Here is a 63,491-nt window from a genome sequence, read left to right on the forward strand (position 1 = left end):
TGCCTTCCAATGAGAGACTTTGTATTATACCATTTTCAGCATTTCTACATCATCTACTTCTGTGCATGCTTTGAGTCAGACCTTCATCAGCCTCAGGTCTCTTATCTATTCTGAAACAAAGACATCATATAAAACCAAGTGTCCCTGTGTTAAATCCCATGACATGACTTTTCTGCTCATTGGGTAAGTGGCCAGACTGGCGATTCTGACCTCAAAACGGCCCTATTATGTGCATGAGAAATGACAATCAGGATTTCTGCTGTTTCTTTTGTCTGCACCTTGCCTGCTTTCGTCTGCAGCTCAATTTTCTGGACCACAATAATGAGGATATCGTACTCTGATTACTTCTTGTCCATGTGTAGATTCTCTTGCCAGCCCTCAGGCTTGCGGAGATGGCTGCAGGTTTCACAGTGACAGATAGGTGAGTGTGGTTTGGCAGTTGGATTGAACTCACACTGCTCTGACTTCTCTCTGGTGTCACCCTATCAAAATGCCTCACAGAGGTGGATGGTCACAGGCTTTTGAACTACTTTGCCTTTCCTCAGTCATTTTGCTTGTTTCAATTTTGTGAATCAGAGCAGGTATGAAATACAGATAAGTCTGAAGATTTGCGGTGGAGAAAAGTGTGTCACATTCTGATGCTTTCAAAAATAAATTCTACTGGATCTGAAACTGCTTCACATAACAACTAGGATAATGGATGCAGAAATAAACTATCATCCTTTTGAAAAGAAGACCCATAAGAAACTGGGTGTACAAAGAATGAATCTGAGAGGAAAATCTTGCTGAAAGCAGTTCTTGTCACAGCTACTAGGAATCTGTCATTATATTTTCTGTGGAAGCTTGTGCTGCCATTAATTGGGCATACAGAGATATTTCTCAGAATGAGTTGTTTAAAGCACAGCTCCCTTCCCTCAGTGTAGTGCAGTCAAAATAAAACCTTCCAAACAGCCCTTTCAACTTTCACTGTCATCACCTGCCAATGTGACTCTTTGAAAGAGTTTTGTTTTAGTAGCTGCTTGAGATGAAAGAAGCGTAGTCATATCCACAGATAAAACTCACGTGATGAATCTCTGTTGCCATTTGGGCAAGAAGGAGTGCTTTTCTTCCCAAGATTTTATTGATTGTTTGTGAACTCATTGATAAAACAGGCTGTGTGCCTTGCTGCAAAATGCTGCCAGCTCTGCATGCCGTCTGGTTTAATAACGAATCCAATACTAAATGTCCTATTTATGACAGGAGCCTTATGAAAAGCCGTGCTTTTAAAATAACAAATGGTACTTTGTACATCGTTTTACTGAGAAGTTATTCAAAGGAAACAGGAATTAGAGTTGTAATTATATTTATTTTTTTTAAAAATTAGCAGTCATATTCTATAAGTATATCAGCGGGATGTTAAGAAAAAAGGAATTTAAGCCTAAAATCATGGGAAAGAGGCAATCCAAGTTACACAGTGCCGCCTGGAAAGAGAATTATGTATTCTTTTATCTGATATCAAAGCAGAGAAATTAAATTCTGAAACTTCATATGATCCTGTCTGGAATTAATCAATAGGATTCCAAACATTCAAAGTATCACCTTGTATTAGCAAGGATTAGCTATGTGCATTGAACTGTAGTTAATCTGGAAATGCCAGCTAGATTCAGAGTTACCCTTAGCTGCAAGCAGGAAATTGCAGCACTTTGTGATCAGTGTTTTTCCTCATGTTTGCTGTGAGTGATGGAGGGAAGTCAGCATAAGTGTACGTACTCAGATAATCAGTTACCTGACAGGGCTTTGGATGATGAAAAGTCTTTTCTCTGTCTCCGGAGAGCACAATTCTTATTTCAGACACTTCCTAGAAGACAATGGGTTGGAAGAAGAAACTCTAGATTACACTGGAATGACAGTGATCTGCTAATAAAAATGTAAAGGTCAAAAGGCTTGATCCTTCTCTGGTGTAAACCAGCAATATTTCTGCTATGACACATGCTTACCCCTGCTGAGGATCTTGATTACCAAGGTAGTTTCTCTGTTTTTTTTTGCTTCAGTTGTCACATAGCACAAAGGCCATGCAGAAGCTACATAACCACAGTTAGGTTCCAGACAGAAGCAATTGCTGTTAACATACTAAGTATAGTTCTCAAAGCATAATTAATAGACAGCTTTCAGGCAGATTCCAGAAGACAAAAGCATACAAATGAGAAACAAAAACACCAAAAACCCCACAGCCCTCAAGTTCAACAACACCAAGGACCATCGCAGGGCCTTCATTACATTGGGAGGGCCATAATAGGTAATCCGTGGCTCACATATTTAGATTTTAGTACTGGTCTTTAGAATGGTCTTAAGACCATTCCACTCCTAAGGACAGATGCAGGGATGACCTAAAAGTAGAGCTGACACTTGCATGAAATATCAAGAAGAAAAAAGCAACATCATCGTTTCATCTTTTTTTTACACTTGATTATATATTTACGAAGTAAATCACACTTCTTTCAAGTACATACCTTCTATATTGAAGTGATTCCAAAGCCCTGCTGAAGCTGTATATAGCTATATATCTTTTGGATTTCCACTAATTCGTTCCTATTCATTTTTTATTTCATATTTATTTTTCAAATTCTTGGAACAGAGAACACAGATTAACAGTTACAGTGTAAGAAAAACACACACACTATTACATGGATAATATTCAAATGTATTGTCAAATCCTGACGTGGTTCTTTCTTGCCGAAGGATTGGAATTCATTCTGGAATGGACAGAAAGTCAGTTAGTCTGGCTTAAATCTGTCTCCAGCTGAACTGTTGTTGATTGATACATGACATCTGTACAGAGGGGTGATTTCCCTATGCTTACATTTTGATGGACTAGAACCCAAAACTTGCCTTAAGGTTTCTGCTGTTGCTTCAAGGTTTTATTGTAACTATTATTATTATTATTATTATTATTATTATTATTACTTGAAGGGTGCAGTAAATGTAAATTAGCTGCAGTTGATTGGAGATCATTATTCCTACTTTCATTACAAGTAGATCTGATTTGTTCAGGGCTTTTTGTGTTGGCCTTCCTGTCACTATGTGCACTCTCCAACAGCTTGGAATTCTCTGGACAGAATAAAATTGCTGATTGTATCACTCCTGCTCTGCTGTCCTTACTGTTTGACAGTAACTAGTTGCCATGGAAATAATTGTGGTGTCACAAATCCAGTACTATGATTTCAATAGAAGATCATGTAAAGTGGAAGAAATGGTCTGCAAGAGCAGCTAGCACAAATGGCAAAGAAACAATAAAAATATATCCAAGAGGACAACACTGTCTGGTAACTGTCTCTAAGGCTTTTCTGACATGTCCTTCAGGTAGATTTTCAGGTCAGATTCCTTTTCTTCAATATTTCTGTTGATGGGAACTCCTCTCTCTCTGCCACATTTTCTATTAATCTTTAGGCAGTTAGATATTCACTGAAGTGACAGCAGCATTCCACAACAGCAGGTATCTAGGGCTAGACAAAGTATACCAGACAGTATCTCATTTGTATTCTGCCCCACTTATGGCTGAGACGTTGCTTACATGAAGCAGTGGTACATAGCCATGGCCCTTCTGGCATTCAGCACATGCAAAGAAGTCATGTGCATCGGACATGGAGGGAGGTGAGAAGGTCTTTTTCTGCCAGCCGCTGCACCTGGAGCTACTTGTTGATTAGAGATATTTTTTTTTTTTTTTTTTTTTGTCCCCTCCTTTTTTCTTCTTGTCATAGTTATTGGAATATTTCTCGTTTGGGCTATACTCATCAAAAAGCTGTCCAGACACTGATGGGTATGTATGGAAAAAGTTATTGTCTACTAAGAGACCCAAAATACCTGTTAATGCTGTGAATTAGTTAATGAAAATCTCCATGTATTGCAGCAAGGATTTGTGCATGTTTGAGCTTTCTTACCCAGCTTGAGCATATTTAGTTACTGATGGCACTACCAGAAGTTTAACTCTTTAATTATGTTAAGTTAACCAGAAGTCCCAGTTTGACTGGAAAAGATCAAGAATGCTGGAAATTATTGTGCTGGCCCAGTCGAAAGCTATGACAATTTATTTTTGGCAGGTTTTTTTTTGCTAGGAGAGAGAGGACTCGTCTAGTTGCCACCCTTCGAGATAGTGCATAAACAATTCCCAGAAAGTTGCAATAGACAGAAAGTTGGACTCTCCATTGGATCACACATAGCTCAACATATTCATTTCACTGGCCTGGCTATATCTAGGAGTTATTCCAATTTCCTTCTTTCCAAAAAGCCTCAGTGAGGTTCCAACATTAGGATGAATGCTTCCTGCATGAAGCTGTTCTAATAGAATATTTGGAGTCAAGTTAGAGCCATAACATGATGAAAGCATAAAGGCATAAAATATATTGCATATACAGTGGATGTATTATAGATAATTAACCAGAAATTCTATTAAAGGATACAAAATCGGTCTCTCTATGCTTTATTTAATTATCTGTAGAGCGAATGTATTAATATCTCCCTGTATAGGCATACTCTGTGGGTTAATACGCTCATGAGTGTAAGGAACTCACACTGGTGTCCTGAGACAAAGTAATAACCAGATAGGATTTTGGGGGGAGAGTTTCTTTCACTTTTACCAAACTAAGTAATTCCTGGCATAATGGCATTGACTTTAAAGAAGCAAAATTTTTTCATTGAATTTTAAGTTTCAAAATAAAGATACGAAGGTTTCCTCTGTGCGGCCCACAGCCTCTAAAAGTTATGGGTTAAGCTGCATTTGAAATGTGTCTAGGGTGTCCCCAGCACATACGAGCACATTTTATTCTTCATGTTTGGGCAAAAGCTATTCCCTCCTGGTTTCTGGATCTGTTTGAAATAATCAACTTTCCTCTTGCAAGCATTTGCATGCATGAATTAGTTCTCTCGTGCATGGAGAGTGTTTTTTATTTCTGAGAGAAATTTAAGGAAAGAATGAAGAATGTTTTGATTTACATAAAGCTGTGAATATTTTTGGAATTAATTTTTAAATCTAACTACAAAAAGCTTAAACTGATGTAATTTGTTCTAGGACTTCTGTACTCTGAAATGTTAAACAAGTTTAGAAAAATGGCTAAACAATATTAGGATTCTATTCCTATCACTAATCTTGGGAAAAATCACAAAAGAATTGATATGGGATACATAAATATTTACAGAGTAATAATTCAATCAGTATAAAGAAAGGTAGTTGGGTTTTTGTGTTGTTGTTTTGTTTTGTTTCTTTAGTTGTTTTTTTAATAGAAGATAGGTCTTGTCAGACCAACTAGATATTGGGCTTTATCTTATGGTATTACAAGCATGACCATCAAAGTTAGTTGCTGGTACAACAAAGTTTAGAAGTGCTGTTCAGGATGTAAATGGCAGAAAGTAAGGGCCTTCATTCTGTAAATCAAATAGTCAAGGCAAAGATAAGTCTATAGATTGTATAGAAAGAAAGAGCTAAATCCTTTCCAGTAGGAATCCCAAACTCCACAAATTGATTTCGTAAATGTTACAGAAAAATTCATTTGAAAAGGAAACAAACACCTGAAACTTGAAAGAAGAGATGGAAATGGTAAGACTTATTGTAGTCTTCTGAGGGCAAATGCTCTAATTCTGCCTCCCGAAGTGGTGGTAGGTTTCATAGAAATGAATCAGGACAGGAATTTGCCTTGCTTTGGAAGAGCCTCCTCAACCCCATGACAAGGGAAATGAAGATCATCTTTTGATTTTCATTCCTATATGAGTTTTCTCATGTTTTCAGGGCTCTAGTTAGGCATTTTGAACTTGAACCTCTCTCCTTGTTCTTTCACATGTTTTGCGAAAAATTAATTTTACAGCTGAAACTTGGCACAATCTACAGAAGTACTGGATTTTCTGGATGTAATCTACAGTTTAAAAACAAGAAGGAAGTGGAGATTTTCCTCCCCTTCCTCACACCCTTTCCATAGGGCCAGCTCCCTTCAGGGCTGATGAGCTCCCTCTGGGCCACAACAAGATCCTTCTGAGCTTAAGAGAAAATCAGAACTACTTGTGAGTTTTTTTTGTTTGAAATGTCTGTAATATCAGAAATTTTGCAATCTCACAGACTTCCATTTTTTATAGAACAACGCACATTGTGTGCTTCAGGCTGTGGCAAAGGACAGCTGAGGCTGTTTAATGCTCAAAGCCAGCTAGGACATTGCTGGAGGGCTGTGTGTGGTGAAATGAGCCCTAGGGAGGGAGACCACACAGCTCATCCACACAGCATGCTCCAGAGGGAATTATGACCAGCGCTGTGTATGGCAGAGAGCTAAGTGGAGAGGTCCAAAACCAGTGAGGAGAGAACTAATACGTATGCAGCTTAGATCGATGATTGAAGGCCCTTCATCTCCCTCCACTTCTTTCATTTGTACTACATATGTATTTATAAAAACTAACTGCAGTGATGCCTGAATAGATGCAGAAGCAATGTTATTTCTCTTTCTCTCCTGACCATTTTCATGACAAAAGCGGTTCTTTAGACTCCATCCAAGAGGCTCTCCATGAGATATATATTCTCATTCATTTTGATATGAAATCAATTCAGTCCAAGCATGTTAGTTACTGACTGAATAGCAAAAACTTTTTTTTTTTTTTTGCCAATTTAAGTAAAAAATTGTTAGTGTTTACGCACCAAATGGTAGAAATTGGGCAAGGTGTGCCTTTCAGGTGATCCTGGGGGCCCTGGCATAGTAGGCTGAATTCCAATGGATTCCCAGACTGCAGGTTATAAATGACATATTAGGTATCTGATCAGTTTAGTGAACTTCTCTCTCCCTGGTGTCTCTCAGACATTTGATGTAGTCCTGTATTACATTTGGATATCAAAATTATCATTCTACAAAATCAGTGAAGATCTCTTAAGTGGATTAAAACTCGCTCAGTTTGGCAAGTGACAGCTTGCCAAAACTGCAGCATTTGTGTGGGGGAGAGTTGCTTTTGATTAGTTATTCCTAGGCTTTGATGTTCTCTCTGTTTTATCACGTATCTCTCAATTTTTCAGTAGAAGATTCTGTCTTTCAGGTATTTTGGTTGATGTTGTTCAGAAATATAAGGGAAATATTTTTACCATACAAATTCATGTAAATAAGTATAAAACCTCTCCGTGTACTGAAAAAAAAAAAACCAAAAAAAAAAAACAAACAGCACCCAACCAACCATCCCACCTTTTATTCACAGTTTCCCAGCTTTCATCTTTTTTTATTCTTCCTTCCCCACCCCCTCCCCTCCAGAATTTGAGATTTCAGCATCTTTGTCTATTTTAAGAAAGGAAAATAAATGCTGAAATCCTGAAGATTTTGCAATATGGAAAAATCATTTGCCATCCAGCTCTAATTAAAAACTTTCTCTAATTAAATATTTGTTAATCTCAAAAGATTGTAATAATGAATCATCACACTGTGGATCTAGTCCCACTGCAATCTGTTCTTGACCAAATGCTATATGACATCCTTATTTGTAGTCTTGAGAGAGTATAGAAATTTTTAGCAAAAAATACAGAAGAAAGGAATGGATGGTGTAGTACATAGAGTGCCTCCTTTCTATGGATACATTTGGTAATTCCTATAGCAGTTGTTTTCATTTGAAAAAATCAAAAATCAAAAATTGCAGTCCTTTAGGAAACTGGTAGGTCATGAATGTGGGGGCAGCGCTTGAAATGCTGAAATACTCAAAATTGTTGTGGTAGCAAAGCAACTTAACATGAGCTAAGTGATGCTGTAGGTAACGGGAGAAACAGCTCTGGTGCATGCATATCAAATATGAAGGTGAAGTTGATATCCATCTTGTGTGAAGTACAGCAAGAAGATATTGCAACACAGTGGCCAGACCTTATGACTGTTCTGCAGAAAAGATGATGTAGGCCAAGGTGGTTCAGAAAACAGCCGCAAAGATGCTACAGGTTCTGGAAACCAGATTTGTAATGAAAGATTGAGGAATTTAAGGAGCTGCTAACCTGATTACTGATACACCAATAAATCAAAGGGTATCAGGCTGAAGTTGTCCTTTAGCCTTGCAGAAATAGGTGTAATGAGATTTCATGTTTGGAAGCTGAAGTCAGCAAAGTCTAGGCAAGAAAAAAGACAAGATTATTATTTTTTTAATGGAATGTAAATAACAACTGAATTGATGTTTTCTGGTTTCTAGTGGCAATAGCCTTTACATTCGTTACCTTTAAGGCCAGGTGCTTTTTGAAATGTACATCTGACTGCAGAGAGATTCATACAAATTTTATTTTGATGTGTAAAGCATTTTAAGATGTGATTTAAACATGTAATAAAATGACTGTGCCTCAGACAGGCATTCATCAGATGCCTTCCCCTGCCCCTATTTTCCCCTCTTTAATTTTTACTTTTATGTCAGCATTACTGACTGCTTGGCTGCAGAATGGGTAAGACTTTGATCTGGCTGGAAACTGACCTAAAAAACAACTAAAAAGCAACCCCAGTGATGGAAACTGCATGTCTGAAGCAGTGAGCAATTTGAGATCATGTGATCCCATGCAGGTCTCTCTAAATTTGCTACTTTCCTTCCTTAAACAGCTAAATGAGAGATGGTAGTTGTTCTTGTCACAGCCAACTCAGACAGCGTATCCCATGGAAAAAATTGCAGTCTGGCTGTCATTTAAAGGAACCGCAGGAACAGGACTACACAGCCCAGACAGCAGCTGTGAGGATTTACTACTTTCCATCAGGCAAAGTGGAGCCCGGAGTGTAACTGCCCAATGAAGAGATCTGTGTCCTAGAATACTTCCTTGCTAGAGTGAAATCCTTCTATGATTTCTATTGTTTCTAGGTTGGGACTAGTTTTATTTTAAATACATCAATTCATCTTTGTATATTGTGTTGCTGTGGACCAGGAGAGGAGGGAGAGCTTGCTGCTTTCCTGACCTAAGATGATAGCCTCTGATAAATCAGCACTTCTAAAGCAAAATGAGCCTAAGTACCTGTACTCTAGGACCAGAAGAAAAAATTGACTCACTAGGGATTATTTTTTAATATAAAACCTAAATGAATGTAGCATTTTTAAAGCTAAGTGTGTTATGCAGGGTTTTTTTATTATTATTGATGTTTTATTTTTAGTATATTTCTCATGAAATTAGGAAGATAAATTGATAGCTATTGTATTACTTTGATTTTTACCCTAAATTGTTGTCAACGGTTTACAGGCATTTGGCCCGGTTCCGTGACAAATGGGACAGGAGACCCATGGGCCCACGCCCCGGGAAAAGGGAAACGGGGAAAAGGGTAAGGAGATAGCCCTGAGAGCAAAGAACAGCAGCAACAATCTGAGGAGAAACAAACTAATTTACTAAATAAGATATCGGAATGCAAAACAACACACTATAATACAATATAATTGCAATTTAAGCTGATAAATCCAATACAGAGAGAAAGAGAATGTCCCAAAATCAAGGTAGGCCTTACTCTACTACCAACGATAAGACAGCTGGAGAGTGAGGTGCTGCCAAGATGAGAGACAGGTGGAAAAAAGGGATGAGGTCTCGTGATCTGCAAGTTTTTATCTTTTCCCTCTGGCCGGAAATGGTAACAGAGGAGCAAAGTACCTTGGGGAATGTAGTAATCCTTCTCTTCCGAGAACCAGGTACATTCACTACATGATGTTATGATGTGGAATACCAATAACCGAAAATCATAAAACCATGACAATTGTCTAGACCCAAACCAGTGTGCCTATTTTGGATGCTTACATGCTGCAACTAGTGAGGATTAGAATAGTGCTCTGGGATTTGTGTTTTCTAACATGAGAAGTGAGGGGTATCAGGTGAACCAGCAGGTGGTGGATTTAAAACAAAGACAGTGGTTCATCTACTAATGCTTACTGAAGAAGTGACACTCCCTGTTTTTTAGGAGTGCCAGAGCTGACATGAGTTCACCTAGACAAAGCTGTGGATTAAAAAGCCATTGAGAGCTATTTAATACTAAGATATCATTTCTGGTTCTGAAAGTCTCTAAGCAGTAAACCAGTTGGAGATGGACTAACATATTTCCAAGACACATTCTTGGAAAACCGTATGTTTATCTCATTCCTATACTCTTCTGTACTCATCCACTGCCCCTGCTGCCAGGAGCAAGACAGTGCATGGTGTTCTGACTTACTCTTAAGTTATGCTCATCTGGTAAAACTATGTCACTTTAAGAAGTATACATTCAGCATCTTACCCTGACAACAGAAATTTATTATTTGAATAGTTGGTTCTTGACATTGGTCTTTCATTTCTGACTATCATTTTAATTTGACATTCCATCACAGTTGGTTTGCTACCAGCTTCAGCTGTTCAAAATCTTCGCATTCAACTACAATTCCTTCTGACTACTTTCATCCAAACAGCTTCCAAAAAATATATGTGAAATTTATGACAACAATTTTCTTCCCAAAGGAATAGCTCTCACTTTTTGGCTAGAATTTCTTAGATCTTGTGATGCCCTGCAGTTTGCCTTACAAGTTCAGCACAGTTGTTAAATGGCAGTATTGCACAACTGAGCTGGAAAGAGAAAAATACTGGCTCATTCGTGTGGTTTGGAATTAAATCTATCAGTGTTATTCAAAGTGACAAGTAGAGCTTACATGTACAGTAAATCAGCCAGCACAGCATGATAAATTATGCTTTCCTCTCTGTCAAAGGATTTTTGAATCACAATTGAAATATTTCTCCATGTTCAAAGTCTGGATTTCCAAAGATATGGGAGCTAAAAATACCCCAGGCCTTGGCTTACACCTTGAGTTAAGTGACAGCGTGGTTTTAAATGCATTAAAGGTTTTGTCTACTTTGGAACCTTTTCTTCTAAAATAAGGTACTTCTAAGTATCTTCAGACATAGATCTCTTTATTCAATAGTATATGAAACTGAACATGATTGAAAAAATCCAAACCCCAAAATAAAAAATCAAGGAGGCATTTCTAGAATAAAAGTACCTACAAAGGGACACATTCTTATGAGAAAGCTAATCTTGTCAAGTCTCCCATCTAGACAGACCTTTAATTAATTCACTGTAAAACCATATGTGGAAATTCTAATTCTGATTTAAGATCAAATTATATTAGTTTAATTTTTTTCCTTAAATTGACAGGTGTAAATGATATAAATAATTTTAATCTGGATACAAGAACATTTCAACATTTCAGCTTACTTTGCTTTAACGTCAGTTTTGGGGCTTGTCAATGTTCACAGTAAAACAGGTTTAATTTAAGAAGATAATAGTATATTTAGGCAGACCAGTACAAGAGAAAATGTAGTCGGATCATGTTTTCATCTGCCCAAGTCTCACTTGATTGTAGCTTCATTTACAGTGAAGTAGAAAGAGGTTTTTCTGACAGAAAGAATGTCTAGAAAAGCTTCTATATTATTTAAATAGAGCTCTGCAAGTCCGTATGCTATTTCTTGTGTACACTTGTTCATCCTTTACCTGTGCATAAAATTCATGAAGCTCAGCTGCCTGCTTTTTCCTGGATTTAAGTGATGTGTATTGAAAAAAATATGATCCATCAGCTCTAGGACAGGAGGGGTTAGCAGGGCACGGGCATCAAACGCTCTGTTTCACTAGAGGATGATAATGTGTAATTAAGCATCTTCTACATGTCCCCTGAACAGAGGAAAATTCAGATCTATGGTTATGTGAACAACACAAATAAACCTTTCCACCTGTTTCTCACTCCAGACCACTCCACAGGGAAGTCCAGGCCACACAGTACACTGGTCTCTCTTTGTGCTACATGTAATAACTTTTTAAAATAAGAAGTCTTGCTTCATGTTACTTATAGATCCTCATGATGTTTAATGCTTTCGTGCTGAACTGCTTCAGATGTACTCTGTGAAACACACGTAGATAAAACACTACTGTGTGCCTTGGATTCCATTACAGACCTGCAGACTCACACTCCAGTATTCTGCTCTCTCCTTTCTGGTGTGAAGATGTTACAAATTAATTCAATAAGAAAAAAATGTACTGGCAATTACAGTGTTTTTTGAGTGAGGGAGGGAGGAATATAAATGAGTAGAAAGGTGCCAAGATATCAAGACTAAACCATCTGGCTTATTGATAGTTGTAAAGTGAATTTTTAATGTAGTGAATTGGTTTTGTTTGGGGGGGGGTCCTGATTTTAATAGGACCTATTTTTATGTTTTATGTAGCATAAACCTCTTTCAAAAAAGGTCAAGTCAGACTAAATGAAGCATCACTAAAATCTGTGTTTCTTTTCACTGCAGTTACTTTATCACAAATATTTGTACAATTCCAGTAGCTAGTTAGAAAATGGAGAGAAAAAGAGCCAAGATAGAGAGGACATTACTTTCATTTCATGCTTGGGTCTTTGCTTTTGTTTTGTAATGAATTCCTACATTTCTACAGTCATGCTCAAGAGAATGCTGGAAGGTTAGTTCCTATAACGAACACGGTCTGATATGTGAAGGGCACATATGCAAATGCTGCTGTGAATCTGAGAGGTGAAAGCAAAGTGAGACACATGAGGGATGGTGAATGAAGTAAAGGAGACAAGGCTTCCTAAATGAAAAGGCACAGCCCACTGAAAAGGTGGTAGGACAGTGGATTTGTCTGTGAAGGACCATTGTACTGTTATACAGTAGGTTTTTATTATTGTTGCTCAAACAGAAGCAAGAGCTTCTGGCCTCTTCTGCTTGCTTTCACTTAGAGCTGTGTATCTTCTGTCCCTTGAGAATTCCTTCCAGTTCTGTATTGTAGCCAGTTCAATTAAAATCCTGCTGAATGGTGTTATTTATTTCTGAGACTGCCACAATGATCAGCAGGAAATCACAGGAATAAGCAAATGTCATTAATTGCTGTGATCTTGAGGCAGGATGGTCTTGGACACAGTCTGCATAACAATGACAATACAATGTAAGATGCCTGAGCATAAAGGTTTAGTTGCTTTTTCCTATTATGATATTATCTATGACACTTTAGTTATTATAGTGTCTTTGATAAAGTCACAGAACAATTGGAGATTTTTGTTTTCAATGTTCAGATGAGGAAAATTCAGAGAGAATGGATGCTTGCATGTCTTGCTGTCTACTCATGCTCTAACATTGCCATGACTAGTGATAATAATCATTGTATTTCATCTATATGTGAGTATGTTTATAACGTATGTGCTCTACAAATATTTTAGCACACCAATTTAGTGGAAGGAAAGGTAAATTGGTAGTTTTAAAGCAAATATTGGGTAATAGCTATTAGTTTTCAACTCATAAACATTCTCATTGCAGTATGAGACACTCATAATCTGCTAAAGGAAAATCCACCAGCAAAAAAGTAAGCTAACTCTCCCCCTATTTAAATGTATTCATTTAACTTCAATGCATGACTCTACTTGTGTAAAGTAGATCTATATTAGAAATGGCAGGTAACCATTAAGCTGTCCTCACTCTATAACTTATATTATAAGATGCTGTTTGAAGAAACATAATTTTACTTTTTCCTCACTGTACAATTTCAATGAAGATATCATTTAATGAAACATATTTTTTCATTCAATGTTATGTAAATCTTGATGTTTCAAATGAAAACAGCAATCAAGTTTCATAAGAAAAATGTTATATAAGCAGTAAATTTCACAGAACTCGGCATAAAATTGATTCAGATGCTCTAATTGATCTTGATTTTCAGTCTTTTACTAAATGAAATATCTAAAACGATGACACAAAAAAGGGACATAATTTTAAAGTGGAGGTTATGGTAAAGAAATACATCTGAAAGAGGAGAAATTGATTAAAATATTTTTAGTCAAAGGATCTAACTCATTGTATTCCCTTGGTATGGAAAGACAAACACAGCAGAACATGTTACTGTAGCTTGATGGGTCATTATGGTTTGGTGAGTCCATTTTAATATTTTTTACTTGGACGCTTTCAGGTTAAGCTAAACCATGCACATTTTCATTTACCAGGGCTTACCTGATGAGTGACAATTTTTTACATAGTGGTACCACAACCAGTTGCTGTCATTAGCAATCACTAGTTATCAATGCTTTATATCTTTTAATGTTTACACTGAGGGAAAGGACAACATTTTCCAATGATTTAAATGAAACCTGTTTTTTACTCTAGAGGTGAAATTTGCCACTGAGCAGTCTGATAAACCCCAAGGTTTTGATGCACCTCTATTAAGACATTGGAATAAGTTTTGTGATGAGTGTAACTTCATTCTTAATTTTTGTAACAGAGCAAACAATATCCGAAGACTGCCTTCTTCTAGAGGATAGGGAAATAGAGTGAGATTCATGACTCAACTTCAGCAGTGTTTGGAATTTCTCTAAGTATCTAACATACTTAGATACTAACATAAGTATTTCTAACATAAGTATTTATTGGAAACTAATATCTATCTCTAGAAGATTGAGAGCAAATTACTTCCAGGAGCTGTTTCACCCCTAGACAGCCCAAGAAATCAGTATAATGTGCAAAAGCATATCACAGTACATACTAACAATATTACAATGCCGATATAAAATAGCATTAAATAGAATAAAATTATTGCTTTTCCCTTTATATGAATAAAGAATGTTGCTGAGTTTTGTGATGTACGTAAATTTCATGAAGATGAAACTTCTAATTTTACAGATTGTCATTAACTTGGTTACAATAAAATTGAACTTCTACATTTCTATTTCTCCAAAAGGTTAGAGATTTTTAGTTGACTCACAACAGCATTTGTTATGTTTTGTCCCCCTTTTTTTTTTAAAAAAAGGAATGTATTAAAAATATTTTTTTTTCTGACAAAATTGTTTTCATATTGGATAGATTGGTCATGTCTTCTGCTGTGCTTGATCCTGTTTTTTGTTTAAACTTTTTCCAGGAATGAAAGCCTAATTTCTAAAATACCAACAAACAGGACAGTCTTTCCTTTTTACCCTGCCTTTCAGATTTTATCCAAGAAACTTTTTGGTCAGGTCCTGTCAAAACATGGGCTGACACTACCATGACTTGCATTAACTTAATGACTAACAGAACTGCTAAAAACCTGTAATTAGACTAAAATAGTAGCTGTTGCCTGCTTTTAACCATCAACATTCTTTTTTTTTTTTTCCTATGAGACATGCAACAGTGGGCTTTAATATTTTCAGTATATTTCTGAGTTTTTGTAGTATAAAAGCATCATCTGCACAAAACATAACATTTGAATGTGTGGACAACAAAACAGTTCCTCAGTAAATAAAAAATATTTCTATATGAACGATTTACTCCATAGATCTCAACATGCTTTTCAAAATTTAGTAAAGAACTGAAGCAAAGAGACTGAGGGAAAACCAGTTAGGTGTTTAATTATGCTTCTTTTTCTCGATAATTCTGTAGAGATGCCTAGAACAGCTATTTCTGTCTGTCTCATTACAATGAGAGTGTCACTGCAAGCACACTGTATGAAACCTGAATGTGAAAAATGACAACTCTTGAAAACCCTTGTCTCATGGCTAAGCATAAAACAGCTCTCCTTAGAGGTGGATAATTCGATTGCCTCCATCAAAAATATAGCTTCTCAGATAACACTCTCAGCTCTGGAAGTGTTCAGCACTATTTTGGCATTGGCCATGTCTTGGTGGACTCAGCTGGAATTTTCCTGTTTTATAACAGGTTTGAGGAATACCTTAAGAGTGAAGAAATGATTATTAAGACTTAGAAGGGTCCAGCTCTTCTGCCAGCAGTGTGTTTCTCTTATCACAAGCAGCATTCTTTTTCCAAAATTTACTCAAGCTTAACAGTGATCCATGAACTAATCTGACACTGATTTTGATATTAAATATCCTTCCAGATGATTGAGTTTGGTAATACTTTAAATATACTTTGTTAACTTGTGAATCCCAGCACAATGCAATTAATGACAAATAAAACTAATTTACAGAATAAGCATCCCCTTTCTATCTGTAGGAGGGTGTCACCTAATCATATAATCATTTTTAAATTTACAGTTGCAAAGAGGGAGGGAAGACAGATAAAGAATAGTCAAATAAATATTCCTGCGTTAAGACAGTAATGCTTCCGCCTACATCTGTTAACTGTGAAAATGGCATCTAGATGTTATGAAATAGCATTTTTTCTCATCTGTGTATTGTCTTTCTGGCATCAGTTATACCTCACCTCCCCTTCATCTCAGCTCAACATTACTTGTTTATGCATGCATAGCATGTGCAAGTGTGAAAAAAACAACTTCTCTTGTAGGAGCTTAAGGTGGATAAATCTTTGATGTACACTGGTAAGCTATTCTAATCTTTGCAGGCACTGTGTGAGATATCAGCTTTTTAATATTCATTCCTTTAGGAAAGCTGCACAATTGATCTTGTGAAGATCTAAGTAAATCTAGTATTTGCTGCTAGAATAAACTGATACACATCTTTTTAAAGATACTTATAATAATCAGAATGCTTCCATAGTACACATGCATTATTCCATGTTAAAAGATAGTATATTTATGGCCAAATATTTTAAAATTAGAGTACATAATATTTTTGTATTCTTTCAGTTTATGGCACATCATCAAGCATGACCATGCAACAGATCTTTAACCAGTGTAAACTGACAGATTTCCAGGACTTTGATACTTCTTTTTTTTCGATTTGGAACTTTATTAAAATTTAAAATAACCATTAATTATATCATATTTCACTTTGAAATTTCAGTGTGTTCCCTGATCTTTTAGATTTTTTCATTCTGCTCCATTAGACAAAAAAAAATACATTTAGTAACTTTCACCTTTACTATTAAAGTGTTTGTCTAAGAGCAATACTGAAACAGCATTTAAGCTTTATTGTGATCAGAGCTACCAAAACATTATAAAAATATGACCACCAAGATTATTTTTCTGATGCATTTTCCCCCCTGAAACGTGGACTGTTGTACTCTTTTAAGAGAGGCATCACAGAATCAATAAAGAGAGTGTGAAATGAGACTTAATATGATGTCTTTTTCAATTACTACATGCAGGTAATTTTGCCCAAGTAATTGCAAGTAGGAGTAACTTTATTATTATATGTGAAACAAGCCTTACCTCGTGTATATCAGAGCCACTGGCCACCGTTTTGATCAAATGTTGTGTATAGTGTGTTACAGGAAATCTAAATGTCTGGATAGTAACTAGTAATATTGGTATATTTCTCAGACAATGAGGTCTTTGGTTTAGAAATGAGAACAACTATAACACATAGGCAATAAAAGATAATAAACAGTAAGAATTGTAATTGTTGATGTTTGTATTATTAATGTAGAAACTGCCTCAAAGTTATTCAGCTATCTCACTGGTATTCTTTTATATCAATTGATCCTCTGTTATTCTTTCTTTGTCAATTAGGCAAGAGTATGTAGGAAATTAGAATGAATTCCAGCTCTGCCCACATTATTTGATTGGTTCCTCCCATACTCATTCAGTGTTTTATACACTATTGATGAGAGAGTTGGAATTCATGCAACTGGCCCTGAAGTCTGGATAAATACAGAAGCAGCCCTCAATGGTCTATTCTGAATAAGAGAGACAGACATTTAAAAAGAAAACAAAAAAATGGCGGCATAATGAGTTCAGTTTATACAGTAGCTGTATGAGCTTAAATGTGAGGATTTTTTTCCCCTTCTGACTTATCCTTGCTTGTACTCACAAACACTACTGGCAACCTGGGAGGATGGGTCATTTCTTAAATAATCTCAGTGGCCCAGAACCAATGGTATCCTTGCCCAAATCACACTCCACTGGTCCCTTTCATGTAAAAGCTCTGAGCCGTCCTCGTTCATTGTCATTTACAGTTTCTTCACAACACATACAGTATTATTGGCAGTCAAGCCAGACTGTATGTCTTTTGATTCCGTTTGCATTCCTGGCTTGCTCAAGCTAGTCTTATTGAAATCACTGAAGAACATCATTTCCTTATTTAAATAGGATTTGCATTTCTCAGGCTTCTTGTGAAGCCTCTCTTTTGAACATTGCTTTTTGAAGATTTGCCCTGACGTTCCTACTAAGCAAGTCCACAAAAGAGTATTGATGGGTCCAAGTGTCCTTCACACTGTTAGCCTACTGGAGGGCATTATGACAGGAGGAGTAAATAAAAGTTAACAGAGATAACAAGGATTTTAATACAGAGAAGCATTAAGATCTCTAGAGCAGCTCTACTGTAAAATCTCAATGACAGTCCTGGGTTTCTGTCAAGCTAGAGCAGCTGCAGCAAATTGCTAATGATGTTAGTTCAAAATGCATTAGTGGTAAGTTCAGACAAAGACAGACCAAACAGAAGTCAATTTATTTGTGCTCTTGCAAAGGCTCTCAAGGTGGTTAGACTCCAGCTCTGTGCTCTAGAATTCCCTCCAGAGTTTTTTCTTTCTAGATAGGGTTGACCAGTATGTCTGGGATCCAACTTGAAATTAGTGTGAGGGAATGATGCTTTGCAGAAAGGGTTACTTATTACCTTGAGGACAGTTTTGGAGCACCACATACTGAGATGAAGAAACACAGAGAGTCAGATTCAAACTTTTGTTTTCTTTAGTAGATCTACTCAGATATTCATTTATGAGCAGAAGTCCTGGGCCAAAACATTTATAATTCAACATGAGTTCTCTTCATGCATAATACTAAATTACATGTCTTGAATCAAACCAAAGAATGTAGGTCACCCCCAGAGCTGAAAGTGCTGGAAGCTCTGTGCCCAGCTCAGGTCTTGCTTAGTCACCCTAACTAGGAACTATAACTGTGTCTGATCTATCACATATGTCAATATCTCTTCAAGCCTTATTCCTCCCATAGAAATAATTTGGAGAATGATATCCATAACTACTAGGCAATTCTTTATTTCCAGAACTGCATGACCCGCTTTGATCTTGTGGGTTAGTAGGTGGGGGAAGAGATTAGATATTAACTTTATAGCTACTCAGACAACCTCAGAAATTAAACTATTATCCTGTATTATCATATACCTTTGCAATTCCTTTGTACTTGTGAACCCTGGGTCACAAGCTAGCACACTATGAAGTGTTCAGCAGTTTCCATACCATAAATCCTGCTAAGGATGAAAGATTCTCTTTTGAGCATTACTTTCCAATTTCTGTAACATCGGGATTAGCTTATTTAGGTGAGCTGCTATGACAGAGACTGTTTAACCAAAAATTAACCTCACAGACTTTTGGGAAAATCTCTGCATAACAGTTATTTCCAGAAACTCAACATTACTTGCTTCTAGTGGCAATGCTGTCTGCACTGATAGTTCCTCCCATTACCAATTCTTTGAATTGCTATGAACAATACATGGACCAGATCCAAACCCTAGGCAGTCCTGAGGGTCAGTAATAACTTCTGATGGGAAATACCTTTAAATATAGTATCCGATTCCTAATTAAATATTAATTTCTTGAAGTTGATCAGGAACTAATTTTTATTCCATGAAAAGGGATGAAACAACAAAACAGCTGTTTTTAAAAATAAAATACCAAACTAAGAAAGTTTCAAAAATATATAAAAATATATGCCCAAACGTATACCAAGAACTCCAACCTGAACATTCTGAATACATTGACAATCAAAAACAAAAGCAAGCAAACAAAAAATTGGTTGAGAGCATGGCACTTTCCTTAAAAAGAAATATTTTTCTGCAAGCAGGTATTTCTTAAGGAAGTTTCTACTACAAAAAAAAAAAAAAAAAAGTTCGTAAAACCAAATGAGCCAAAATCTTATCAAATAATTAGTTATTCAACCCAAAATACAAGTTGCCTAAATACTACAAATAAATAAACTAATAAAATTGTACTGTGTGGCTTACTCATATGTTGTTGGAAACTGATCTTGCCTTGTAAAACTGGTCCCTAAAATACATTACATAATGGTTTTCCAATTTGCCAATCTTGAGCTGATATTATGCACATTGTACATGCATTTCCAAAAATAAAAGGGTCATGCACTTTCTTCTTCAAAAGGGCACGTGGAGATCCTTAATGAAAAGCTGCTGAGAATCTAAAGCAGTTAAAGGCAACTGCGACTAGAGGAAACCAATTTGTAACCATTGGTTTCACAGCAGGCTGTCATCTCTCTGCCTCTATTCATTTGCTTGTTTTCTGGTTCAGTAAAATCTCTGTTCTACTATTATGATTTAATGGCATGGTAATATTTATAAACCTACTCGATTCTTCTGGAATATATTTAAGAAAAATAAATGTATAGGGGCTGGTGGTGTACTCCTTCATTAAGATTCCCCGGGCATGCGGGTGCGTGTTTGGAATCCAAACAGATTCACACTTCCTACGCATGAACAAGGCTTTCGTTGGAGGTAAGAAGCTGATGATAATGTTTCCTAACACCCCACATTTTAATACAAAAAAAAAAAAAAAAAAAAATCCAAGCTGGAAAAATTTAACAGATTTAAAATCTCAACTGTGTCAGTGGCTCTTAGTGTAGACTGCTAAAATTGTATGATCTGGAGTGAAACTCAGGGTTACTCAAAGTCACAAATTGGGGCTACAGTAGGTAGGGGTGAGAGGATACACCTGGAACACTTCTCACAGCAGTTCCCATAAAATTTTCAAGGAAATTTTCTTCTGGAAAGAAAGCTAACAGAGACTCACAAGCCTGGAAATGACCTTTGTTCCAGTCAGGATAAACACCATGTCAGACAAAGAGGATAAAAGTAAAAAAGGAGCAGAAATGAAAACACCACAACAGCCCAGCAGGAATCTTAGCAGAAATACCTATGGCAAACTATCAAAAATAAAAATATGCATGAGAGGGGAAAGTGATAAAAATAAATTAAAAACTTTTTCCTTATCCCTTTTTTCCTAACACAATAAAGCCAAAAATTGGCCTAAGATGTTTCTGTGGCAGGGAGAGAATTTAATCTAGATTAGCCAGTCATTAGCATTTCTTAGGTATTTTATGTCATTTTAATCCATATTCCTACCACATAAAGGAAGAGCGTTCAGTCCTGAAGAAGCCCATAGCTCAGACACTGTTCCCCGGGCTCTTTCAGCAGCATGAGATACCTGCCACTTGTTTCATAGGAAGGACATTAGGTACACAGGTGGGAATATGCAGAGAAGCTTTTCTTACACTTATACTTCTCCTAAGTTAGCAGCCTGAGATTGTGCAAGAAAGTCAGGAACGCTGTAAAATATTTTCTAATATTTGTACTTAATCTTTGTAAGTGTACTAGCTTGCTAGAACATATTATCGTGCTTTGTCCAGAAAATTGCTGTTTGTGAAATCAAACAGATCACTTTGGCTTATGGCACAGTAAATCGGTGGCACAGCATTACTTACATACCATTCATTGCATACTTTAAAATGTCAGCCTCGTTTTCTCTATGAGACAAACAACCCAATAGTCTCCAGAAATGTCAAGTTTGTCTTGTTTTTCATCCTTGTGCCTTCACAGTGAATGGACAAACAACCTTGGTCACACACAAACTCCTCCCTCAGAATGTTCTGAAAGTGTCAGCACTTCTCCCAGAAACAACCTTAAAGGACACATGATGTTATTGATCTGTTTGGAGAATGCCAAAAGCCATAAACATTAATTAAAAACAAAATATTGGTACAAAAAGATTAAACAAAGAATAAAATGTACATATTATTCCCTAGCAACTGCAGAAACAACTAATACATTTTTGAAGTCTTTTATTAGTGTCTGTTCCATTGATTTCTTCAGTGTTTTCATGACATGGACATGATAGAAAGACAATATAAAGCCTGTGCAGAACATGGGCCCATTTAAGTCCATTTTTATATCAGTGATTACCCACTGAATTTTTATCCTGTGAAGTCAGTCAGAAAAAAACACTCCAACAAAATCAAAACAAACCAATTGAAAATCCAAGCCATTTTCTACTATATTTCTAAGATTAAAATTGCCTTCTTTCATGCTTTAATTCAGTTTACAGTTGGGCTTAGGGAGAAAACCAACACAGCCAAACTACAAATGACAACATTGAAAAGATTTTCTGAATACGTATCAACTTGTTCATAGCGGGAGAGAACACAGAGATAGAAACAGACAGTAGAAGAAAGATTTGAGGGGACACTATTATCTCTAGTTCAGTCTTTGGCCACTCAGGCCAGGTGCTAAATAGAAATTTTGGAGGGTCTAACCTTCTAGAGAGAATTTTGCAGCTGAAATACTATGGTCCCAGAGCTCTGCTGAGGTACCTTTCCCAGCCTGATAAGATAGCAACCACACCTTCAACATCAGTAATGATGATTTGTACCCAAACACCTGTGATGTGTGTAATGGTACCTGGACTGACTGCCACTGAGCAGCAAAATAAAAATAGCTAAACACCAAAGATGAGCACTGAGGATTTCATGTCAAAATCAGAATTGGCTGCTTATTTCTTCAGTCCTCTCCATACCAAGAACTAATGCCTTTCCCTTTATTTAGATTCCTGCACTGATGCTTCTCTCCCTTTGTTAATACTGTTTAATCACTGAAAATTAAAAAAAAATACTAGGAAAAGACTAAATATTTATTCTGGTTTCAACTCAATCTCTGTAAAAAAGAGAAGGTCAAAACGCAGGAAACCTTGACCCAGGTTCCTCTTACTGCCCTAGTCCTTCTCAGGAAAGAATTTCCAGAGAACCAATTGTACTGCAGCTTTAAAACATGCACTTCAGTTTTTTCAGCTCCTTCAGTTACCTTCTAGACAGTAAATCTATTGTTGGTAAAGTGTGATGGCCTGGGTTAAGCTTATTCCCATTATCAACATTTCTCCTATTCTAAAAAGGATTTAAATGGTGACTAATAGCATTTGTCTTAATCATTTTTGCAATTAACTGTGCAAACCTATCTAGTTGGAAGATACAGAAGTAATTAAAATAGACATTAACATTCTTTTTCATTTTTCTTCTTTTCTTGTTTCCCGTTATCTTTGGCAAGACTGCAAATACCTTTTTTTTTTTTCCTGAAATGCAATGAGACGTAAAAAAAGCATTTCCAGAAGGTAAGTTGGGAAAATTTAACAGGCTATAATTATTGCTACATCACCTTTGTGCAACACAAGGCATCTTTAAAGCCCAGTCTTTACTGCAAGTAGGAGTAAGATCCAAGGCCTCTTATATAGCCAATTTTTAATCATTATTCATCTTTTTTATTTGTTTGCATTGCATAAGGGTCTGAGTCATGGAACAACATCCGATGCTATTGTGTTCTGAGCATACAAGGAGATTTAGGCATATCCTTTTGGGTCCCTGCCAAATGGTTACATCTTCCTATATCCTAGAAATGGATAATGATTTTGCAAGAATAATGAAAATGCTTGTTGCTGTTGAGGCAGCCAGACTGTGTCCCCTCTTTCCTCTTGCACAACCTATAGAAAAGCCATGATGAGTTGTAGGCTGAACTGTGCAAAGGCAGCCAGCTTAATCCCGCTCATGTACTACAAGGGGCAGGGCAAGAGCCTTCACGAGGCCACTCACCTATGTGCCCTTCTCACAGCTGGTGGAGCAGGAGGAGCAACATGGAGCCCACCTACAGAACTGTGGGCAATGCCTACTTGGGAGGTTTTTGTGTCACCCCTTCTTACTGTGAAGCTGCAGTCTGGGGGTGATGTCATAGAATCATAGCATCTTTAGAGTTGGAAGGTACTCTTAAAGGTCATCTAGTCCAACTCCCCTGCAATGAACAGGGACATCCACAGCTAGATCAGGTTGCTCAGAGTCTAGTCCAGCCTGGCCTTGAATGTCTCCAGGGACAGGATATCCACCGTATCTCTGGGCAGCCTGTTCCAATGCCTCACCACCCTCACTGTAAAAGACACTTTCCTTATATCCAACCTAAATCTATCCTCTTTAAGAGTCTGTCCTACATATGTAGAGATCCAGTCAGTCACCAGAGATGATGGTCACTTTTCCCCTACAGTGCCAGACAGAAATCTGGCTTTACCCTCCACATCTACACCTGGATTATCTGCAGGTATGTTCCCATCCTGTGAGGAGAAACTCCGGATGTATTCTCAAAAAGTAGCTGAAGCATATGATGCTGCCCACAGAGAGGTCCCTCTCAGGGCAGGAAGAGGTCTCCAGCAGGAGTTCAAAGGACTAAGGTCAACCTGAACTCCTTCAGACAACAGTCCAGACTATGTTTCTTTGTATTTTTTTTATGAAAGGAGTCAAGGGGGAGATTAAAATCCCTGGACTAACATAAGCCTTTGCACATCACCCCTTAAAGATTTAAAACACAATTTAGCTTAGGTGAATGCATATTTTCTCTCTCTATTAAGCTGTGATGCTTACAAAATTAGCAGTTCCTCCTCTCACACTCTTTTGTCACTTACAGTCCTTGATAGGAGAAAATCCTGGGAGTGTGAGCTCCAGTCAAAAAACATTTTATTTCCCAGCAAGTTAATGCACTTCATGAAAGAGCTGTCTTCCCCAGGTTGTACATTTGGGAAGTGATGAATTAAATAATAAAATATCTTCTCCCATCTTTCTTTAAAAATGTGAGGGCCTTGGCATGCTTAGCTAGAAAAATTCTACTACTGACATTAATTTCTACAAAATCATTAAAAATTAAACAAACAAACAAAAAAACAGCCAACTTATCTCCTTTTTATCTTATTAAAAAAGCTCATCTTCTCAATCCAATCAATGTCAGCAGCAAATCCATAGAAAGCAACAATATATAAAACATGTCATAGATTTGGCTCCAACAATTTAATTAATTTAGTCCATTTGGGAGTAGATGACAAGGCTTTTTCTTCAGAAACTCTCATTGATTCCTTTTAAATAGTGCTGACACAAGTAGTAATAATTCAAATTAATGACAGATAAAGTTCTGCCTTGGCTTAAAATTCCTTAAGTGGTTTAGATTGTAGTCAGGATAAATCCACTCAAATTTAACACTTGTTAAATATATAAATATAAACAGAGTTGATGGATAATTTTAGTGAGAGCCAAAATAAAAAGGAAGACATTCCATTCTTTCCTTCTAGTTCTCTTAATGTTCAGAGACAGTTTGTAATATCTATTCTCCTTGTAATGACATGAAAATGTTCTTTCCCAAAGATATTGAACAGGAATCTGTGCAGTGGAGATAAAGTCTTAGAGGACACAGAAATAGTCTAAATTATTTATTAGAAAATGCTCTGTGCCAGGAACTGAGAAGTATGAATAAATTCAGAGAAAATAAGACTCTCACTTCTTTGATTATGATGATAATTAATAGTTATTTGCATTATAGTAACAAAGCATGTTTATTTGTGTACATGCAAAATCTTTTGAGTTGGAAGGGACTTTAAGAGGTTGTGTCATCCAACTCCTCTGCCTTCAATAGGTGAAATGAAAATGGTACCTCAAACTTCAAGCCCCTTTTCACAAACATACCAAATGCTATTTGCTTGTTGATACAGAATTATTTCATTCATTTTCTAAGGATGAATGTGAAAACAGCACACCAACTGAAGTTTAAGACAGAACACTGGAGAAAGACAAAAAATCAGTACTGTCTGTTTTATGTCCCTATTCCTCACCAGCATCTAACAATTATATATAAGTCACGTCAGAATGACGCTCCTGCCCAAACTAATAGAAATGAAGTCATTAGCAGCTCTTAACACTTAACGAACCATCCACATAAGCTTCAGAGTAACCCCTTCATTGAAATGAACAAGGATAGATTGGTGCTTATTTGGAGTTGCAGCTTTCCTGTATGCAGAACCAGGCCCACACTTCTGCTGAGCATGTTTCAGAAGGTACCACCAGTAGCTGTCAGCTATAACAGTGGAGATTTGGAAAAAATACTAGAAATGTTTTATAAAGGATAGATTAATAGACAGATTTGCTAGGAAAAATACATTCTCTCCCTGATTTGATGTTTTGAAAAAAAAGTTTGAAAACACTGTGAGGAGTGACTGAGAGCTGAGTTTGAGCTGGGGGAGAAATTGCACTAGCTGACTTCTCAAGGTCCTTGAAATACTATTTCTGATTCACAGACAGGGAAAAATGTGTCCTGCCAGTGGAATGAAAGCTTAAAGTGTGAAGAAATTTACATAGGAGGGAAAGGATTTAAAGATTTGCAGAAGGATTAAAATTTGCTATGAGCTCCAGCATAGAAGTGGTGCTGTTAAGTGAAAACCTTTATACTGTTAAACTGCAGTTTTGTCCTTTAGAATAATACTATTTACCATTAAGAGAAATTGTCTTCCAGATCAGGGCAAAGGTCACTTTCATGGTGAGTTCGAATGAAGATATAGAGTTACCTCTGGATTTTCATTTGTTAGTTTATCTACCTGTTTCTCTACTTTCACTGGGATAATTTCTGTATAACTATTACATTGAAAAAGCATGCTTGAAAAGGTGATGGCAGCCCAGTAATCATGCACAGAGCAAGAACTCTGAGTTGGAAATGAGCAAAGAAATCTGAGCTGTGCACCAAGGAGAATAACACCAGATAGCACAATCATCTTTCATTACACACTTGGGCCCAAATTTGCAAAGTGGGCAGCAATTCTAGTTGCCTGCATTTCTATCACTTTGGACTGACCTAGATTTGAAAAAGGTAGGAGAGGGGAGGGAGGAGTGGAAATCCAGACCTTACAGTAAATCTCCTGGGATCAAACTTTTGCATTTCCAGCTCACAGCAATTTTGAATTGAACAACATAAAGCTGATGCACTGAAGAACAAAGCCACCAGATAATTAAAGTTACATTCTTTTAGCTGGCCTAGGAGTTGGTCTTCCACTGTGACTTCACTGGTTATGATATGAAAATAAATCCAAGGTCAGTACAGGAATAGATGACCCAACAGATTATATCATTAAACAACACCAGCATTCAAGGCAAAAATGCAAGTGAAAATAAGTTGACTACCAATACTCATGTCACCTTTGTCTTCCCAGTTCAAATGATTTTTTTCTCATTAACTTATATATAGTCATTTTACTGGGAAAACCTTCAACATGACATGAGAGCAAGGCTAAACTGCCTCCATAATAAGATACCTTCCTCCATGAGGCTCTTCTAAGATAAATCATGATGTCCTCAATTTAAAATCGTGCAAGATGAATCTAACTTATTGTATACCACAACTCAGAATTCAGAAATGTCCTCAAAGTATGCTAAAGCTTTAGACTTTCCACAAAAGGTCTATAGCATAATTTGAATACCAAAGTGCTAGTACACTTCTCTTACAGCCTTGCTGAATAGGAAATGTTAAGATCAGAGAACACAGCTGATGATGGCAGCCTTCTCACACTCTGTAACAAGTCTTGAGCAATTTACACAATTCAAAAGGAAAGCTCTTTAAAAAAATATATTCTTTCTCTCCTGGAGAATAATCTATTTTTTGTCAAAATCCCCAAACTTTTAACATTTGTTTTTCCCTTGCCCCAAATCAAGGCATTGCTCATAAGCTTTATGACATTTTTTGTAACAAAGGTATTGATTTTTGCCAGGGTAATCAGTGATTTTATTCATTTAAAAATATCATTTGTTGGAATATAATAGTCTACATAAAATAGTCTTGGTAATGTTGAGCACAAAAAATAATACTAAAAGGAATAGGACTAAGGCTAACCCTTCTCTTCCCCTTCTCCAGCTACTGTCAAGATTTGGGATCTTCATATTCTACTGTATTTCTTTAAGAGAAAGGATAAAAATAGCCCTAATGAGCAGCTCTGTAACTACAAACAGCAAGAATTTCAGTCTGGAAAGAAATGTCAGTGTTAAGATTTCGGTGGTTCTTATATACAACAGCAATTTAAGAACATATAGTGTAAAATGATGAAAGCTACCTTGACAGGGGTGCTTTTAAATCTGCAAGATTTATGGAAATATAAAATAAATATTTAGCATGTTGATTTTACATGCAAGAAGGAGTCAAATGCATGCTATTAGCAACATCTCCCCTCCCCCTCACACTTCTGTCTTCAACGCAGGGAAACACATCACACCACTGTGTACATTCTGTTATTCCTTTGTGCTTGGAGATGCTCATATAGATCATTATTTAAGAATAAATACATGAATATCTGTAATATTAATTGTGTGGCATAGAAGAGTTCAAATGGAATTGAAAGCCTATTCTCATCACCTGATATATTGTGTAGCATGCGACAATTTCAAATATTAAATAACACTGGAGATGAGAGAACAAATATTGTCAGTGAATAGGTATGGAGTTAATTGAAGGCTGCCCTATTGTTCTACTGCAGTAATCCAAAACACACCTGCAAGGGCTTCCTTCCTTTTTCAATTCACACATACAATTTGGGGGGAGGGAGGGATGGGAAGAAGGAAGTAAAATGAAGGGAAGGGAGGGAAGATGAAAATAAGGAAAGAACTTCGTTCTTTTCCCATCATATGAAAAGAGTTAAAGTAAAATGAATGTTGTAATATCAGTGGGGGAGGGGAAACAAGCTTAAGAGATTAAGTGCATAAATGGGAAGGAATTTAGCCACATGCCATTACAGTCAATAATAGAGTGTTGTGTGTTTTTTTTTCCTCCCCCAAACAAATATCACAAATAGAGCCAAACAGTAAGGGATAATTTGGGGTGGTAGTTCTGAAGTCCTCTATTCAATGTCAAGAGAATGCATGAACAGTGATGCATGCTATCTGGCTGAGAAAAGGGAATTCTAAAGTAGGCTTCGTTCTTCATGGCCAGACAATTTCTTTTTTGTGTTCTGCCAGAACTCTAATTGTAAAGGCCTTTTCAATCGCACCAATCAGCCATGTCTTTCAAGTTGGCTCCCCCCATTCTATTATTCAGCTGACAAGCTGTTATAAAAAGAGAGATTTTTTTCCACATAGGCAGAAGCTATACGAAGATAAGTGACGCCAGCTACATTTAAATTTTAAAACCAGATTCTTTCATAAAATTGTAGGATGCTGTCATTCACTTCTTATTTTATCAAGTGGAAACTGGCAACACTTTCTCTCCTTAAACAATAATGAAAGGAGATAAGCTAGTGAAATACCTCTGAGTAAGAGTACATACAGTGTCATAGGAAAATGACAGACTTTAGCCAGCCCAGAATAAAGAGACAGTAGAATACTTCATGCTGCATGGAAAAGAAATGACCACGCCATTTGAGAGAACTAGATAACACATCGTTTTATGATTAATAAAAAGCTGCAGCTTCTGAGATTGAAATTGTAGTCAAGTAATAGCACATATTTCACATCTGAAAACCAACCAAAAAACAAAACAAACAAAAAAAAAAACAACCCAACAAACACATGGAAGAAAAGTGGAACATGTTTATTTTCGTGGGGTGTAGTCATATCTTTTAATATTACAAAAAGGTAACAATTTCTGAACTCAGATCCTTCTCTTATCCTGAATTACTGAATGACTGATTTGATTTCAGTGGTCTTATTTGCAATAGGTTACAAGAAAGAGACAAAAAGCAAGCATAAAATGTCAGTTCAATTTATAGTTGTGCATGCAATATTCTTCCATACAGTATCCCTGGAATATGGAATGTGCAGAGAGGTCTGTGAGACTGAGCTCCAGGAGTGGACTCTTTTCAGTGACGTGCTGCAATAGAACAAGGGGCAGTGGGCAGAAACGTACTTGTCATAATATACAAACCAAAGGATTAGGGAGAGTTGAGTAGTTAAGAGGAAAACAAAAGTCTGAAAAACACCACAATTCACGTAGGCTTCTCCGAAAGTAATGCCTTCTGTTCATTTCCATGGAAACTACAACAGGTACAAAGAGCACAATAACGCTATTGGATAGAGCAAGTTGTCAGCTACAAAACACAGTTTTTTTACTGAAATGCACCACCCACATCCTCGCTGTGCTCACATCCACTGTTTGGTCTCCATGAATGTTGATGACTGTCAATGGGTGCCATTTTTTCTGCATGGAGGAATTTAATTCCACATCTTTGCTTCATACACGTTTCCATGTCACATGCCATTTTGTCAGACTGCTCCAGACAACTATCTATCACACGGCAACAAAATGTAATGGAATGTTGGTAGGAAGGTCCAACTTCTACTTCCAAACCACCAACATCCACCTCTGACATCAAGGACCAACACAATAAAACAGGAGGCGTTACTTTTAGAGTGATCACTGGATAATAGAGACCAAGTTCTCAAGGAGCAACTGATAAAGACTATATAGTAAGAAAAAATTTCTTTGGACAAATGCCCTCAATGTTTTCTTCTGCTTCTTTAATAAATAAATAAATAACGCATAGGGAAATCTAACAGTTTCAAGGACCTTAAAGTTTCAGTACCTCAGAGAAATAGCTCAGTTACAACATTCTCCAAACTTAATGCAGCAAACATTTTTAATTATGGTATGCAATAGCAGGAGTATGCCATCTCAAAGAAGAAAAACAAAGCTAAAGTAGACAAATCCCTTAAAAGTATAAGTGGACGAAACAAAAGGATTGCATTCCTGCATTTCCAGAGGTAGCTTGCTGAATGATGCTAAAGCCAAACAGAAAATAAATGATTCATCCAAGACTGTAAAGTAGGTCAGTGCAGACTCAAGAGCATAAGGTTCCTAGTGTGTCCTTTAACCATTAGACATTAATTCTTTGACAAAGCTGTCAGTATGCAATTAGCCAGAATACTCTTACTTGCTACTTGTTATTAAAGATTGGTTTCTAGTGTCTTCCTGAAATTCTCCTCCTTCATTTTATTCAAGCAGAATATATGTCTATCACATAAGCTGTTATCAGACTAGACAGAGAAATAGAAAATTGCATTCTATGGGTAAAGAACTCCATTCAGATACATCACAAATTTAGAAAACAGCCAGGCATGATTGATTGACTGGTTATTCATCTGAACCCACTAGGAAATGCAACATCACTTTATCAGCATGCTCTCATTTCAAGAGTGCTATGGCTGTTGGTTTAAGTGAGCTATTTTTCCTCGAGGTTTTTTTTTTCTTTTTTCTTCTTTTTTCTTTCTTTTTTTTTTTTTCCTTGGCGGAATTTTCTCCTACTGAGGCAGAGCCCCAGCAGAAATTAACCCGCAGGACTCCATGGCTCTATTCTGCTTCTCAGCCCTTACCAAAGGCCTGTTCACATGGTTTCTGGTTAACTTTGCATACAATTTTTACATGCATAGAACATCTGTCTCTCCCCCAAATGGGAGTGAAGAGTCCAGGCACCTGTTTGGACTTATGGATTTCATTAAATGAAGAAGGACCAAAAAAATTAATTGGTTCAGCATGTAAGTCTCTCCCAGCCCTTCTGGGACTAGAGACCCAGCTGATGTGATGTAAAGTAACAAAACCCATCAGCTCATAAACAATGAAAAGCTGACCGGTGAGAGGTGGTTTTTTCATTTGCCCATCCCACTCCACACTGCAGCATCAACTTCATGCCTGTCATGTTCTTTGGAGTTTTCAAGATGGTAAAGAATTTTTCTTTGGATGTCTAGCTTTATATATGTGTGGTGGTTTGAAATTCAGCATGTGCTGCTCCACATGAGGCAAAATCTTTATGGGAATTGCTGAAACATAAAGATATTGTAATAGACTGAATCTCATCACTGCAAGAGTTTGGAGGTGCAAGATATTTTATGTCAACTGACAGATGACAAACACAAAAAAATTCATACTTGTGAATAAAAAGAATCTGTTACAGAAGAGTATACCAGAAATCAGAATAAAGATATCAAAAGATGGAAAAAATGCTTAATGAACTCACTTTATACTTCATTAAAATTAAACTTCCATTTCTCTAATTGTTGCTCTCTGTGATCAACTTGCTAACATACACATAGCAAGGAAGCAAGGTAGGAAACAGCACTGTCGCATTTTCTGACACTTGTGTCCTATCCTATAATTTTTTTCTAAAGGCTCTAAGTAGGGATTCTTTGCATTTCTGCAGCTGAGACCCTCAGTGCAGCTTCACAATATGTTGGAGCCAAGTGGGAACCGCTGGAGCCAACTGAACACATTACAGAGTCATGGAAACATGTGGCACCTCCCTGTTAATAAATTCATACCTCATCTAAGAGGCTTCCTTCATGGCTTGGGAAACCATGGCTGCAATAGCTTCCAGACAGGCAGTTCCCAGCAACTCTTTCGTTTGTTAACGGAGAAAGAAGGAATTCATAGGAGTAGATGGGAAAACAAATATGATAAATTTTTGACTGCAGTGCTGTCAGACTGAAAGGGAGGTATACAGCTAGGAAAGGACAAGAAAGCTTGAAAGGATATGAGCCATCCATCAACAATGGATATGGAATAATCCATCCACTGTAGAAGCGATCAGTATAATTTGTTGTCTGCATGATAGGGAAATAATTCCCCAGATGCATTTAATCATGTAGGTATTTTGTTCTATTCACAAAAACATTCAATTGTTTTTAGAATCCCGCCTATGTCCTGCTATTGGCTTCAGCAGTGACTTTCACAAGAAAATCATGATTTGTGTGAAAAGATTTGTTAGCTGGTTGTGAACGCCATTGGGTAACCTTTGCTTATACTCTGGGAAAAAAAAAAAAAAGAAACGAGTGAAAGGTCAAGATCTGCCTTTTTACATTTATTTTGTATACATTATAGTTTTTCCTCATCCATTTCCTCTGACAGAGATTTTACGCTCTTTTTTTGACAGGCAAATCGATATTTTCATATAATCTCAACTGAATTAGATTCACATGACAGCCTTCTTAATGCTGACTAACAAGCATGCTAACCATACTGATGCATTTCAAGAAAGTGCATGTGACTGCTTTGTAGCCCAGTAGCATTAAGACAGAGCCACACATAGCATTATTTACTATGTTTTGGGCCCATTTTCTTCTTCACAGCCTATAAATACTGTGCCTGTCAAACCCTGGAAGCATAGTAGCATAGTATCTGGTTTTCCCTACAATGAGAAATTGAATGTCATTTGAAAGTTGTGTATTTTAATTAGCACTACTCTAGACACTACCAGGTAACTTAAAACTGCACAAAGTAATTGTAACCAAATTGTACTTCTTCCTGAATACAGACTAAGTTCCAGCTTTGCAGGAATACTCTACTGAAAAAAACAACCAGCAGAATGTTGAATCTGGCCCACTTCCTCTACCCCCTCCCCAGACCGTACTTTCTGGTTATACTTGTCCTTAGGGTTAATGCATCTATCTTTGACTACACACAGAGCTAAAAACTGTTTATAAACACGAAAAGGGAGCCAATGGGAGCCTTTCCCATTTAGGTCATGGCTGCAGAATTAAGCCAATGCTATGAACTTCTGAAAATCCCAACCTCAGAATAGCACGGGGAATGTTTTGATGAGTATCCCCAGTAATAACAGTATCCAATTAAAGCAAACAAATAATACTTAATAAAAAAATTACATCAGGCATGAGAAACAGCTGTGGCAGCAAATACTCTGTGGTTACTTGAGCAATAAGGAAGACTTAAGAAAAGCTTTAGGCACAAGATGTTCAGTATGTCATTTCTTCCTTTTTCTATAGGATTACTTGAATACAGTAAATAAAAGATTTCTCAATAGATCTCGTATATTTTGTGGGCATTTGAAAAAAATGCATTAATCTGTATAGCACCAGCTTCAATATAGTAATCTAGTGTTGATTTTTTTTCTGCACATGTATAAATAATTATATATATATGTATGAACAGTGAATGATATGGTTATGAAAGCTTTCAGTCAATCTATTTTCTTTTAATAAAATCCTACTCTAAACATATGGACATATATAAACACTATGAAAAGAAGAATTTCACAGTAATATGAATCTGTACCAAAACTCATTGAAAGGACTGTTTGGAAGTGCTGTACCCTGAGGCAGAGCAGCCTTCAGCAGCACCAGCATTCACCCATAACCAGAAAATTCCCAGTCAAATTAGGACTTGGCCTCCAACTTTGTATCACTACACGTGAATGCTTTAAGCAGTGAGAGCCAACAAGTCATCCTCCCACCATGTATATCTCAGAGAGCTAGGACAGGCTTTAAACATGCACCAAAGGGAAAGAAATACACAACTGACACTCAGGAATCCACAGATAGTTGCAGAGCCTGCCCAAGAAGTGTTTTTATTTTTAAGGCATGTTAATATATGCTGAGAGGTGATTTTGTATCTCAAGTTTTGACTTGTGAAAACTTTGAAGTTGAAACAGATTTTATTAAAGAGGAGAGATTAAAATAGACAAAAAAAATAAGAAACATTATTCTAATCAAATATCACATTCTTCCACCACCAAGGAATAAATATAGTATGAGCATCCAAGCTGCTTTAGCTATCTTCTGCACAGTAATGATAACCTTGATTAACATACTTGTAGATTACACTCCGAAGGTGACTGCATCAAATAAATATTCTCTATATCTTTATCTCTGCATCATCTGGAGTCATATTATACATAACAGTGTAAAAATGACAATAACATGCTATGTTGCCAGGGCTGGATTGTAGTGAAGGACTATAATGTGAAAAAGTTTTCAAAAATTAAATCCATTCACTGCTCAAGTAGGTATTGTATTGGACTTGGCAAGAGTTTTCATTTAAGAGGATTGTAACAAACAAATGTAGTTTCCAGTAAAGTATGCTGATATACCAAAGGCAGGAAAATAACCTCACTTTAGTTGAAATGAGTGCTTTGATTTGTTGAACCAGACAGACATGTGTCATGTATTTGACTTCAGTCTGCCAATTTACAGTGACAAGATGCTCTGTGGAAACTGCTGGTAGGATACCTCATGTCCATGACCTCTCCTGCAGATTGACCTTGGCTGGTTTGTATTTCCTATGACACATCACACAATTGCTCTCTTAAGGCTCATCAGCAGATAGTACAATATCTCTTGAGCCTCTTTTCACCTACCCATATACCCATTTCATATACCCATTTTCTCATTTCATTTACCCATTACTCTCCTTTTTCTGTGCCCTAATATAGGAAAACTCTTGCCCATGTCAGAAACAGAATGAAACTCCAAACCTCACATATGATAAAGCATGCAAGTCATTTCTTTTACATATGTTCCCAGCCTTCTTTATACAGCAGCAATATGGGGCAACATGCACTGTTCATTTCTTTCTTCCTTGGAAGAGTTGTACCTTGCTTGGCAATACAAACACAAAGGGAATTCTTTTCCTGAATTACAAAGTTAGCGACACAGTAACTTCATCAAGCATCTTATTCAGAAAATGTTTCAATAGCCAAAACAAACATGGATTTGAAGATATTTCACACAGCATTTACCAGCAACTGTTAGGGCCTCAGGAAACTGCTGCTGCATTCAGTTAAGGGCTGCTGCTTGTTGTTTTTCCATCTACAAAGAATTTGCAGTAATATTCTACTTCAGTACTGCAGTGATGTAGTTACGTGGTGTGGAAATATTAGATGAGCTACTACGCAGATAGTATATATATTATACCTCTTTGAAAGATAACCTTTCTAAGGCTTGTTGTGGATAAAATAGGAGGAAAAAAATATGCCACTTGATAGAAATAAATTTAAAAAGTCAACTTACTGTGATTCTCCAGCTTGCTTTCCTTTATAAGGAGTTTGTGTCCTAATCACCTTTTCAGGTCAGTATTGGGGATCATATACCTAAAAAAAGCGATGTTTGACTTGGAGTTTAGTACTCATTGCTTTGAGACATCACATTAATGCTAATTGGAAAGTCTTTTTTATCAGAGAAAAACAAGTTTTGTTTTCAAGATTTTATTTTAAAGGCTTAATAAAAATAAAAACCTCACTATTCCCTTTTAAATCTCTCTCAAACTTTCCTCCTTTCTTCATTTTCTTTAATTTTTCTTTCTTCACCTTTATTTTGATCTTGAACAAAGATTTGATCCATTAAACTGCACTTTTAATAGTATGCATAAAATTAAGCAGCTTATCCTCAGTAACACTCCAAGTTTCTGTAGTGCACCATACAACTTGTGCCTAAATTTCACCGCCCACGTATAGTGGGAATCATACATACACACACACACACCATAGCATTGTTAGAAATATTCTTTTTTTAAAAGAATAGTTCTGTGCAGCTTTAGAAAAGCCTTTTTCTTTTAGAAAAAAAACTTCAAGTAATTCAGTTGTATGATTCAGATGGCTTTTTATTCATTCAGAACAAGCAATACACCGTAATACTTAAGAAAATCCATATTTCCTTCAGAGGCAAACTGTCATTGGAATATATATAAATTAAATACATGGTTGATAAGAACAATGAGAAGAATTTTAAATACATTAATACTAAGTACCTGGAGAACTGACAAAAAGAACTTTGCAGACACTCACATTACCAAAGCTCTTTCAAACTTGCACATTTTGCTCAGAACAATGAAGCATGAATACGATTGCTTAGTTTTGTTGCATTTGATGGCTTTTCAGATCCATGCTAAGAAATAAAGTGTTAGGACTTCACAGTTAGCTGATCTTGCTCCCACTTGTGTTTAAAGGTCTCAGACAGACCAGCAGGTTGGCAATACAGAAATAGCTGGGTTATAGGTATCAGCCTTCCTCAGCAAGGTAGAATGAGGGGTTGGATTCTGTATGGATAGGGGACATTCAGAAAGGAAAAAGAATAAGAGGTACAATGTGAGGATCTTTCATCACTTCAAATCGAAAAAAGATAAAAAGTTCAGACTGAACTTTTTAGTTTTTCTTTGCCCTCTTTTTCTCTTTTATGCAAGACTAGAAGGAAAAATTCAACAACCCTTTTCTCCCAGGAAATGTTAAGTCAGCATAAATTCACTGCTATTTCAAGGTTAGGTTCTCTCAGGCTTTGTGCACAAAAAAAAAAATACGTATCTATATTTTCCTAAGACTTTACTTCACTGAAGAACTGAATGCTTTGGACTGTTAGTGGTATAAGAATACTCATGATTTTCCTTATGCATTGAAGGAAAACTCCCATCTGGAGGGTATGAAATTATAAAACATACAAGTCTCTCATCTTTCATTGATTTCTTACCAAGATCTTTTCAATAAATAAGTAAATAAACAAAATTAATTCCATTATTTACCTTCAGTGAGGTCCACACTTGGAAGTCCTAATAGGGATGATCAAGCTCTCTAAATATAACAAACAACCTGATTTTATGCATTTCACACCCATTTATTTAAAATGTTGACTTACAGCTACATTGTACTTCCTGTTACCCTTACTAGCTTTCTATCTCCATTTTCTTTTAGTGATGAGGCATTCTGAAAAATATTGAAGGATTTGCAAAGAAAAAAAATAGGAATCTTCATCTAAATATTTCTAGTGTCAGTGTCCTTTTATCATAGTTTAATGCCAGCAGTCAGCTAATCATCACACTGCTGCTCTCACACCTCAGCAGGTTGGGGTTAGAAAATATTTCTACTATTTCTATAGAACTCTTTGGAAAATGAATGGAAATTCATAGTCTTCAAATGATAGCATGATGCCATGGCGTTAGCAGCTTCTCCATTACCAGGAAATTTCTCCAGCATCTGAATGCTGTGAACTTTTGCTGTGTCTGCACAAACATGCTAAAACCACTTTGTTAAAAAAAATAAAATTAAAATCAAGCTGCATTTACCATGTTAGTTGTTATCACTACCTTCCTTATTCTGTTTTTCCATGATAACTTTTTCCCCTTTCAGATTTAAAAGGTGCCATTTTAAAAGCAATATATCTGGTTCAACATAGCAAAATGCAAGGTTTTGCATTTGGGTTGGAATAATCCCTCATACGTATGCAGACAGGGAGAAGAACTCCTTGAGACTAACCCTGTGGAGAAGGACCTGGGGGTCCTGCTGGATGAAAAACTGAACATGAGCCAGCAGTGTGCTCTTGCAGCTTGGAAGGCCAGTGGTATCCTGGGCTCCATCAGAGGAGGTGTGGTCAGCAGGGAGAGGGAGGTGGTTGTCCCTCTCTACCCCACCCTCACCAGCCCCCATCTGGAGTACCGTGTCTAAGTCTGGGGCCCCCAGTACAGGAAAGATGTGGAGCTGTCGGAGAGAGTCCAGAGGAGCCATGAAGATGATCAGAGGGCTGGAGCACCTCCCCTGTGAAGACAGGCTGAGGGAGCTGAGCTCGATCAGCCTGGACAAGAGGAGGCTGCAAGGTGATCTCATTGCAGCCTTCCAGTATTTAAAAAGGGATTATAAAAAGAAGGGCAATCAACTTTTTACTCAGGTAGATAGTGATCGGACAAGGAGGAATGGCTTTAAAATCAAGGAGGGAAGGCTGAGATTGGATATCGGGGAAGTTCTTTACTGAGAGATTGGTGAGGTGCTGGAACAGGCTTCCCAGAGAGGCTGTGGATGTCTGTTCTGTAGTCAGTACTTTATAGTAAGATTTTAACTGTAGTACCTTGTCAAATAGAGACTTGAATGCTACTGAGGAATAGGAGAAGATAAGCATTTAGGTGACACATGATTACATGGATTAAAGGCTAGTTCTTTAACTCCTTTAACTTGAGTTGTGCCGCCAAAACTCTAATAGCCTAAGGAATTTAGCCTTCTGATTCCCAAAATGAGAGACTGCAACATGAAGCCACAATGTTGTCATAGGCATGGGAAAAAAAAGCATTGTTGTGGGACTTGGCCACAGAGCGGAGTCATGAGTCCAACAGTGCTGCTGGCAGAAAGGTAAAAGGGCTGGAGGGAAAAATGAACAGGATAAATATTTTAAAAGCCTGCCTATATACACCAAGAGCTGATATTCTCAAGTAAGCTACTCTGATTAAGCTGCAGCTTGTTTTAGTGCAAGCTGCTCTGTCTCCTAACACAGAAGTCAAGCTGACTGTTGGCCCAACATAATTTTACAGGGTTAAATATTATAGGACACAATGAGATAGAGGCTTTAGTTACAGGTTTTTTTTTTTAGCTGTACTTCAAATGCCAGCACTAACATGGACTGTCCCATCAGCCAGCATACAACAGGATTTTATATTGAGTTAGTTTCTATGCGCTTCTAAAGTAAACCAGTGGGAGGCAAAATAGAAAAAAAATAAAGTCAGAACTGCTTTCACGCCATTGTTGAATGGGATAAGATTAGATTTTACATATATACATAAATGAAAGTTCTCAATCATGGCTAACAGCGTTATTTCCAAGTTATTTCTAGAAATTCAGGCATCAGTCCTGAATTCCAGTCTGGAAAAAGAACTGTCATGTGGAATAGTATAACTCAGAATTTAAGTTCCCTGTACAATCTTAAAGACATCACACATTTTTGTAGGTGAAGGTCTATCTTTAAATGCAATCAAAATCTTTTTTTTAACTAGACAAGTATCATACATATTCAAAAGCCTCAGTTTTAACATTACATGTAATTGACGTTACAGAAATCTGTTTCCATTGGCATGACATCAGAGATTGTCAGGTTGGGAAATCAAGAGGATGAGCTCTACACTTGCCAACTTATGCTATTTAACTACGTTGAAAATTTGTCTTAACAAATCCAAGCAACACCGCTCCTCCCCTCGCCCCATCGTGATCTCTAGAAAGAGAAGTAAAGGCTTCTGGCTCACACCTGTCTGCTATGTAAGAGCAGGTAGCTATTGCTAAAAATTTTTTTTTTTATGGTTTATAATCCTGTATCTTGCACTCCGCTTTAGATACAACAGCTAAGCCAAAAGATTGTGGGAAGAGGCATACTGCCAGTTGAAATAGTTGCATAATCTTCAACCTTCTTCCAAGGGGTAGAAAATTAGAGGAAGTTAGAGACCCTTGTCTAAGAAGTTCAGCTTCATGACACTCCTCATCACTATATCTTATGGGATTTCTGATGAACTTAGTGACAGAACAGCACTGTTAAAGTAGCAAAACCTCAGAGAAAATGAACATAGCTGGCTATCAGTTCCTGTGGTTTCTAAGAAGAACACTTGTGATACCAAGACTGAAGGTTAAGATGCACGTACCAAATGCTTCATATCCTGTGATCTGGGCTCCATAGTCTACAGCTATAACCAGTTCAGAAGGGACAAGAGGCTTTCTTGCCACTATTAAACACTGTTTACAGAAATGACAGAAGTGTTCATACATGGCACCCTGCTCCGCAGCTCATTTCCAAAAAGAATCTAATCATGGCTCCTCTTCCTTGCCATCTCCCACTAACCTATAGGCAGTACATTCTTTCCATCACAAATCACAGACTTCTTAGAATAAACTGTCCTGTTCCTTTTCCCAGCACAAACTAGTTCAGCCCAGGCTCTCACTTGCACACAAGAAACTGGACAGTTTTCTCTGACCCAGCCCCTGCCCAGGGAGGCAGAGAACAGGTATAAATTTGCCTCATAACTACAAGGACTTGAGCACCCCAGAGGAAATGCGTAGTCACTTTGCCTTGAAGCACTAGGCTCCTAAGCAGTATGAACAAGGACAGGTAGATAATTTAAAACAGACTATTCCAACCACTAAATGGAGAGATAAGATACAACACTGTTGAAAACAACACTGATTTTTCTATACACCAAGTACAATTGATAAAAGACATCTAGCTACATTTAGGTTTATGTTAAATAAGGTACTCTATAATTACAGAATACTTGCTTGTTGTTGTAACATTTATTTGAAGTACTTCTTTTAAGCATCTCCCAAATACTCAAGACAAACAGAATGTTTTCTTGAAACCCATCAGAAGTCAATCTTTGCCTTTTGTATTACCTTAAAGCAAATCTTTCAACATCACAAGTTGCAGGGTATAGTCCCTCAGATTACTTAATAGTACATTTCCCAAGACTCAGAGCTACCTAAAGGAATTCTTACACCTGCTACGTTGTGCAACCAAGCCTAAATATAGCAGAGCAGCATCAGCATAAGACACAGAAACATCACCAAGCAGGATCACCAAACACAACACCTTGCTCCTACCATGGAGTTTAACAGATCTCCAGTACCAGACTAATACTACTACTTCAACTAACAACCATTTGAATTAATTTTCACAAAACTAACTAAAAACTTCAGGCAGTCTGAAAAGAACGAGCAAAATTCTCCACCAAACACACCAAGTGTGAGCAAGAATGAACTCAAAGGAGAATAAGCACTGCTCTCACCACCTTTCCTTAGGCAAGACTACCTGCAATACCTTCCTCAGCTTCCAAATGCCTTAATGTGATGTCAGTTGTTATTAAATATTTCACCTGGGGCTTATCCCTGGCACCTGATTCTTCACACTTGCATGCTGCTTCCCACATCAAAAAGCCATACTATTTCTCATTGACTACTTACTCAACAAGGGTCAAAGTGTCAGAACGTGGCCTAAAGCAAACAGAGTAACTGAGTACTTACTACTCATCTCATTTACTAATGTGTACTGTCATTTGTGATGTGTACTGTAATTTCTGTTACACATTCATGACAAATTAGGAAGCAATAGTGCCCAAAATTGTATAAAATGTGTACATAAAGATGCAATATATATATATATTTACTGAAGGAGACAAGAAGAAAAAAAAAAGAAAGAAACAAGAAGAAAGACATCTGAAAAATCTTTGTCCTGTTCAGCACATTATCAGTGCCAAATGTCAATTTGCTTAAATTCCCAGGTCTTACAGCAGAAAAGCACATGAAACAAGCAGAAGATTAATAGAATAAAAGAAAATATGATGTCAGAATGTGGTCTGTGCCAATAAGAACAGAATTAGAGTAATAATTTGGATGGGTTATAGGCCACAGATAAAAGCCCGATAAATTCCCAGAAAACCAGATTACTGAGAAAGCTATTTGAAATTAAAAAGAAACATAAATCAAAACTGGAAGATGAATAACATTTGGATAATAATATTGAACTGATTAAATTAACTTTTATTTAGTAGTGTGGTAAGAAAAAAAGATATAATAACCATAAAGTATTTCCGCAGTTATAAACAAAACTACTGATGAGCCTGATGTGAATTTCTTCATTTACTTGAGCTCTTTGCTATCTCTATAATGTTATAGGGTTTTTTATTTATCTTTTTATTATTATTTCATTTTACATTGTTTTATTTTACTAATTTTCTTTATTCTTTTTATTTTATTTTATAATTTTTATTCAGAAAACTGTTCAGAAGTTATTTCTGTTTTGATACGAAATGCACTTATGCCTAGGTCAGTGTTCAAATTATTTGCCTAAGACAATTCAGCAGAATATGGGATTAATTTATTTTCAAATTGCTTTGCATGAAACACCAGTGTATTCCCAGTCATATTTCCTAGCGTGCAGGTTGGCAGGAAGTTTGGCTTTTGAATAAATTGTAGAGAATATGAACAATTAACAAAGTTGGCTTTAACAACTGTAAATATTTGCATCCTCAACCTTTTTCATTGATGCATATTGAAACAATATCTTATGAATTACAAATTCAAACATTACTAGCCGCACAGTTTTGATTTTGAATATAAAATAACCATTACTGTTCTTTGAACCTTCAGTAGTATATCAATTATTTGCAAATTGCTTTCAATGAATAAGTATATTAAAACTAATTGTAGAACATTCAGATTTTATTCTCTGGCATAAAAAAGAGCGTAATTTCACTTTATCAATTATTTTCTCTAACTTGCCCTGTCAGCTTCAGCTACCATGAAGAACTGATGGTAATGACATTCACAATTACGTTTTCTTCACATACAAACCAAAATGATGTTAAAATGCTATAGCTTTCCATTCACTTTTAATCCACTTCTATTATATGATGACAGAAGGTCCAAATAATGCTGTCAGTGACCTCTGTGACACATAACCTACACATAACTTGAACGATCTCTCAGTCCAGTGTTGAAAGTATAGGTACCTATGTCACAGCCAGAGACCAAGAACTGACCACACTTGGTAGGCAGGCTAGCTGGAAAGCTAGCCTTTAGTTATTATTAAGAAAAAAATGTACTGCTGTGGGAGATTTTCCTGAAGTTGTTTCCTAAAATTAACATAGCTCATCTATCCTGATACTTTTATGCTCATCATCAATGTATTATGAGAGTTCCTTACTATAAAGAGTGCACGGAGAACTAGTACTGTAGCTACTTTCATTTTTATTACTAATTTTTGAGCTGCTGAAAGAATGTTGGTTCCTTTGCAAATGACGAAAGTACATTTGTACCTGGGGAAATTTCGGATCTGCAGACCTAACTATCATGAGGTCCAATACAGACTGAAATCACAGAATTATAGAATCATAGATGTTGGAAGGGACCTCTGGACATTGTCTAGTCCAATCCCCTACTAAAGTAGGTTCCCTACAGCAGGTTGGATAGGAGAGAATCCAGGATGGTCTTGAATATGTGGAGTCTGGAGACTCCACCATCACTCTGGGCAGCCTGTTCTGGGGTTCTGTCACTCTCAAAGTAAAGAATTTTTTTCTCATGTTCATATAGAATTTCCTGTGTTCCAGTTTGTGCCCATGGCCTCTTGTTCTATCGCTGGGCACCAGCGAAAAAGGGCCCAGCCTCATCCACTTGACATCCACTCTTTAGATATTTACAAGCATTGATAAGGTCACGTAAGAATTCCAATCCTGGGCAGTGAGGAAGCTCAATGTCAGTTCCTTTCAGCAAGGAGACAGAGGTCCCATGTTGCTGTCAGCACTTCTCAAGAAGTGAGGCCGCATCCTCTTTTCTCTGCTCACCCAGATCTGCCATGGTGGACCGATCTATCTATTCATCTCTCTGAAAATATTAATTTTGCAGTTGATAAACAGGAGGTTAGTGGATGATAGTTATGACCATGAAATGAAGTTTCAGCACTACATTATTCTGTGGTTCCTCCTTGACAGTAGTTCTCAACACAACAGTATAAGTTGTGCTATGGAGTAGTTCACCACAGAGGAAGGGTAATGGGTACAGAACTGAAGTCAGCCTCTTATGAAGCTGATGCACAGTATGCAGCTATCTCAAATTGACTTGTCATTTGTTGCAGAGCATGAAGGCTCTGAGGATTATGCAATATAAGAATTTAGAGCTCAATGAATATAACTTTAACAGGAAGCATTTTCATTGACTATCACTTAATGTTTAAATACATTAATCAGATAAAAGATACGTGAATAAACCTTTTTGTTGATCTTCATTCATCTGGATCATTTCTTCATGAAACAGTTATTTTGGAATCTCATTAAGTCACATGAAAAACTGCACCAAAGTTGTTATGGCAACTGGAATTTTAAAAGTAAATTAATTTTGCCACAAGGTGTCATTAAGACCAGGTAATAACAGCCTTGAATAACAATGGATCCTTATTGCTCAGTAAGGATATTTTATCTCACACTTTAACACTGGGCTTTGATTAAACCAATACTCTTTTTTTACATCAAAAATCTTTAGAACAAATAGAAAAGAAGTTATTTCATTTTTACTGTAAATGCCTAAATTAGAGCTTCTAGTCAGCAGCAGCATCTTTTAATTACAGAGGTTGTATACTGGGTGGTTAAGTAGTTTGTAATCTGCATGATAAAAGCAGGGAAGTTCAGTTTCCTAAATTCATATAAATCTAGAGCAACCCTGCTGGTTTCATTGTTAGTGTAAAAGTATAAATGAGAACAATCAAGCTCCTAATATTTAAAGGAGGTTTTTATTCTGTCATGTAAACAAATGTTTGCCCAGTCCTTGATCTGTTCCATAGCGATGTCTGCTGCATCCCTCTACTAACATTGGAATTGCACTTCTATTGCTTGAGCAATGCAATAGCTTCTCCAAGGAATGCTGTTGTAGGAAATAATAGAAGAGATATAATCACAGGAAATAAAATGCTTAATAACACAGGTATGTTGTAAATTTTAATTTTGTAGGATGCTGGAGCCTGCTGAGAGACAGTAACTCTCTTCAGAAGTAGCTGGTACTTCTAGCATTTCTATCCCACTGGATGTGCCACCAAAGAGGACTGAGCTTTACTCTCAGATTCTGGCTGATGTCTCAGTTTTGCAGCATGGTTTCAAAGACATTCTGCTTGGTACAAAATAAGATGAGATTTCATACTACATAGTAATCCTGGCTCTTATTTCTACCCTTTTCTAATGACAGAAGATGCCAGCAATGAGGTTGTGAAACTGACTCTGTACAATTTAAATACATATAAAAATATGCATATCTATGCATATTTTTGACATTTTAAATAAGTGACGTCAATATTTTCATTAGCCTGTTGTGTAACTGTTATGAAGATGTTATGGAAAGAACTGACCTGCCTGTAAAGGCATCTTAGATTGAGATCCTCACCTTTCTCTGAATAAATGAGAGAAGCAGGCACCTCTGAAAAGCACTTATGAATGCTACATTAGACAACATTAGGTACTTTAATCAAGTGCTCCAAATAATTTCTTGAAAGCACCAACTTCCTTTCAATGAACATACAAAGACATTGCCAAAACTTCCAGAGAGCAAGCATTCTTTCATCCTGTCTGCATTTCAGTTCCACTTTTGGGTGTAGAGTACTCTTGGGAGTGTGACAAGGACAAACGTTTTCTATACTCTGAATTGCTGACATACTGTGGTAGTGGAGAGAAAGTACTTTGAGTATGTCTACACTGGCATTTAAGATTAGGCCTAAATATTCTCCCTCAGCTTGCTTATTTGAATGACCCAGCTTAGCCCCAAAGACAGAAAGATCTTCCATACATGGGAATTCAGATCCTGATGGCAAATGTTTTTTGCAGTTAATTTTCTTTGCAAATTGCTGAGATAGACAATGGAGACAAATGCTCTAAATCACTGAAGATACATGTCTTTGTATTATGACATTAGGAAAAAGAATTTCATGGTGCCTCCTCCACCCTGGAATACCATTATGTGGCTGCTTCTGCTGTATGGGAGGTAATTCTGCTCTCACAGCTGTTAATTCTTTGCCTTCCCCACAGGATGAAAAGTTTATCTTCTGAGGTTTCTCACTTATCTTTTTGTCTTCTCCAAAAACATTGGAGATTAGCCACAATCGGAAATAGGCTGATGATTCATGGCTTGCTGTTCTTACTGGTATTAAATCTCCTCACATATTGGCATTAAAACAATCACCGCTTTAGATGGAAGGAAGGAATATCTTCCCGAGATCAGATAGATGAGGATAACTTTTCTCTTTTGGCCTCTTTTGCAACAGGGATTTGGTTTCTCTCTTAGCATCACCTGGAAATTTTATTTAATAAAACATACTAGTAAGGCTCTTCATCCTGCCTCATTTTCTTCTGTGGTAAATTATACTGGTGGGTTTTAGTCTTTTAACTTTAGGGCTAATGTTTCTTATAGGTTCCCAGTGAATATTTTAAAGTCTATTATGTTGGTGCTGCATTATGTAGATGAGATGAATCCTTCTAAAGTAGACAATTATTGCAGCTATTTCTCCCTGTTTGAGAGAATTAGACTTGGAAACTTACATGACTCTTTCCAGTCCAATACTCATGTCCCAGTTGGTGATAGAAGAATCACTCAAAGTTAGTATTTTATCATTGGAAACGCTTATGAATTTGACTTTCAACTAAGATATTAAAATTTATATTTACTGAATATTTTTGATGGAGACTTTAACTTTGATGGTCTCAGTTTACTCAAAGTTTAGATGCCTAATCTATATTTTCCGAAAATGAACATAGAAAGAAGTGTAAATTTATTCTTTCTCATAAGGAAACCATCAACTCCATGCTGGTGTAGGAAAAAAAAGTCTGTATAAATGATCAGCCTGACAATTCATGTAATTTTAATCAATGAGTGTTCAGTAATGATGTTTACACACTTGAAAAGGTATCCTGTCAGAAAGTAAACAGATTGTTGCAATAGAAATGACTCCAGGTCTGGTCCAACTCTGATTAAAATCAGTGGAGATTTTCCAAATGGGAGTTGGGTCAGACCCCATTAGTATACTATTAGTATAAATCTAGGCGAAGTCAACAGATTTACTTAGGTTTACAGTTAAAAGTGAGACTAGAATTTTGCCCCCAGCATTTAAAGGCCATGGAAGAAGTCAGGCATTGAAGTTTCACCATAGGTGGATATTTTTGTGTAACAGTGGTTGACAGGAATCTCCCTTAGTCACTGAAGGAGCTCTTCTGTGGTGCAGTCATACTTCCCTTACATCTTACTTAGGCAGTCAACGTGGCAGTGACTAATTTCCTTTGTGTGTTTGGGTCTCCCTGCAGTCAGCAGGGAACTATAGAAAAGCAACAGGATAGTGGAAGTTAACTTTTGTACAGATAATGGATAATGAATGCAAAAGATTCAGTTTCACAAGAAGTCACATGGGGAAGCTCTGAGCAGTCCCATTTTACCAGAAGAAAAATCTATCAGAACAAAAAAGAAAAAAAAAAAGAAGAAAAAAAAGGAAGAAAAATTATTACATGTTTTAAGCTGGAAGTTATAAAATAAACAATATAAATAAAGCAGAACAGTTTCAGACTAACCATGGCACTTCAGTAAATCCCATTAGACAACTATTTTCACCTTTAAGTAACTGAGTGTTTTAAAAGCCTGGCCCTCAAGCACTCAAGTTTTATTGAAAGTGAATGGGACTTGGGCTTTTAGATTATTCAGAACTTCTGAGAAATTCCTCCTACCATGTTTAGCTTTGGAAAAGGTTTAAAGGTTTGCATGAAGTCCTATAAATCAAGTAAAAGTCAGAGTAACTAATGTGGAACTTCAGCACACAGCAAGAGAAATTGTGTTATGTGTCCCCAAAGGGAAAAACTTAAAGGAAAAGCTTAATGTATAAATGCACTCAGAAACATCTTAAGACATATATTTAACTGTGATGCTACAATTAAACTCAAGAAACTTAGCTTTATGCCTGTAAACAACATGTTCAGCACTCAAGCATGAGAGGAGAAAGGCACTATTTTGATTTTCTCTGGTATTCATGGAAATAAGCTGTTTCAGACTCAGCTTTGTTCTACCTAACTTCATAGGCTGCCTACATCTGCGGTCTTGTCTCTATAGTTTCTCCTGAATGTTGAGAGAGGGTAAATTGCACATCTCTATCTTATCCATTTGCTATAAAAGAAAATGGCTGTAAAGTAAAACGCTCTGTGTTTCAACAATAGGTTCTGTAAATAAGTACCTGTGAGTATGCTGCATAAGTTCATGTTTAAAGTAAATTTATAAGAAAAAAAATTATTATGACATAACCACCCTTAGCTGTTTTTCTAGGAATTTCATTCTATTCCTTTTGTTTTTCATAGCAAATTTAAGCGTAATACTATAGCTTGCTTGTATACTTAATAGTTAACTAGGTGACCTAAAAGTCTGTTTCTCAGTGGAGTGGAAAAAAAGTCCAACTGTAAGACCCATCAAAAGAGACTTTGGTAAGTAACAGACATATTTATAAGTGATTGAAGTAAAATGCACTACAACAATGAATTTCAAATGTTTAATTTAATGTGCATTAATATCAACTTGTGTGTGCACTCAACTTACTCTTAATTCATTTAGGATGTAACTGCTCTTTAAGACTTTTTATGCATTATCTGTTCAACAGCAATGTTGAAATCTCTGTATGTTTACATTTAAACACCTGAAAATGATCTTGTTTTCTACAGGGATAATATTTTCACTCAACTTTGGCTTTCCAGAGCTGGGTGGTTTATGTTCTTTCAGTGTGCTACTAATCAAGTGTCCAAGAGATTCATACTTTGACAATTTTTATAAGTTCCTGTCTTATGTTTATATCCATGGTATATACAATACAGTGAAGACTTTACATTAGGGTTTCTTTATTCAAGACCAGCATCCAATCCCCAGGGTATTAAATTTTTAGAGAAAATATTTTGAACCTAAAGCTCTCTCTGGGTTGCAATGTATTGGTTATAGACAGTCTTAGCCTCTGCATGTTATTCTTTGTCATTTATTCCACATGGACAATATTTCTAAACAGAGCATTTATGAGAAACAGACTTTAAGCAACATAGACTCTAGGAAACTGCTTGGGTATTGTAAAGCTTAGGCTGTTAGAACAAAAATCATAAAGCTGACTTAGATGTCAGGCATTCTTTATCTACTGTGTGTGGGAATATCAAGATATTCCACGGGATTCACAGCTACTGACATGGTAGCACATTTCAACCAGTCTGCTTGAAGTCATGAAGAAAGAGTATATTTCAGAAAACATTTCCTGCTTGGACCTAATGCTTATTGGAGAGTTGCGGCTGGCTGTCTTTCAGACACTAGGGTCCAGAGTCATGGCAGGGATTAGATACCATTTATCTTAATACTCCACTGGTAGAAGGGTTTAAATAATGAAAGTAGTAAGAATGCTTGCCCACAGAATACAACTACCCCAACTGACCCCTTAAGTTAAGGAGTTAAACAAACGGACACCATCCATGTTGTGGGTTTATGTCATTGTGCAGCCTGGAACACAAGAATCAGGAACTCAGGAGATCAGGCAAAAGGGAGCCCGACTCTACCCTGGTGGTCAGGCATCCTCAGGACACTTTCAGAAGCTTCTGCTCCCTGGATATACATCGCTGTTTTTTGTTCCACACCATGAGAATCGAAACCTAGAGATTTCTTACATTTCTACGCACTGAATTCTTAATATCCCACTAAAAGGCACTTCAGGACATATCTAAACTATAGTCCTTAATGCCTGTATCTCATTTAGACTTTACCAAATGGCTTTGAATAATGGCTCAGATAGTGGAGCTCAGTGTGGAGCTACAGGTTAAGGGTTGTAAAAATGATCCGGGAAGAAAGGCAGATAATGAAGTTCTAAACCAAGACTTAACAGTACTGAATCCAGTGGTGTGAAGGAGAGACTTCAGCAGAGCTGTCCATAGCCTAGATTGATTTGACACCTGCATGAGGTCTGGGATGTCTCCTGAGTTTCCAGGTGCTACCTATGGATATGCCTAGCTTGAAACTCACATCAGGAAGACAGGATGATTCCCTGTACTTTTTACATGAGTTAATTATCACAATTCTGAAGTTATGTAAATTTAAAAAAAAAAAGGAGGAAAATAATGTAAGGAGAATACCAGGGGACTGGAAGGATCATAATTTTAAATATATGAAGATATGACTACGGAGAATGTACTTCACAGGGAGTGATCACAAGTATTTAGTATAGCTGCAGAACAAAGAATGTAGGTACTGTGACATTTAATTAAATGGCAGAGGCTTCTGGAAGAAGTTGAAAAGTTCATGACAAGTTGGAAAAGAAAGAAGATATGGCTAGAAATAGATTTCTTACTTTCTTTGGAGTTTTTCCTCTAACAGGCATAATTTACATGGGAACAACAGCTACCCATTGTGTGAAATGAAAGCAGAAGTTACATTAATTTACCAAGTTGTATCCACTGAGCACTGTATACCACCTAATGTAATTAGGTAGTGGGGACACTATAGTACCAAAGACACTCAGATCACTTCCTCAACCAGAAAAAAAGGATATGTTGATTCTCACCTGATTTACGTAAGCTGAAGAGTCAGCCCTTTGGAGGGGAAGAGAACAACAGGGTAATTAATGGCTACAGCTGTGGGTTCTACATATTAATTGATGATACCTCACACACCACTAGAATTTTTCATTTGGGATGTTCTCATACCAGCACTCTTTAATTAATTAGAAAATTGAGAGATGGAATCTTCTGGTGTGTTATCAGCTGAATTAGTGCGGGAAGTGTTTTAAGTTGTTTTTTTATGGTTTTTTTTTTGTTGTTCTGAGATCTCTTGCAAAATGTATTTCTAAGGCAAATGTGACTATACGTGGAGTTTTTGATGCTCTATCCACTGTAAAATGCTTCTAACAGACATGAGAAAAACAACTTGTGAAAGTACAAGGTCATATGTGTTAATAATTCAAGACATTAAAGCATATTCTGTTGCTAAATGATTATCTACCTTAGAAGAATTTGTGAATTGTGGCAGGAGTTACTTGATTGGATAATTGACTGTTACTGTTTAATTTTAATGTAGTCACACTGGAAGCAATCAAATACACTTCAGGTTGGGGGAAGGGAGAAAGGCAGGAAAAGAATAATATTAATAAAAAATCCACAAAAGTGTTTAATCTTCATATTCTATTCAAGACTTCTGCCTACAGGAGCTAAAAATAGCACATGGTCATATTATTTAGGTTTATACATAATGTGTTGGCAACAAAGAGCATACTTAACCTTGACTGAACAATGTTAGTTTGTCATTTTTCGACTTTGAAGTATCTTTTGTGTGTGCATGGGATCAGCATGAATGTGGACGTTTAAGACAAAGGAGCCTGTTTTTCTCAGTGAAATAAATAGAGAACAATATGATGCAATACCTGCCCTCTGTGTGCAGGACGTTTGAGAGCTTATTCAGATAATGTGTGATATGACATACCCATGGAAAACCTCAGTTCTTGTGTTCATGCCTTGATTGGACAACAGCAACCACTGAAGTCAGTGAGGAAGGGTAAATAAAGATCTTCCCCTTGCTATTTCAAACTTGATAAAACCTAAGCTTACAAGTACTTATCTGTCCAAAACACTCTGTGAGATTTCTTGGTAAGGGAAATCTCTCATCTTTTATTTATCACTGAGGATATGACAAAAAAAAAAAAAAAGAACTGTGTAAGCCAGTAGCAGAAACAGAAAGGGAAATCAAAGCCTAGGATAGTCTTTCAGTCACAAAGCAGTTGTTTAGGTAGTTGCTTACCTAAATATTTGTGCGTATATGCACATACAAAATACATCTAAGTAACCAGGATATCTTCCATTTTTTTTTTCTTTCCATTTCAAATTGTGTATTTTCTGTATCTTTAAATAAAGTGGTTAGGACTATTTGTACTCCAAGAAATATCTCAAGTAACAAGTTGGCATCAGTTAGGTATTGGTATATATCTATTATCATACTGATAAGTCTTTGTGTAAATATGTATGCAGGTTGCTCCAAAAGTAATTCCTCCTATTCATTTCCATGAGAATTACAACAGGTACAAAGAACACAATAACACTATTTGATAGAGAAAATGTTCAGCTACAAAACACTATTTTTCAGCATAATCATCACCATTATCTATACACTTTCAGCAGTGATGAACAAGAGCTTGTGTGCCACTCTCTTAAAAATCTGCTCAAGCGGAGGTTACCCACAATCACTGTTTCCACAGCTCAAACGCACCACCCACCATTTCAGTGTGCTCATATCCATTCTTTGACATTGATGAATGTCAGTGTGTGCCATTTTTTCTGCATATAGGAACTGAGTTCTACCTTTTTGCTTCATACGCACGTCCATGTCAGACGTCACTGTGTCAGACTGCCCCTCTGCAACCATCTGTCACATGGCAACAAAATGTAATGGGGTATTGGTGGGAAGATTCAGCCTCTACTGCTATGTCACCAATATCTGCCTCTGATATAATGGGACAGCATAACAAAATAGAGAAGCCAGTGCACGAGTGTCCATCGTTCTTAAAATTTAATTTTGTCTTTTCATATTAGAAGCTCTTGAAACAGTGTTTGCACATCATGATATCCATAACATCACAATAATTTAGCATGAGATTAATAAAACAGAGGCTTTATATGTATGCATGTGTATATATATATAACTTTTGTTCTATGATCTTGAAGGTCCTTTCCAACCTGAGCAATTCTGTGATTCTATGATTACCATTCAAATTTGTGGACCGGCATGCAGTTATTTCTTTCCTCATTACTTTTGCAACCCAAAAACATATCCTTAAAAACATATTAGTAGAACAAAGAACTCGTAAAAGGAACGAAGATAAAAGACATCCAGAATAAAGCTCTATTATTATATGCACTAGGTATACTTCTGTTAATAAAAGGCTTTGAAGAATCTGTGACTTTATCAAATTTCATGAAATGATTCATATGTCTTATATGATAAAACATTAGCCAACAATAATAAAAAATGTTTCCTTTTTTAATTTTCTTTTTGTTGTCTGTCTTAGCTGAGAATGGGAATGCCAGCTAAAAATGCATTTTCATGAAAATAAAATTAAAGCTAGTTTGATTGCTTAAAATTAATGTGGTAAAACAATAAAAATACAGAAATATCTGAAGTAACATTTCAAATTTATATGAAACAATAAGACGGGATCCAACAAAACATCTCCATTTGTTTTGGTTTCAATTTTTGACCAGGATGATATTAAATCATTGCAATGCGTGAAACTATAATTATAAAAAGCAACCAAAATCTCAGTGCCCAACACGGAGTTTATATAAGCATTCGTACACCATGTGTTGTCTGAAGAACCAGCAACATGGCTTGGTAGGAGCAGAATTTTATACCTCATTCACTTCCACAAAGAGTATAGACTGATCACAACAATAAAATGATGAATGACATGTTAAGAAACAGTAAAGAGGTGAAAGTATATTTCTGTGTTGCAAGCAGAAGTTTTGTGCTGAGATCAGTTATACTGAGTTTGCAGTTCTATTGTATTTTCTAATCTATTATTTATTTGGGATTCATTTTGCAGTGTTCAGGTCTTTACCCCTCGGTCTTCCCCCACCTAAATTAGATCTGTTTGACAACATCATTTGATTAAAGCCTGCGCTGCAACAAATAAATAACTTTTTTTTCCTTTTTTTTTTTTCCCCATGAGAGAAATTAAAATAATTCCAATTTAAAGAAAGTGAAATTAATGTCCCTTCTGGGCTTCTTTATAACAATATAAGAAAATTGATATTTTGAAATATTGGAGTTGAATTTATATTTTATTAATAGTTTTTATTACTTGAATTCACTATTCAGAATCCCCCAACCCCAACTACTGTATCTATGCCTCTAATTCACAGCTCTGTAAAATTTAAGACTAAGAGACATCTGAAATAACTTCTTAGTCCAACTTCTTGGCCAGCATGGTAACTGGAATGTCACCAAAGAATTTCATTGTAGAGTAAGGTTCTGTGGAACATAAAGGTAAGATGTCGACCAGTCTTGTTTGCTCTGAGAAATATATACCTGTTCAAAGGTCCAGAATGAGCACTTGCTACATTTCACTTAAGGCTTACAGAGGTTTAATTAGCTTTTTATAGATTCCATCTTGATATTTTGCACGCTATGTTGAAGGCACACACAAAATTGTCCAATAGGAAACATTAAAGAACAATAGACCAGGAAAAAAGAAGCTAATTTTTGGTATCACTACATGAAGTTATTCTTTCTTGCAGATTACAGTCCTGGTAGGGCCGATGTTCCTTTTTAACAAGGTCACCGGCATGATTTGAATATTTCCAGCAGCAGTTTCAGTAACACTGAAAAGTGGGAAACAACTGCAGCTATTTAAGGCAAGCTAATGAGAATACTAATGAGCATCTTACTGAATTTTCAAAAGATATGCCTAGGACTCCATTTTATGAAGCCGGGGCAGTTATGAAACAGGATCCATGTTAATGTTTGTAAGCAATCTCCTTTGTCTGACGTGAGCCTAATGCTTGACATAGTACTGACCTGAGAGGAAGACAGAATTACAAATCCCTCAAGGCCAAGCACTTAGAGTTCTCTTGCATGCTTTTTCTCTCTGCAACTCTCACACTTGCTCTTTCTCTCTCAGCAGGATGAGGAATACTGCATAGCTAATTGAAAATGAGAATAATATTGTCTAACAGCAAATGATGCTGCTGAGACCATTAATATCTTAAAATTTCCTCTTTTCTTTTCCATGTTTTTTTTTTTGAATTTAGCCCAGTCCATAGGACTAGGTTCATTTTCACCATGCATCCCTGGCAGCTGCACTCTACCTCCGTCATGGCTTGACAAAGCCCTTGCAGAGCTGAGTGTGGCATCTCTTACCAGGGAAGAGGTGTCAGAAATCTCAGGCAGCCAGGACAGCTGATCCCGCCACACTGCCACAGGGCTCTGAACTCTTCAGATCATACAAACTAAGTGGCCTTGCCTACAGGGAGGTGAGGGATTATGTGCAGGCAAGTTTTTAAAAGAATATTTTCATTCTTGATAAACTAAGGGCTTGATCCTGAAAGGTGCTGCACAGCCTGGTTGTTCCTCACCTGTAAGAGGACAAAAATCTCCCACTTATTCCTGCAAAGTGGCTGACTCTGATGAAAATGAAGGTCACACAGCATCTAAGAGGATCAGGCTTAAAATCCTGACTGGTGGGCTGAAACTAAGAGAAATGTCAGCTTGCCTACAGCAGTTGTGTAAACGGGATACAGACAGATGAAGCTGTAGGCATATTCACTACATGTCACTCACATGTTGCAGTACATATACTCTGTACTCTATACATACTCTGTCTTGCAAAAATGGAAAGAAGACACTGCCAACAACAACAGAAAGTAGATCATTCCCAAAGGGAAATGTCCCCTATCTGAGCAAAGATTAAATATTGTTCTTGATAGATATAATATGTATGAATAGGAAACAAAACACACTCCCATGGGATCTTTGGCAATACTTTGTTAATTATTAATATGAATGCATGCATATATGTTTTCCCAAGTTGAAGTTCATTCTTTTTCCTGTATTAAGGCTTCCTCTTTGCCTATGCCATTTTGGTGCTTGCAAACACAGAATTATTGCCCACAGAATACATCTAAAGAGGTGTTTATGTTTTCTCATTATTCTGGTTATGGATTGGAGCCAAAAGTACCTGTTAGTCTGAGGATGAATCCCATGCACTTGGACAAGATGTGCTTTGCTTTACAGGAAAACTACAGTAACAGTTAGAGTACCACCCTCAGCTTGTGTTTTTCCTCCATTCAGCATGCTTTTGACCTCCATAACTGATCCCCACCACCTACTCTGTTTCCGATAGCAGTAACCCACCCAGGGTCTCTCAGAAGGGTACTATGTCAAAGGACCCCTGAGTAAAGAAACTTCTCATCTACATTTTCCCAGATCAGGTTTAACTCTTCCTACACATGTAGTGTGACTTACTGTGCCCTGTATAGGTACCAGATATGCCCCCATCTCACTCCCTAGGAAACAATACAGCTGCCAGAACAACCAGACGAGTTCCCAGATAAAGGAAGGATCTTTCTGTTCAGGAGTGATGACATGAGCATTAATGGTTCTGCACTCTTCCACCTCTGCCTTTCCCTTTCCTACTAGCTTTATTTTCCATCTTGTACAGGTCCTGGAGCTTTTCTGCCAAGGTAATCCAACTCCCTACAGCAAACAGGTATTTCTATGTTTTGTGAGACCATGTGTCTACATGTCTGCAAGTGCAGTGCTGGGAACCCATTCTGTCTTTGTTCAGAGAGACATCAGCACTGGGGAGCAAAAGGAGAGATGCTGCAGAAGAGAGTGGCAGCACTGGGCATTCAAAAGAGGAGATACCGTGGTTGTCCCCAGTGAGCAACAGTGAACTACTGTGTTTGTCATCCTTTCCTACCTGGCCTTGACCTTACTATATCTACATACCATGAACGACCCTGCGGGATCTGCATCTTGTTCAGGGTATCCAGATCTCAATTAAAAATTCCAAATGGGGTTGCACTTTGGATTTAGGCAGAAGGATGGAAGACTGTGACCTCTTTCAAAGGCCTCTTTACTGTTTTATATCGCTTCTCTTATACTAATTAAAGTAAAATCTGAGTGCCTTCCAGAAGAGCAATAAGCAACAGAACTAATGTTTGTCATGCTTTCATCCTCTCCACAGGGAGAAATCTGAGTGCAAGGGAATGGTCTGCTTGAATTTTTAAAAACTGTTTATACACAGACTCATATCCAAGCACATAAACAGGTATTTATTTTTCTCTTAAGGGAAACAAGGTCAAAAAGAACCTTGAGATAACAAGAGTGCAAAGATTTGACGCTGACAATGATCCTGCATGTGCCTTTGAAAGTTCTCCTACTGCCTTAGAACAGTTCTCCCTCAGCATCCTGCACTGAGGTTGTGGGAAAGAACATATGGTGTAGAAGAAGACTTTTTGGAAGTCACTAGAAAATCAGCCACGGTCTGCATGGCTGCTGTGCTAGCTGCAGTTACGTCACCTCTTTAAACAGTTCTCTTACTGAGAAGTTGGCTTTTACAGGCACAGGCCTTCCATGCTATTATTGGGACAACCAGACATCCCACATAAAAGAGAATTTCCCATATTCTAGTTGGAAGACCCATATCATTTAGTGAAATAATGTAGGATATCACTTTCCTCGTATTTGTGGCAGAGACAAGTATAGGAGAAATCCAGGTCAAGGTGTCATGGGACTGGCTGTGGGTATGATTGCTTGACCTGGCCCTAAGCAGCAGGGCAATGTGCAAGGAGAGTTACTGAGTTGCTTTGCATTTTTGGATGCACTTATCCACCCTGGTGGAGTTAATTATTTTGTCGCTGTAGGCTTTGCATGGGTGAACAGTGAGAGACACTGCTAGAAACTTTTGTGGTCTCAACTACTGCACTCTATTGAAGGTGGGAGATCAAGAAAACATTGTTCTGTCTTGCTCATGCCCAAGAAGATGTGGCTGCTTTTTAACGAGGTAGTATTTCTTTTGTACCTGAAAAGTTGTTTCTTGTACTGTAGCAACAAATATGCAGACTGATATGGAGATTTACTATACAATATGGCCTGCACTTGTAGGCTCTTTATTGCAGATTATGAAATATTAATGTTTTTAATCTTTAGATCAATAAGTGAAAATTTCATCTCTTATTTTTAAAAGAGGTTTGTATTCCTTGGCTAAACAGAAAACATCAACAGAGTAAATAAAACCTGAAGATTGTTATTTCATTTGTAACTCACTTTTTCAGCTTCATTTTCATCCACTGCTTTGGGCTGGCACTAAAATATGTTTTACTGGAATGGAATGAAAAAATAAGTACTGTGAGCTGAAGTCTCAAAATTCAGAGAAATACAACCTACTTCTCATTCCTTTCTTCTCAACTTGCTTTACTTCCAAAGTCAAAACAAGAGGAGGACAATGCAATTGCTGTTCCTGTACCCTAACTATAGTTCTCAAATAGCTGCAGAGGAGACAAAACAGGTATTTTTTCTTTTTATAGCTCAGTCTATCTAAGCCATAACAGGAAAAAAGTAGCAACTTACCTGCTGGATGCCTTACATCTTGCTGCAGGGGATATTACAAAATAATCTGTAGCTGGAAACCGCTCTACGCTGCATTGGTAAGTTCATGCATTGTGGGTAAATGTTCTTATACCTGAAAACTGGTGCATTAGAATGAAATCATTTTCAAGCCATTATTTCTTGTTCCTTTTTTCACACAAGTATTTAACTTTTAAAATCAGACAGGATTAAAAAACTTTTATGCAACAAATATAACTGATGCATACCACTAAACTCCTTCAATTTGGCCCTTTCTGTAGTACTACAGTGTTCAATAAACTGAACAACAGATGTTATTAGTATTAAGTAGCTAATAAAGTCAGATTTATGTGCTCATGTTAATAATAATCTACTTATGGAGTATGCATAGTTCCCTATTAGCAACTTAGTTAGAACATTATTTCCAAGCATATTGGATTGTTTCAAAGAATTAATAGCCTGACTGTGGTCTAGACTTTACTAGTAAATGGATAGACTGATCACAGGCTTAATTAGCAAGAACATTAGCTAGCTTAATGACTTAAAAGCTGCAGAGGAAGGGTAAACTCCAGAGATTTTTCCACTGTGAAGTCAAGACCAAACATGAGTGGATTTTTATATTTTACTTATGTTTCCTTTTCTTGAGAAGAGTTAAGCAAACAGATCCTTTGTAACTGATTCTGAAACTGCTTTGAGAAATGTAATCATATGTTGTGAGTCACTGTGAACATATTTGAATATGGTGTCCTGGCCAATGATAAATTAACCATAAAAACCTCTATGTAATGAGAGGCAATCTGATATTCATGGTTCATAGATTCTTAGTTTACACTACTAGCTGAAAAAGTACTGGGAATCCTGCGATAACAATGCAAACAACGCAAGCTATATACAGAAGCTATTTGAACAAACAAACAAAAAAAAGCAGATTTTTGTGAAGATAATGAATTGTTTTTGCAAAAAGTGGTGAAAGCTATGTGGCAAACTCTCATTTTGCAAGTTGCAACTGGATATCTCTGGTAGGCAGGTGAAGGAAAAAGTTTTTTAAAGTGAGCCCAAAACAGAAACAAAGGTTCAAGCAATGATACTACTTCTCTCAGTAAAGTGCGAACTTGTGTCATCTCACATAACCCAGATATGCAGTTGTTTTGTTCTTTGACTGGAATCACTGTTTACAGTTTTCTGTCGTACAGGCGATGTCATATTCTATTTATTCGTGTCCATCTTTTGTCCTTCTCCTCACTGTCAGACTTGCCTATACTTGAAAATCAGCCTGGACTATGGTATGCTAATTTACACTTTATTCAGTTAGACAACCTTAAGTATCTAATACTCTGCCAAGTTCCTGTATTTATGTTGTCAGTACACCTTAATTAACTTTAGCAATAGTTTGGACCATCTTTGAGACTCTTCCCAGAATAAAACTTTTTTTTCTTTTTTTTTTATTGGGGGGGGGGGGTGGATTGGTGTTGGGTGAGATCTTTTTAGAACAACTCTGAATTAATTACTGGCAGGAGCTGATCAGCAAAACAAACTGTCCATGAGCACCAGGGTGAAAGAACACTGGATTCCGAGACTTCCCAAATACAAGATTTGTTGTGCTTGTCCCTCACCACTGATCAAAAAGTCTGATTGATTTTTTTCCATCAGAAATAAGCACATTTCTCTTCTTGGTCATTGTTATATCTTCTAAAAGTGTATTCTCTATCATTTCCCTCCAATCTGAAACTAGGTAGTGAAGTACCATACCTCTTCTTGTTTATCAGTTTTCATGAAACTTGGGAATAATAGCTACTTTATAAAGCTGTAGTCTGATGCCATATTACTTGGAAGTGGCCACCATATTAAGAAAGTGAGGTTGACAAATAGGCAGATAACAAACTTTTAATCTAGTCTTCTTTAAGAAGTGGAGTGGAAAGTAAAGTATATCCTGTAAGAAATTCTAATATTTTGATATGACTTGAAATAAAATAAATGGAAGTGTGAAACTTTACAAATAAATGAAAATTCTACAATGTTTTGATCAATAAGTAAAACAAAACAAAACAAATAAAACCTGAGAGCAATGTGATATTGTAGATCGGTCTCTGGAAACTCACAAAGTGCATGTGATGGCTGAGGAAAGTCACACAGTGCAAAGAGAAGGCATCCTTTTCCTTATTAATAGGGACCTATGGTGTTGGTTGTAGAGGTAACAGCTCCACACAACATGCCTGGTTTTCCTTGCTGAAATGCTACATGTAAGTAAACTCCAAAGAAAACATTTTCAAATGACAGTGTCCTTGACAACCTCTTGCGCTACAAGTGCTTCCTATTTTAATCAAGCTCTGTCTTCTGATAGGAAAGCATTTCATATGCAATTTTAAAGTAACTCTACTAGGCAGATTATATGTATACAGACTGTATTAACCCTAATTCATGGCTGTTTCGTACATCCTGGGACATATCCGTATCATTTCATCTTTTCATGTTTTATAAACAGTTTCGTGCTTTCTGTTTGTATTTCAACGAAGCTAAGTTTATACCCTTCTTAAGCAAAAATACTTTGCCTTAATATTGAATCTGTATTCAAAATGGGATAAAGAAGCTAATCATTCACACTGATATTAAGGTAACCAGATGTCTTCTTCATGAACTAGCTTTGATTAGCAATTATTTGAAACATTTCTGTTCAATTCTATATTGCTTCAATTCCCAGGTTCTTGGGAAACGTGCAATTTTATTGGCTTGTACATTTTATAGCATATAAGAGAACATACTTTTTCACAGTTTCTAAGTTTATTACTGCAAAGTCAGTTTATTGCCTGTTAGCATGTTATAAAAAATAATAAAAAGGTACCTCTCCAGGGGATATTAAAGCTGTTTTACAGGAGCCTACGCTGCAATTTCTTTTTACACACAGTTCTCATTCAACAACGTATGGAGTAAAATACCTCAAGAAGACCAAAGACCATTATGAAAAAGCATCTCAGAACAGACAGAGGATATTGTATCATTTGAGAAGCAGTTGTGAAAATATTTTTTCCCTAAAGCCTTCAAATAAATTCCCTATTCTTAAAATAGAGATAATCTAAATTCAAGAAATTTGTTTGAAAACAAACAAAAGATCCTCAAGAGAAAACAGTAAAATATTTGGCTCTTAATTTCAGTTTTGAAACATGGAACAGAGAAATGCCTAATGATATCTGATATAGTCCCTCAATTTTAGACATACATACTATTTGCGCTGGTTTTCAAATTAGGTCTGAACCCCCCCCCCCGCTAATTCTTTTTTTCCTTTAAAATTCAACTGTCTTTAGAAAGATCGCAATGATATTTGACATCTCTCTGACAGGAAGGCATTTTCTAAATAGGCACTTTTTTATATTATTATTTACAGAATACAGGCTATAAAAAATATGAATACAAATTTCCAAGAGAAAACTCGTAGGATGAGCACTGAGTACTGGGCTAAATTCTACTGAGTTGGGGAGAGTTAAACCTGTTCTCCCCAGCTGAGAATCTGACCTGCTGGTGTTTAATTTGGAATTATGCACATTTGCATGACAGGTAGACATAAAGCTTAATTCAACAGCTTCTCATCCTTCTCTTTCCTATATTTGTACTATGCATCAATTAGTCTCTTTGAATATTCATATTTAGTTTACATACCTTTACTTTTTACATTCATCTTTTCAATAATTATGTTCTGAGAACTGCAACAAAGGCAGCAAAATCATTTGTAAATCTGATTAGTCTTGTGTACTCTGTTACCTTGAGGCCCTACTCCTTCTGAAGCTTTTCCTCTGGCAGAAGAAAAGTTTCTGTAGTTTCAAGTCATGATTTGTTTTCTTCTTATGGATCTTAATCAAACTTCCTATAACTCATATGTTAGCTAATATTTATTATTATTATTTAACTTAATTTGAACACATATTCTGAATAATGTTGACTGTTGTATAGTAAAAAAGCACCAAGTCCTGCCATGATAGATCTCTGGTAACAAACAAATGCAGAGCTGAAGACATATTCTTGCAAATGATTTAGTCATTATCACAGTATAGATTGCCATGCATAAATTTAGGCATAGTGATCTAGGAATGTTATGCCCAGTGTCAAGTCATTAGTTCCCTGGAGGTAGTTTAGGTTTTAAGTTTGTGCCAGCCCCACTGTTTTTGGGAGAAACAATGGGAGATCTCCCACGTTTGGCATCTGAAACATTCATTCAAACGTGACAAACAAAAGCACATCTAAGAACATCTGAAAGGGCTTGGGAATCTCTAAGTTTTTAAACAGTCTCAGATCCCAGCTCAGCAAAAACATTGTAGATTTTGGATAGAATCATAGTGAAGGGAACAGCAAAGTCAAAACCAAAAGGTGCCAGGTATATCCCAACATCGTCTGTTGTTGACCAGACAGAGAAATTTAAAATCCATGTGCAGCTAAAGAGGATGAGGTCATGAAAGGGAGTACTGAAGGTATGGAAATATCTTTGGAGTGAAGGAGACTTCAGCATAATGAATTAACTACTTCTGGATGTGCACAGGAGAACTGGTAAAAATATTGTTGTGCAAACCAAAAGTGCAGGGTTTTTATGAAGTTTCATGCCTGGCCATTAATTTCTGACCCCACCAAGTGCACTAACAACATTTTGGAGATGAGATGAAAAGCAATGGACAGAATTGGGATTAAAAGCTCTTCTTTTGGAAGAATTAGTGGCCTGAACCTAAGGGAACAATGGCAACTCTCTAAAGCTGACTTTATTTATTAAAGCAATATCTTGTTTAGATATATTTTACTTTTACTTAAGGAGAAATTTAAGTTCCAGAGCCCAATTTACCAAAGGGAAACAAATTCATAATTTATTCTTCTTGTTTGCAAAAGCATGAATTACACTGAAGAGTTTCTTGCAGCCTGCTCATAGAAATGGTGTTGAGAAATCTTTCAAATTCTGATTCTAATTTTTTTACACTCTCATTGACCTGAGCATTCTTAGAAGGCCCAATATCCTAGTCAGAGTGCTGGAAATCAGAAGGCCAGATATTTCAGTTTCTCTGAACTTCCAAATACAAATAATGCTTGGAAAAACTGTCAACTAATTGAGGGACCAAAAACAAGTTATGTATTGTCCCGAGAGACTATGGTTCTGGTACCAGCTCACGTAAGAAGTCACTCTTCCTCCTCTGGCAGGAACCATGGCTCTTTACCAGAGTTTTTTCACCCCTATGGTTTGGAAGCTCAGCTGCTTTCCTCTGAGACAGTTTTGCTGTTATGCATCGATTTTATGACTTGACAATTCGAGGGCTGACAGTCTAAGTGATGCTTTGAAAACGTTTGTATTTTGTTGTCAGTTGTGCAGTGGGTTGAAAATGAAACTGAAGAGTGGAAGGACTAATTGTAGCAAATTCCTACCATCTGAGAGGAGCAGTTCTGGCAGGGAGAACAAGTAGTACAGAGCAAAAATATTATGTCATATACCAGTCACAGATGAATTGAAATGGAGTAGAAATATTTGCAAGCAGATAAGTCACTTGTTGTTGGTAGTGGATACAGCAGTTACTTTTATGTTTACATTTGTGAAGCACATCTCCATGTAGTTATAGATCACAAAGGTTTGATTTTGCTGTTCAGAAATCCAAAGGCAAAATACTTGGGATGGAGAGATAGGTCTGCAGATTGCATGTCTTCCAAGGACAATATGTTTGTCTGTAATTTGTCTAGATGACTGCCGCACAATGCAGTAAGTAAA

General features: G+C 36.8%; 1 long non-coding RNA gene across 1 annotated transcript; it reads right to left on the reverse strand.

The window, feature by feature from the left end:
* LOC110393016 lies at positions 35,089-39,849 on the reverse strand. Its single transcript, XR_002434740.1, has 3 exons — positions 39,772-39,849; positions 35,403-35,482; positions 35,089-35,201 (listed from the first exon to the last, which is right to left on the reverse strand). It is a non-coding gene; the product is annotated as an uncharacterized LOC110393016 (long non-coding RNA).

The sequence above is a fragment of the Numida meleagris genome, chromosome 2, assembly GCF_002078875.1.
Source record: "Numida meleagris isolate 19003 breed g44 Domestic line chromosome 2, NumMel1.0, whole genome shotgun sequence".
Taxonomy (NCBI): Eukaryota; Metazoa; Chordata; class Aves; order Galliformes; family Numididae; genus Numida; species Numida meleagris.